Raw genomic sequence first — 70813 nt, forward strand, 5'->3', positions numbered from 1 at the left:
TGTCTGGTAGGTAAAATGTGCAAAGAGTATTTTTCTCTTAAAAATACAAAAACAAGCGCACACAATCCATGCCATTTTCTTCGTGATCTTGATTCTTGACATTTTAAATTACCTATACTGAAGAAACAAATTGCTAAACGATGTAAAAATTCCCCTTTGTTGCCTCATCCTTTATGTACTTCTTAGTTCTTACCCCCATGTGAACAATTTTCTTACTCTAGCCTATGTACTTGCTACACCAAAGTCAACACATTTCGTCTCCCACAATCCGCCATTCTCATAGGCGCTTGAGGGTCATCCCAGCAGAATATAAACAAATCACATTAATATAGAAACAACCATGCAAAGACCCCACAACCCAATAAATTGAGTCATCATTGGAGCTGAGTGGAGCCCGCCACGTTTCTTTGCTAAATAGCTAGCAAAATATATATACAATAATATAATAAAACAAAATGAAGGACAAATAAATGGATCTGTATTCCGAGTAGAACAAATAAAACACAATCCTTCTGGAGTCTAGCAAGACCAGACCATTGTTTTTACCTCACAAACCCCAAGTCCGTGGACCTGGCACGTGCCTGCATCACTTGCTTCACTGATTCTAATAGTTTAACCAAACTTGGATTTAATAGTGAATCTCCATGCTCTCATGGCGGAGATGACGAGAGGTTAAGCACGTGTTGCTGGTCTTTCGGAAAACCAAAATCCCCAAAGAGACCCTGAAACATGAAAGGGAAACAGGAAAGTGTCAGGCAATCTTGTGTATCTGACCAATATAAACTCTCCCGCAGAGCCGGCACCCAAACCGCATGCACCCCTCCGAAAAGAATAGATAAAGACAGAAAAAGGAACTGATGACATATCTTGCTATGAAATCCTGGCAAAAGAATCAAAACCCATCAAATGATTAATGTATCTAGCTACATCTTTTATCACAAAAGAATCGGGACCCATCCTCCTGTAGTTACTTGGTAGATAAATTGAAACGAAAATAAACACAGTCCGCTGAATTCAAATATTGATCCTTGATTGAACTTTTGTGATATTATTTGCCGTAGGATGGTCCAAAAAACTCGTCAAACCAAGCTTTTGTACACCATCAAACGGGTAAGGCATTAACATGCAGTGCCAGCTCCAACTTATAGATTATTTAATTTATCTCATGGATGATAATGAAAGAGATGTAATTTGACACCAAAAATAAATAAATAAACTTTTTTTTTTTAATGCCAGGGAACTCCAAAACCGTGCAAATGCAACATATCCTTTACCAAGATGTAAAGCCAGACTGAGGAAATGTTAAGACATACCATGGCATCATTGATTGCATAAGCCACACAGTAGTGCTCCTGAAAATCAGCAATTTGGAATAAATATCAAAACAATAGCAGAAAATAATAATACTGACACTGGCAACCAGGTAGGTAGCATGGATCACTCAACTAACATGGCCGTAACCCAAAACAACTGGACTGTTGGTTACCACCAGTCCCACAAACTTTGAACACACTGGCCTCACAACTAACTCTCTCTCTCTCTCTGGGCCAATTCTATCTGTTCCAGGCCCACCCACTTCATTCAGTTCCTACACAGAATCTTGGCTGCCTCTCTCTTTAATAATAAAGATCGGGTTGACTTGCCTGCATCATGTGCCACTCTTCAAATTCATCGAACAATTCCAGCCGTTCAATCCTGATCAATAGACATCAAAGATGAGCATCTTCCAGGAATATTTCAGAAAGAATGGAGATTCTCAATTGAAGCGTAGAAAAAAGAATAGAAGGAATGATAGGCAAAAAAGAGGGGAAAGAAGAGTCCTTTACATCCTACAAGAAACAAAAAACATAAGAGCATTTTTTTATACAAGGCACAAAAAATTTAAGGACCTCGTAAAGAAGTGATTCAATTATCCCAAAAATATAGGATACGGGTACAACTCTAATAATTATCAAATCAAAGAGATTAGAGAACAGCTAAAAGCAGGAAAAAAAAAAAAAGTTCCTAAAGGAGGCTGGTAGCAGAGATTTTCCTTTCCACTATAGGACTCATTCACCAGTAGATATGGCACATAGAAGCACAGGCATTAATTAACTGAATCAAAAGTTTCAAGATTCTACCTTCGAGGATACTCACATTAGAAATATTTATCCCTTCGCTCGAGAATAACAACTTAGATTCAATGAAAAGTTTACGATTACACACAACTCTTGCTTACAAAATTGTAAAGGTGGGTGTGTTTTACAGTGATTATTTACTCACAAACTGACGTCCCAAGAATTGCAAATTGAGCAAATATGAACAAATTTTATTTACGTACATTAACATATGACGTCTGTAATTAGACAATAGAAGCATGACTTACAGATTCTAGCTAACACATCCAAGCTACACTTCTATGAGAGTGGCAGACAGATATCTTTTCTTTCTATAAGTGCAGATAAATCTTCTCAGGATGTTTTATCAAGAAAACAGAATTCTAGCTGAGATATTATAAGAATATGTGAATAATATATGCCAACTATCCATAACCTAACTATAATGGGTCACTCCCCACATCCGGCCCCACCCCTGCATCAAGAATGAACAACTTCATAATCTCACAAGATTTATGGAGTAAATACCTTCGTCTTTCTTGAGCTTCAATAAAATCACTATAAATTCTCAGCATGTCCCAAGCAGCTGCCCTCTGATATCCACATACAAACTATTAGCATTAATACAACAGAGAAAAGAAATATTTGTAATCATAAAACACCAAGAGAGAGAGAGACAGAGGATCGATTCACTGACATAAGGAAAAAAATGCAAGATATTAATCCTCAACAGATAATGTTAACAAAAAAAAAAAAAAACTGAAAGAAAGCCCAAATTTGAATGAACTTCAGTAAACCCAAAATTTTGGCAACATCTAAAACTAAAAGAACTGAAAGCCTTTGGGGAAAAATCAATGGTAAATAAAGAGGCATATATAGGGCTACTATTATAAAAGATTTGTGCAAAATATATATATATTTTTTTATAAGTAAGAGTAAATTTATTGATACGAATGAAATAGGCATAATCCGTGTACAAAGGAAGTATACAAAAGATCACCTAAATACATTCTAAGATCAGGAAATTAAAGACAAGAAGTCATGCACATTGTTTCCATTAAGAACAATGGCCGAAAATCAAAGCATTAAAGTGTGTACAAAAAAATTATGAAGCTCAACCATTGTATGCTCTCTATCTTCAAAACACCACTCATTTCTTTCTGACCAGATACACCACATGATACACAACGGAATCATCTTCCACACTGCTGCCACCTGAGGACTACCTTGAAGCTCCTTCCAGCAGGCCAATAAGTCCACCACCCTCAGAGGCATTACCCAGGCGACGCCGACTCTTCTGAAAATTTCATCCCACAGCACCCTAATTACCTCACAATGCAATAGTAAGTGGTCCACAGATTCCCCATTCTTTTCACACAAATAGCACCAATCCATCACGATGCAATCCCTCTTCCTCAAATTGTCCGTGATCAAAATCTTCCCAAGAGCCATAGTTCATACAAAGAATGCCACTTTAGAAGGCACACGAGACCTCCAAATATTCTTTTACGGGAAATAAACATTAGCTTGTGATCTCAATAATTTGTAGTACGTCTTGACTGTACACTTCTTGCTACCATTAGACCTTCATTGCATCTTATCCCCCTGAGCAATGGTGTTCCCTGTGGAGTATATCAAGCTGAAAAAATCTGAAACGGAGGGTAACTCTCAATCATGGATATCCCGAATGAAGAGGATATTCCACTGGGGAGGGCCATGAGATGATATCCGCACATCCGCCACAGTAGCATCCTTGTTAGCTACAATACAATAGAGAGCTGGAAAAACTGTGTTAAGAGTGCAATCCCCACACCAAACATCATGCCAGAACCTAATTTTGGTACCCTCACCAACCACGAAACGAACGTGACTTACAAAGCTCGTCCATCCCTTCCTAATATTCCATAAGCCCACACCGTACCCCCCCCCCCCCCCCTCCACTTCATTGGAACATCATCCCCCCCAAGCGCTTCTATGTCTACAGTCAATAATTTCCTTCCACAACGACTCCCCCTCCAAGTGATACCTCCATAACCATTTTCCCAACAAAACTTTATTAAAAGTTCTCAAGTTGCACACTCCCAGACCCCCATACGAGATTAGGATACAAACTTTATCCCAATGCACAAGATGGAATTTCTTCTCCTCCCCCACTCACCCCATAAGAAGGCCCGGAATAATTTCTCAATCTTGTTCGCCACCCCTACAAGCAAAGGAAACAAGGATAAAAAATAGGTGGGAAGATTTGTTAAGGTACTCTTTAGAAATGTGAGGCGACCCCCTTTCGATAAATACATCATTTTCCAACCAGCCAACCTTTTCTCTATTTTTTACACAACCCTGTCCCAAATAGCTCTAGCCTTAAAAGTTGCCTCAAACGGAAGGCCCAAATATTTGATAGGCAACGAGGACACTTTACAATCCAAGAGGCTTGCCAAGCTATTGATACTGGGCACCACACCCACCGCAACCATCTCGGACTTACTCAAATTCACCTTAAGCCCCGACACGGCTTCAAAGCATAATAAGAGTGCTCATAGAGATGGGATTTGGCCATGATCAGCTTCACAAAACAGAAGAGTATCGTCTGCAAACAAGAGATGTGAAATTAAGATAGAGCCATTAATACCATCACCTATAGAAAATCCTGAAAGAAAGCCACCTCCAGCAGCCGCCTTTACCATCCGACCAAGTGCCTCCGTGACTATAACACCGAGCGGAGGAAATACAATGTTGAACTCAATAAATCCACCTATCACCAAAGCCATACCTCCCTAGCAAGTATATAAGAAAATCTCAATTCATACGATCATAAGCCTTTTCCATATCGAGCTTGCATAGAATACTAGGAACTCCCTCCCGCAGCCTATAATCCAAGCACTCATTGGCAATAAGGACCGAGTCTAGGATTTGTCTCCTCCAAACAAACGCATTTTGAGGCTTTGAAATAATTTTTTCCAATACTAGGCTTAGTCGGTTGGCAAGAACCTTAGAAACAATCTTGTATACTCTACCCACAAGGCTGATGGGACGGAACTCCTCAATTGTCGTAGCCCTATGTTTTTGCTAACCACATATTTTCAAACTTAAAATACCGGCGTCCCCCATGGATTCCCCCGCAATCTAACAAGATAGGAAAGTGATCCGAGCAGATACGGGAAAGCATCTTCTGACACAATTCCGGAAAATGGGCCTCCCACGAAGGAGGAACAAGAAATCTATTCAATCTCGACCAACCCCGACTATTAGACCAAGTGAACTCGCCACCAACCATGGGGAGATCCATAAGATCTAGATCAAAAATGAATTCCGAGAACTCCTCCATGGCTAAGGAGGTTTCATGATTCCCCGATCGTTCGCTAGAAAAGTGAGTGATGTTGAAGTCTCCACCCATACACCACGACACCTCCCATAACCAATACAAACCCGCCAATTCCTCCCAATGCCTTCTCCTATCTCTATCCATGTTAGGCTCATAAATGCCTACAAAAGTCCACTCCCACCCATCTATCAAATTTTTAAAATGGCTAGCAATTGAAAAAATACCAACGCACTCCTCTTCCGCCTCCACCACTCTTTTATCTCACATTAGGAAGATGCCACCCGATGCTCCTGACGAAGCCAAATATGACCAGCCCACATACGAAAACCCCCATAAGCTTCGTATAATTCTTCTATCAATGACCCGCACTTTTGTTTCTTGAAAACACACCACATCAACCTTTCATGATCGCAATAGAGATTTAATGTGAAGCCAGTTATTGCGATCATTAAGCCCCTGCATGTTCTAGGAGAGGATTTTAGGTTTCATGAACAATAGTGGCCCCCTCCCTTTCAATCTATCCCTTCCGCCACTTCCCTCCTTTGCTTCATAATTAATAGAACATTTGAGCCTTTTAAGTTCTCTATCTCTGTTTGTGGCAGACTTTGATCTACTAGCTTCAATGGCCACAAGAAGAGCTCTGAATTGTTCTTCAAATCCTATGCAAGAGACCCCAACGCAAGCTTGCATCTCCTCAACCTTCTTAAACACCCATTCCGAGATGAACCTTTATGTGTTGGGGCTAGGAAGGAGCATGCATATTGGGTCAACATCCCCCCCCCCCATCGAAACAGATCCATTCCCAAACAGCCAGCTGCAAATCCCCACCTTTTGAACCCCCCCCCCCCAAAAGGGGACACCTCACTTCTCATGTTGGCCCCACCATTTTTCAGTGATATTTCCAAATCTAGTACGCCGGTGGGAGGATTTGAACCTACATCCCGAATCTGTACAACCTGAGAGGAGAGACACATTGCACCCCTTTGACTAAAACTTCACCCTCCGACGGACTAGGCTTCTAAGAGAACATCGTGGATGCACCCACGAACACCATCACGTGGTTCTATGCAAGTTCCGAGGGCAGGGATGTGCCGTCGACCACTTCAGGATCACAGAGGCCATCGCAGTTGCAATATCCCTCATCGCCGACGTTTACTAAGGTTGTCACCGCCAACGTTGTCGCCGACGATAGATCGACCACCGTCGACGGGGATGAGCCTGCATCGGCGACGGTGGCTCGAACCCTGTCACCGAAGGCCCAGCTCCCCCCTGTTCTTTCTTCCTCCATACTAGGCCTGTGTGTTGAAAGAGTGTAAGCCTCCCCATGGGCTGAGGCCCAACAACTGGGCCCAGAGCCCTTTCCTTACTCTTTAGCTGACCTCCAGAATTAAAACCGTTAAGCCCATTATCCCCGCCCTGATCCATTGCACTTGAGCCCATAAATCCAGAGCCCTGGCCCAAACCCAGCTGTTGAACCCCCTTCCCATTAATGCACCATTTAATCCAATTTAAGTTATTGGTCAAAACTCCCAACTGTTTCTCCATTTCAGACACAACCTGAAGAAGAATTTCCTCATTCAGACCCATCACGACCCTGCCACCCCCCTTACGTCTCTGACCACCTTCCGTAGAGGTAATGCCCTCTGACCACGGCATGCCTTCCCTCTTTGATTTCGTTAGGAGTGGCAATACATGACACGACCCGTTAACCCGACACGACCCGTTAACCCAACACGAACACGACACGATTAAAGCAGATTAGGGTTTGGCCTTAACGAGTTCGAGTCAAAACGGGTTGACCCGTTAATACACGATTGCTTAACAAGTTGATAACGGGTCAACCGTTATGACCCGTTAAGAAATTTAAAGTTACAATTATACCCTTATACCTAAAAATAAAATTATTGGGATTTTAATTTTGATATATTTATTGTTTGGATTGTAATTTTGGACTTGTAGTTAGTTTTATATTTTTTTATAGATATTGTGATTTTAACATTTATATAAAATTATGTTAAACTTAATTAGGTCAAACGGGTTAATTGCGGGTTTGTTCAACCAATTTACATAAACAGGTCAAAACGGGTTGACACGACATGACCCGTTATGTTAGTGGGTCGTGTTAAAGTTTGAGATTTTGACACAATAAGCTTAATGGATCGGGTTAAGATTGACCCATATAATATAATATACATTTCTTGACACAATACGGACACTACCCGTTAACACAATTTGACAATCCTGCATTTTGCATCTTGAGGCCTCTTCATCTATCCTTGAAGCACCTCCATGTACAATCGAGAATGCGACGTATACACCGTCGTCATTGGTGGAGACAGCCGTGAAGGTCCACGTTCACTTCCAGCTTCCTTCAGCACCTCTGCTATTTTCCTCCACTCCATCCCTTTCTTGTCCCCTGGAATGAAGAAAAAGCTCCGACGATCTCCCCCACTGTACTCCACTAGGGCCATGAAAATGCCTCTGAAGTTGGAGCATCACTGGGCGATATATCCTCTGTCCCCTTCTCGGTAAGCAGAGTAGAACTCCTTCCTCCCCATCTTCAGACTCTCCTCCAAAGCTTTAGAGAACCATCGGGCGGTCACTAGCCCCAAACTCATCACTTTTACAACTTTCCAACCTTTCTCAGTCAATATTACACGGCGTCCATTCCTCACCACCTCAAACAGTTTGGATTCTCTCTATGTCCTTCAAAAAACCCATCCTAAACACACCACCCCCGAGCTCCGTCATAAAGCAGTCACAAGCCACCCAATCTCAATGAGAAGCAACTCTTGTAGTTCCATGGTTCAAAGCATTACCCAGCGAAAGAATGGTTTGCATGATTCTTTTCAACTTGACTGAATTTCTGATCTCTTCAGATGCAAAATTGACAATGTTCAAATTATTTCTAAGGTCAGAAACCTGAGCACAAAATTGTATCTTAAAGGAGAAAACTCTCAACTTTGATTCTACCCATGGTACTTTCATCAATTCTAAAAAGAACTATCAGGAAACAAGCAAGTCAGTTATTCAGAGCGTGGTGGAAAAAGACAGAACTAAGATATTTATGAAGTTCATGATAATTCAAATATTAATATGAAAAAAAATATATCAATACAGATAACCATCTGCAGTATAATACAGATAACCATCAATACAAATAAAATTTAAGATTAGAACAGATAACCATCTGCAGTATTGATAACAGCATCTGGATTGGATCAGATTTGGAAGAATCTTAATCCTCATCCAACCACTTACACTGACAATCTTGCTGGCTAGATGACTTCTCTATTGTCATTTAAAAGGGTTGCTCACTTATTGAACGTTAAGTGTCTTCATCCATAATGCATCAATATTGTTTTTAAGTAATCAATACAAAACAATTATATAGGAAGAAGACATTTTTATTGTCAACTGCACCAAATTAGATGATATACCTGCCATCCTTGATCAAGAAAGAGTTTTTCCTTAGCAAGTAAAGTCGGTGTAGCATTAATTCCTAGGAGTGCACAGCCTCTACTCTGAAATAAAGAAGCAACAAAGGATCTTATACAGATGAAACTTTTTGTATGAATAAAATTTTCATGACACTAGTTGGTGTCGTAATTTCATCTGATAGATTAAACCTTTAGGGAATAGCTTAGAAATAGATACACATGCCATGAAGTGTAAACTCATCAATACAAACATAGTCTTCAAATTAAGGAATCCTTGCCTTAACTCTCATCTTCTCTGGGGAAGATTTATCAACCCCCCCTCCCCAATTCACGAGTCTATTCATTTCAGATGTAGTGAAAATTACAACATCTCAGGGTGGAAAAAAATACAAGTTCACAAGTCAAGCTCATCTTTCAAAATTCCCACTCTCTGCACAACGCACTAACTCCAACAAAAAAAGTCCCTACACATTGTCTTCCCAATGTCTCTTATACCTCTTTCTAGAATTCCTCAAAAAGAATCTCTATATGCCATTGTATATATAACAGTTGCAACATGAATATTAATTCATAATTGTGTAAGTGTTTGCGTCTGATACAATGGCATGAACCACTCACTAAAGTCCACTAGAAGAAACAAATGAAGAAAAATAAGTTAAGAAAGGAAGAGACTGAGTATAAAAAAATGAATTAGTTTACAGCTCTGTTTCAGTCAGAAACTAGGACACTGGTTTACCAGATATCAGAAAATGTTACAATGTGGAGTAATTGATGATCCAAAATGTTTAAACAAGCATCCTTCGAACTTTTTGCCTCCAACATCATAATTTTTCTGGCAAGTATTACCATCCTGTCTATCCTGCTCCGGAATATATATTTCTTTGTCAACGGTGGCATTGGAGAGAATATTTGTAATTTATTAACACAATTGTAAGCAGCAAATCTTGATCACGTACACACAGCCAAAGAAAGTTCCACGAATCAGTTATTACTCTCTCAAGAATATCCCTACACTCTCCTTACCTATAACGTGCCCGAAATGAATGAAACTTATAACCTATCATAGTGCTTCTCTGGTATTTCAGGATTCTGACTTGTTCAGTGTAAAGGTTGGTGAATGAAATTATAAGTTTGCCCATGAGAAGTGGTGTGTATTAGTTATTATTTTGCATGAAATTTTTCCGTACACATGCGATATTTTCTCTCTGTACTCCTGCGATATTCTTGTAGAGGATTTCTTAGTTGATGCCATGGAGGTAATGGCGTAAGGTTGTTCTATGGTGGTTAATGTTAGTTGTTTTAGTCTGTCATTTCAGTGGTTGCAATGGTGTCTTGCAGAGAAGTTATCATTGATCACAAGACTTTCGCATTTAAGAAGGAAAATGCGAAGTGGTGGAGGATCACTGTGAAGTATATTTCTATTGACCATGAAGCTCTTTGTTGGTTGGCTTCAGTGGTGAAGGAATGCGTGGTTTCAGTGGGTTCTTTTGAGTTTCTCAGAACCCGTAGAAAAGGGAACTAGGTCCTTCTGGTACAGAGGGGTCAAAACTATCATGGCAGGTTTTTTTCCCTTTCAGAGTTTGGCCACGAGAAGAAGAGAGGGTTGTTAGTGGTGTCGAAAGGATAGAAGGGGGAGGGCTGGAGGAATTTCGGCAATACCTTGAAGAAACTTGCCTCATTCTCTAGTGTGTGCGAAGAAAATCATGATAGAGGAGGCTTGGGAGGGTGGGAACAGGCAGGGAGGTCGACGGAGCATGGCAAAGGAGGTGGTCCTCCACGGCTGCTCTCACCAGCGTCGATGGAGCTTCATGCAGCTACACGGCCTTACAGTGAGGTACTCCTAGGGCAGAAAGTACCACCTCGAGCCACGAAGCCTGTAGAGAAGGTAGGCCTACCAAGTTCAGAAGGCCTTTCCATTTCGGAGGAGGCACAATGTTGTGTGGGGGTGGTAGGGAAGGGGGGGTCTAAATGAGGAATGGTTGATGCAGACATTGGCTGAAATGGAAAGTAAAGTCAAGAGTCCGTGGGATTATATCAGGGGGATGAAACGGTGTGTTAAGGGGAATGTTGTGTGGGGGTGGTAGGGAAGGGGGGGTCTAAATGAGGAATGGTTGATGCAGACATTGGCTGAAATGGAAAGTAAAGTCGAGAGTCTGTGGGATTATATCAGGGGGATGAAACGGTGTGTTAAGGGGAAGGGTGTTATGCAGTTGGGCCAGGGCTTGGGTCAGGGGAAAAGGACGGGAGATACAAAGGAGGCTGCTCAAGCAGGGCCGTTTACGGAGTATGGGCCAAGGGGCTTAGGCCAAAAAGTCTGGGGGGCAAAGAACCGGGTTTCGGCCAATATTTTGGTCCCGAGACTTTGCAGTTCCTCCACGGCGCCGATATGTCAGACCCAGCTCCGGCACATAACCCACCGATGGCCGCCAACGACCATCTTGGTGGGCTGCCGCAGTCACATCGGCCAGGAGGATGGGGCTGTTTCTGATGATCGGCAGGAGAATGGGGCTATTTCTGGGGTAGAGTTTGAAGGGGAACTCAGGGAGCTTTCAACGACACCCAGTTGCCCAGCGACGGAGGTACCCACGATGGAGCTCATCCCATGGGTGGGTGACCAGCCCCTCTCAGGTGGCAAGGCAGTGGGTGGCTCGGGGAGTTCAACAAAGGTGTTGTCTGCTAGGGTGCAGTTGAGGTGCAGGGAGGATGGGCTGTCTATTGGCTCACAGAAGGGTGACGGTGATACAGTGCAGTCAGGTGGCTTCTCAGAGGGTCTTCAGATGGTTGTCTGTGAGAAAGGGGGCAACAAAGGTGAGCCGGGTAGTCCTACCCCATTATGTGCCATTCCACCAGTTCCCACATCCTCGAATTGGGTGCTGAAAAAGGTGGTGGAGTTGCAGGGGTTTGTGGGGAATCCTGTGAAGGTTTTGAAGAGCAATTCAAGGCCCTTTAAGTTGCTATAGAAGCAGGTAGACCATCGGCGCTGAAGACAGTAGCTAAAAATGATAGAGAGCTAAAAAGATTGACTTGTTCTATTAATTATGATAACAAGGAGAGTAGTAGTGGGAGGGAAAGGTTGAAGGGGCGGGGGAGTTATTTATTTTTTCAAGCCTAGAATCTTATCATGGAACGTTAGGGGGATCGACGATGTTAACAAGCGACTTCACATTAGATCCCTCATACGCAATTGGAAAGTTGATATTGTATGTCTTCAAGAGACTAAGTTGTGCTATGTCGACAAAAATATTATTCGAAGCCTATGGGGATGTTCTTGTGTGGGGTGGAGTTATTTAGCTTCACTGGGAGCTTCAGAAGGGGTGTTGCTGATGTGGGATATGAGAGTGGTGGAGTTAGTAGAGGACTGTATTGGGAATTATTTTGTGGCTGGTCTTTCAAGAACATTGAAAATGGGTGGAGGTGGGCTCTTGTGGGTGTGTATGGTCCTAATGCAGTATGAGAAATGAGCTCTTTGTGGGAGGAATCGGCGGGTATGCATTATTTATGGGATTTACCTTAGGTTGTGTGCAAGGACTTTAATGTTGTACGTTTCCCGTGCGAGAGGGAGGGGCTACTTATTTGACAAGGTCAATGGAAGAATTCTCGGAGCTGATTGGGGGCGTTTTACGAGGCTGAATGGTCGAGGGGGGTCAAGGTTGGACAGATTCCTAGTTTCTACTTCTTGGGAGACACATTATCCAGACCTAAACCAGAAGAGATTGTCACGTATATGCTCTGATCATTTTCTCATCTTATTAGATTGTGGGGGCATTCATGGAGGTAGGCGATACTTCAAATTTGAGAATAAGCTGCTGCAAACGGTTGGATTTGTGGAAAGGGTGCAGGATTGGTGGGCTTCTTATTCTTTTCATGGTACCCCCAGTTTTATTGTGGCTGGTAAACTCAAAACCCTTAAGCTGGACTTAAAGAAGTGGAACATGGAGGTGTTTAGACTCACGGATGAGCAAAAAAGGCTACTTTGGAATGAACTGCATTCCTTAGAAGATGGGGTGGTAACAGAGGAGTCCGTGTTGAGAAATATTGAGGTGGTGTTGGAGTTAGAGAATGTGGTGTTGTTGGAAGAAATTTCTTGGAGACAAAAATCTAGGATGACATGGCTGAAGGAGGGCGACAGATGCACTAAGTTCTTCCACAAAATAGCAAACTCTCACATGCGTAATAATGTGATTGATGTGATTCTATCAGGTAATACGGTATACCAATCCCCGGAGGCTATACAAGACCATATTGTGAATTATTATGAAGACCTCCTCGAAGAGACTGTGGTGTGACGTCCTAAACTGGATGGGCTGTTTTTTTATCAACTAGATGTTAGTGCAGCTAAATGGTTAGAGAGACCGTTTGAGGAAGCTAAAGTGCCACAAGTAGTGAGTGGTATGTGCAAAGATAAAGCCTCAGGTCTGGATGGATTTTCCTTGGCAAGAGTGCTGGGACATAGTAAAGGATAATGTGAGGCGGGTTTTTCATGAGTTTCATCTTTGTCATAAGTTTGAGAAGTTCCTTAATGCTACCTTCATTGCCCTTATCCCAAAGATAGTGGGGGCCATTGAGTTGAAAGATTTTCGTCATATTAGTTTGGTTGGCGGGATTTATAAGATCATTTCAAAGGTGTTAGCTAATCGTAGGTGATGGAAAAAATTATTTCCAAGTCTCAAAATGCTTTTGTAAGAGGTAGGCAAATCTTGGACTCCGTTTTAATTGCAAATGAGTGTTTGGACAGCCGGTTGAGGGATGGCATTCTGGGAGTCCTTTGCAAGCTGGGTATGGAAAAGGCATATGACCACATATGATGAGATTTTTTGCTATATATGTTAAGAAGATGTGGCTTAAAGGATAGGTGGTGTGGATGGATCAAACATTGTGTTTCGACCGCTCGGTTTTCCGTATTAGTTAATGGCCAACCTTGTGGGTTTTTTCAAAGCTCGAGGGGTTTAAGACAAGGGGATCTGCTATCTCCTTTTCTCTTTGTTGTAGTTATGGAGGTCCTGAGTCGCATGGTGGAGGTTGCTGTCAGGGGGGATTTTCTTGCCTGCTTCGCAGTGGGTAACGTTAATAATGAAGCTTTATCCATCTCCCATTTATTATTTGCGGGTGATACTCTAATTCTTTGTGATGCAGACAACGGACAAATTCAAGTTGTAAGGGCTGTTCTATTGAGCTTCGAAGCTGTTTCGGGACTTAAGGTGAATTTGGGTAAGTCAAAATTGGTCCCGATAGGGGAGATGGCGAATATCAACCTCCTAGCTGAGTTGTTGGGATGCAAAGTGGCTACTCTCCCTATGAAATACCTCGGACTCCCTTTGAGAGCTATTTTTAAAGCAAAAAATATTTGGGACAAAGTTGTAGAGAAGGTAGAGAAAAGGTTGTCGGGCTAGAAGTGGCTTTATCTTTCAAAATGAAGGAGAGTAACTCTCATCCAAAGTACCATTTTCAATCTCCCAACGTACTTTCTTTCCTTATTTCCTTTACCGGTGGGGATGGCCAATCGGATTGAAAAGCCTCTTTGTTGGGAGGCATGGGTGAGGAAAATAAATTTCATCTTGTGAATTGGCAAAAAGTGTGCATTCCGAAGAAGTTGGGAGGTTTGGGGGTGCGTAACTTGATCATTTTTAATAAAGCCTTACTAGGAAAGTGGTTGTGGAGATTTCAATTGGAGGGGACTTCGTTGTGGAGAATGGTCGTGGGTCGCAAGTATGGTTGTGAATGGGAGGGTTGGTGTTCCAAGGAGGGTAGGGGGTCGTATGGTGTGAGTCTTTGAAAATTTATTAGAAAGGGGTGGAATGTGTTTGCAACACATATTAACTTTTGAGGTCGGAGAGGGTACAAGAATTAGGTTCTGGTTTGATGAATGGTGTGGTGAGAGTGCTAGGTATTTGGAGAATTCATGTGCCTCCCAAAGTTGCTTTTTTTACTTGGACAGCAGCTCTAGGAAAGATTTTGATGGCCGACAACTTAAGGAAACGGGGGATGATCGTAATGGAGTGGTGTTATATGTGTAAGAACAATGGAAAATCAATTGACCATCTTCTTCTACATTGCGAGGTGGCAAGGGAGTTATGGGATGGCCTACTTAGTAGAGCTAGGCTGTCCTGGGTTATCCCAAGAGTGTAGCGGAGCTCTTAGCATGCTGGAATAGGCATCATCAGAGTTCTCAACTGGCTGCGACGTGGAGGATGGCTCTTTTGTGCTTATTGTGGTGTATATGGATGGAAAGAAATGAGAGATGCTTCAACAACAAGGAGAGAGCTAGGGGGAATTATGGAATTTTTGTATACTTTCTTTGGTTCAATGGCTTTCTGCTATAGTTTTAAAGGGAGGGAATGTTCATGAGTTTTTGCTCTCTTTTCAGCTTTCCAGTATGTAACTAGGTGTCTATTTTGTATACTTTCTGTGTACATGGGCTTTCCCTAGTTTTATTCGATCAATAAAATTTCTTACTTATCAAAAAGAAAAAAAAAGTTTGCCCATGATAATCAATCCTAGGGTGTGCTCACTTATGTATTTCTCAACTCTCTTTTTTTCTCATTCTATGTTGTGCATCCGTTTGGGCATCTTTCACTCACATTGCATCCTCTGGGTTCCCTATATCTTTCCCGTCGCCAAAGGGATCAAACGTCATTAGGGCTCAAATGAATCCACTTCCAAAGGTAGAAGAAAAACAAAAATTATTTCCATACCTCCAAATTTCTGATCATTTGCTGCCCAAAGGCATCATCTGGATGGATCTATAAGGAAAAAAACAAGAGAAACTGTACATGAGGAAATATTTTCATACTACTTCAAGCAACCACATGATAATACAATCCCAGATAGCAGCCGAAAGACCTGGGAGTGTAAAGAAAGAACAGCAATCAACAGACAGAAGAACAAATGGTTCCAAGGTTTGTGAGGTGCAAACCTGCTCGTATAAGAAAAAAATTGCTGTAGAAAATGTTTTTGCAGCCCAGCCAACTATACCCTGGGATGAATCCGGATCCAAGTATATTAAAACGCATTCTGCAATTATAAATGTTGGCAGACTGATAACAAGATTAGAATGAAGCAACTTAATCATCCCTCAGCATGAATGCAAAATAACTAGATTTCACCAAGCCGTGAAGTGGGGAGAACCCCTCAAATTACAAAACAGAGCATATAATATCATAATTTATCTGTAAACAGAAACCGAATAAACCCCATAGCATGATAGTTCTCACTACAGTTAAAGAATGATGGAGCTTCAATGATTAAATGAACAAAACACAAGAAGATAAAAGAAAATAGCTAGAGCATGTAGCAGTTATTACTTTAGACTATAGGTAAATTCATAAGCCTTAAAAAGACATCAACTGCTAAAAAATTCCAAAGTGTATCAAGAACTAGAAATATATAACAAGAAAGAAAGAGAATTGTCTCCATCTGCATACCTGGGATCCATATCAGCCAGAGCTATGATATCATCTAATTTTTGTACATCACGCAAATCAATGGGAAGTAGCTTGTAGTGATCACTAAGCACTTCTCCTTTCTCTGAGAAGTAAGATATGAATAATTGGTTTAAGCAGAACACTTTAAGTATTTAATTGTATATGGCCAACAAAATCTGAAGATCTTAAGCTACAGATGTCAGATGCATTTACATGTGCAACCACAGAACAAGATCTTAAAAGAGAGTCTATAATTCATTTCCAACAAGCCTATCGCAAATGAGAAGTCACTGCAGCTTCCCACACTTAGTATCGATACATATAACAAACCAACTGGAAACTCCAACAACATATGTAAATTATGTCAGCTAATAGATGAGAAGTGCAAAATGAGTGAACACAATTTCTTCTGTGCTTTTTTAGGCTTGAGATCCAAGCCAAAAAATGCATCTTTACCACGGTTATACATAAAAGGAAAGGAAAAGTGCAATTAGGAGATTTAAAAATGGCTCAAAATTAAGTGAGAACGCAATCTAAGAATCCACAGCACTAATAACCATGGGACTTTACCTCGTGAGATCGATACTGCTCCACCAACTTTGTCCCTCAACTGACTGTAACTTTCAATAAGTGTCACCTTTTTACTGGTTACCTGACAAACAACGACCACGTAAATACTTATCCAAAGATGACCATGCAACTTCCTTGCGTGACATAAATAACCATAGTTAAATACATCAAGTTGTATGCAACAGTTCATTGCTTTTCAACAAATAACTTCCAGTCTAGTGAAGTGAAAGAAGAGTTTATCTGATTGTAATAGATAGGTTAACATGAATTTCTTCCACATTCTTTGTTCTCTTTAAAACTCAACCACAAATTAAGCAAGTGCCACCAAACCCATGGAGTAATTATGGATCATCAAATTTGCACCTCTTTAAAATCCAGTTCCACATATAGATATGGCGCTTTCCCTTCATCCTGCCACACACAAGAAAAAAAAACCAATCACTAGTTAGACACAAACCTTAATTAAACAAAAAAATTAATAAACTAAATAAAAACTTACAAAATAATTGTGCAAATCAATTGTAACAAGCACAGGCATACAGAAGGACAAAAAGGTATTAAGTTTCAAATATATTAGCAGGCACCTGCAACTGAAAAAATGTCGTATCAAAGCCAGCTCCAAGTGATAATATCTGCTTCTTTGTGTGACCTTGTCCATCCATATCTCCTTGACAATCGAGAAACTGATAGAGAAGCTTTCGAAAAGCAGCCCAACGGGCAAAGTAACCTTGGCATATGCAAAACCAAAAGTAATGAGATTTGCTGAATTGATAATAAAGCAAAAGAATAATCAGCAGCCAAAAATTATATACTTGATACTTTTTCAGCTACTAAATCATACCGCGATTAATAATGGGAGATCTCCTGACAGGCCTTCTTACAAATAACTGGATGTAGTCATCTTTCATGTACCCCTTCTTGACACATGACCTTTTATCATACAGGTAACGGTTAGTACTATTCTCCAGCGCTACATTCGTAAACAAGTATGATCTATTAAAACATCTAAAATCATGAGATTCCACACACAGACATCCATGTATGTACCGGATCGAGATTCTTTAGATTTTTCAGAGTAACCAGTTCCGAAAATCATAACCATTATTTTTAACTAAATGGTTTAGATTCTGTAACACATCCTAAAAAGACACGATGAATTTAGAAAGTTTACCGTAGAACTATCCTAAAAAAGAAAAAAAAAAATCTAAACCATATGAGTGTATTAATGTATAATAAAACAGTACTTGAGTCTCGAGTCATTGTTACCAATAGCTAGTGAGTTTCACGCCCAAGCAAGCTAGAAATCAGAATAGTACCCAGTTATACTCGAAAAAGGAAACATGTTGGACATTTTTCCTCGTTTTCTCGGAAACCAATCAGAAAGTAAGGAAAAATATGAAAAGTTTCATGAGAACCATAACTATGGGGTGAATATTCTTAGATATAGATGAAAACTAGAACGCAAATGTGAAAGAATTAGGAGTAAAATTAGGCTTAAAATCGAGAATGTAATTGAGAAATATGGGAAGAAAAGAAGAAACGGATGCGTGAGAAAGTGCGTGCGCACAGTTTACTGGCCGAAGCGTCGTCGTTTGTGGCTTGAACTGCTGCTGTGTTGCTATGCGCATCAGGCCCCGCCTTCGCCATGTTTTCTCCTCCTCTTCAGACGAAATTGGTTTCGGGTTCTATGAAATTGTGAGTCTGTGGCTCCACTCGCCACTCGGTCCGACCGGGTTCGTTTATTTTTCCTTTTCCTTTTTCAACAGTAGGAGAACGAATCAGTTTATTCTGATTTATGGAAAAGTCCCCCAATTATGAAAAGTATACATTTTATAGTGGGATTCGATCAATTTAAAAAAATACTTAAAAAAATTGTCATGTTTGAAATTTAGACGGAACTGAAATCAATTCGGTTCAATTTAATCTAAATCTAACATTTAAATACTTAACTCTTAAATTCTTAAATTCATCTCAACTTAAAATCTATTTATACATGAGATCCATAATTTTTTTCAACTCAACACATCTTTACACGCTGGATCCATAACTTTTTATAATTTTCTATAAATACATTTAAAATTATCTTAACATCTAAATATATCTAAACTCATCTTCAGTGGAGTTCACAAAACTCAATCTGTCATCTTAACTCATTATTATTTATAAAAAATTTAATTCATCTTAACTCAACTCAACATCAAAACAAGATCAAATAATATCATCATTCCCGATGGATAAAGACGATTTCGATATTAAAAAAGTGCCAGCAATAGTCAATCGAAAATTGTTCGTAACTCTTATTTATGATAAGAATAATTTTATTTAAAAATTTTTATATTACTCATTATTCATATTCACATGGCATACTTCAAGTTAAAAGATAAATTTTAAAACTTAAATATTATAAATTAAATTATATCATATAAATTTTGTGTAGTATAAATGTTTTTAAATATTACTATTATTTTGATAATTGTCATAGACAATAAAAGCATAAATATAAAAAAAGTACGTAGGGAGAAATTTATAAATAGTCAGTCTTCACATTTTTTATAAGCAAAGCAGCTTATTAATACTACGTAATCAATATGGGGGGGGGAAGGTCCCAACGAAAACATCGTTACAAGTGCAACGCGCAAAAAAAAAAAAAAAAAAATGACTACGAGATCCATTCCCTACGAGGAGTGAGCCATCGAAAATAACGATTTTTTATAGTTTTTTAGGTAGACTGTGATGTCCTGGCGTGTCGCAGTTTATTGTTGTGAGTTATTTAAATAAGATATTTCCTTCCTCGTCTTCAAAATGTTCAGTTAGAAAAAATGATAGGGTGCGGCTGCTACTATCACTTTTTAGAAAAAATTTTTATATTTTTTTAATATATTTAGATATTTTAAAAAAATAAAAAAAAAATATTAATATACTTAAAATTATTTCTTTAATTATTAAATAAAAATAAAATAAAATATTTGACCAGATGTTAAATAGAATAAACAAAATAAAAAGATAAAATAATTTTTTTCAAAATGATAACGTGGGTAGATAGACAACATCAATTGACCTGAGTCATCCGTAGACGGAACTCATCGCAGTGCGACGCGTGACTCCGATGAGTTGATAGTCTTGAGGAGGGGGTGAGATGGGTTACATAATAAATATGAAAAAGTTAAAGCTACTGGTACGATACGTGTAATCTCTGAAAGCGTTGAGATGCAGTAGCCCACGATAGCCATGCGTGGCATATGAGACTCACGCTTTGATCGTTTTGTAGTGATTCTGCCTTGTACCATGAACTGACGGCTGAGGAATGATCTGATGGGACACGTATCAATGGTCAATATTGAAATATAAGCGTTATAAATATAAATGGTTTATATAAAAATAAATATATAAATTAATATGATTTTACGTTATCTATTAAATTTATTTTATAATAAAAATAATTTTATAATTTAATATATCACATCAAATTATATATATTTATCAATTTATTTTTATACAATCATACTTTATGACTAAAATATTTATCATAAAAAAATAATAGATCAAACTCGTATTATGATGATTAAATGTTTATGATAATTAAAAAAATAAATGAAAATAAAATAAAAAAGTGAAATACACTTATCCAGACATTTTTTCGGAATAGTTTTTCGGTAGCTGCAGTGCCGCTCTTTTCATATTATGAATATGATGTTGTGATTGTGTTGTTATGATTCTCGTTTGCTATATCCCGTAGTAACCAAACTAATTAAAAAAAATAAAATAAAAGCATGATTGTGACAAATTTAGGTGCTAAACCACTGGTGATTTAAATACCAATTGGTCCAGAAGATAATTTAAAGGGAGTCATTGATTTTGTGAAAATAAAAGCTATAATTTGGTCATACGAAGAGTTGGGTGCTAAATTTATGTACAAGGATATACCAGCAGATATTTAATAATTGACACAAGAGTATTGGTCACAGATGATAGAAACTATAGTTGAGTTAGATGGTCAAGCTACGGAGAGTTACTTAGAATGAATTGGACCTAACGAGAAATTTATTCAAAAATTAATTATGAAGGGAACCGTCTCGAGTAGTTTTGTCGGAGAGGGAGAGAAGGGAGAGAGGGAGCAAGAGAAGGGAGGAGGAAGAGAGCACGGAGGAGGAGGAGGTTACAAGAATTGATAACCTACACTCACTTATATTTTTTACTTGTATTGATATTTTTACAAGCAGTATTTTATTGAAGACTTAAGCTTTGTTTGGATGTTGAGCTGAGTTGAGATTAATTGAATTCTTTATAAATAATAGTAAGTTGAGATGGTAGAGTAAATTTTATAAGGCCTACTTAAAATGAGTTTATATGTGTTTGAATGTTAAGATAAATTTATATGTATTTATAAGAAATTAAAAAAAATTATGAGTTATACGTGTAAAAATATATTGAGTTGAAAAAATTATAGGTCCCACATATAAAAAGATTTTAAGTTGAAATGAATTTAGTGATAGAGTTAGGTTTTTCAACTCAACACTCTATATACGTGAGGCATACATTCTATAATATTTTTTAAATTTTCATAAATACATCTAAATTTATCTTAATATTTAAATACATCTAAATTTATATTAAATAAACTCCATAAAACTCATTCCATTATCTTAACTAATTACTATTTATAAAAAAAAATGTCTCAACTCAACGTCCAAACAAACCTAAGCCAACGAAAAAGAGCGAAGCAGGAGGACAAACTTTGTTGGGGTCGGGCGTCCCTCAAAACCTTCCGAACTTACGTCAACAGCAACTCTCTGCAGCAGCAGTAGTATGTATGGCATTCACTCGGACCCCTTCACACAACTAGCAATCCTCTTCTCTAAGTTCAAACCCTAACCTCTCTCTTTTCTCTCTCTTTTACAGACACACGATTATCGTTCGCTGTTTGATTTCAATTTTGTAGAATTAGATTCTTTGCGTGAAAGGGACAAAGCAGAAAAATAAAAAATGGACATAGAGCAGAAGCAAGCAGACCTCATCGATCACTTCGTGAAGCAAGCGTCGGCTCTCCAGGGTTCGGCCCTCTGTCCCCTCATCGCCGAGGCCACCTCGAATACATCCCTCTTCGCCTTCTCCGAGATTCTCGCCATTCCCTCAGTTCTGCAGGTTTGGGTTTTGCTCTCTGCTCTGTTTGGTTTCCCTAGAAAAGTTGGGAAAAAGATTGGAAATCGTATTTAGTAAATGGATTTTGGAAATTCTGCTTTTCTTTTTCTTAATTGATACCGATGTTTATGCTTCGTGGATTGAAACATGGAACGGGACTGTATTTTGTTGATTTAATGTAATTTTAAATTTTTATTTTTCGGTGATATTGGAGTTTTGGAGTTGGCTCTTTTCTTGATATTATTAGGTTGAGTGCCTTGAAGAATTGGGTTATTCAGCACTAATTAAAATCAAATCACCCTTTTTCTTTGTTTTAACTATAAGCTTTTGCAGCTTGAAGGAACTTCAAATTCTGTATACCTCGATGTACTTCGTTTGTTTGCACATGGCACTTGGAGTGATTACAAACGTAAGCATGCTAAGTCTTGCTTCATTTTGGTAACTGTTTTCCTTTTTGTTACTCCCTAATTGTTGGTTTGGTTTATGAGGACATTCATTATTCATTATAATCTGATGTGCTGGCATGGCTACTCGTTGTAGAGCTATTTGCTTATTCCCTTCTGATCTGTGCTTAATATTATTGCCTTAAACGTAAGCGGATATCCTCTTGCTATCCTTTTTCTTTTTCTTTTATTTTATTTTCAGTGCCAAATACTTTAGTCTTTTATTTTCATCTCCGAAGTGTATTTGGTGGAAGGCGAGAGTGATATCTCCTTAAGGGGTGGGTAACTTTCTAATGATAACCGGATAAATTATATTTTATTTTTATTTAAGAGACAGCAGTAATGATTTTCTCTTAAAAAGTTGAGTTTACAAACATGGACAAGTAGTATGGGGTGAAGGGACAGGCTTCCAGATTAGGCAGGTTTATTGGTGCTTCTAGTGAGAGGGATGGGAGTTATAAGTACATGTAGAATTCATCAGCTGAATGTCATCCATGGGGGTGAGGTCACATTCAGCATATTTGGTATTCTCATAAGTTTGGTAGGTTTACGACTTAAATGTATAAGTAATAATTCATCTTTTATTAGTAAGCGCAAAAGGCGCAACTCAAGTATACATGAAGTATACAAAATAAACTCTTAGTTAGAAGAAGAAGATAAAGTTACAAGAAAATCATGTAAATTTAGCCTATTAAAGTCTATGGAGGCAGTCCAAGATAAATGAGTATTGATAAAAATAGAAGTTTTGATCTCCTCTATCATCCTTTTTCGATCCTCAAAGATTCCATCATTGGTACGTTTATGACTTTAGGGAATGTAACATGTGCGGGGCCATTAAAAAGAAAGAAAAAGAGAATAAACAGCTGACCTTTTTTTAATTGACAGATTATATAAAGCAAAGGTGAATTAAGGGCTTCGCATCCTGGTTTTGAGAAGTCGGTTCTAAAGTTTTAAATTTTCCTTACTCTTCTAGCTTTCCAATATTCTTTCTGGTGTTGCAAATAGTTTCAGTGGGTTTTTCCCCTTAGCTGGAACAGTTGGCCCCTCGGGTGGTTTTCTGGTAGCTTCTGGAGAAAAAAGTTTCAAGTGCTCTTTCCAGAGTCAAATCTGTATTTTTTAGACCCATACATTTGAACCTATGAAATAAGTGCTAAAATTATTACGGATGTGTAGTATTGCAAGTCTCCCATAATGATATTAAAATTAATGATTAGCTGCCTTTACAATCCTAGACAATGATATTTCTTCTCAAGAAACAAATCGCTGATATGTTTGATGATATGTGCAACCCCTATTGATCCATTAATTTTTGGTCCTACCCTCTTCCCCTTGTACCAGCCAGATGTTGGCTAGAATTCCTCTGAGAATTTAGTATAAATAGTGGATCTATAATTGTCCACCTTGACAAAGGGAAACAACATAGTGAATTATGTGGCACTAAACTAACGGAAGCTCATCCAGATGTTGGATAATTACCATGGTAATATTTGTCTTGATTTAAAATGTTTTAACAATTCACTGCCCTTAAGCCTCACCTTTGAGTCTTGCTTCTGCAATGCATAATTTGATGGAATTTTGTCTATTGTTGTAGGTAATGCTGGCTGTCTTCCGCAGTTGGTCCCTGAACAAGTCCTCAAATTGAAGCAACTTACTGTACTTACACTGGCTGAGACAAACAAGGTACTCTTCCTTATATTGTGAATTATTTTCTTTTATTAAATTCTTCCATTTTTGAACAGGATAATTTCCTTCCTGGTTGAGTATAATGGTTACCGTGGCCTTGTTTTGTTTTTCAACAAGCTTAGTAATCTTAAAAGTTTTCTGAAACAGCTGTCAACTTGCAGCCTAATGCAGACAAGTTGATTGGCTAGTATTCCTGGTCTATATAGATAGTTATCAATCAAAGGTTCTATTTGCAAGCAAAATGAATTCTGGTTGCAGTAGATTCTATTGAAATGCAGGAATTGAATTAAATCACGAGAGTTTGGAAATACTGGAACCCTTTCTAATTATGAAACTTATTCTCTCTCTCTCTCTCTCCCTCCCTCTCTTTTTTAAACTTGCAAGTAATAATCATCACCTATGAGAGAAATAAATGTTTGTAGTGCTTCATTGCCCTGAACCCAGGGCAGATTTGGCATGTAGGTTTCAGTCACTAATTATATCACATCATTCTTTTACTGAAAACCATGCGGTAAAAGTCGCTACTTTAAAAACTTGTGTGTACATTCTCCCTTTGAACTTCCTGTTATATTATACAAGTTTTCCGTGTGCTATTTTGCCTTCTTATTTTATGGGGAAGGCCCATACAGGTCATTGAATAAGTTTTCCCTTCTAGTTGCGTGTTAGTCATCTTCTTCCTCTCATGTCTTTTTATATGAGTCTAATTGTTGAGTCCTTTCCCAGGTTCTACCCTATGATCAACTAATGCAGGAGTTAGATGTCACAAATGTACGTGAACTGGAAGATTTCCTAATCAACGAGTGCATGTATGCGGTAGGTATTCTTCCTTCTGATTTCCATATTGCTGTTGCATCCTAATGACCTACTAGGCTACTACAGTGGTGTTTTTTAACTGCTGAGCAAACACAGTCATTTAGTGGGGATGCCAGTTTGTTTGTTTGTTTCTTTTTTTTTCTTTTTCTGGGGATATTTTTTTTTAATGATGTTGGAATATAGCTATTATGTTGTTTGCATAAGATAATTCTTTGCACAAATTGCAAATCCTATTATATTTGGTTGTTCAATTTTTACTTTAAGCAGCTCATGCCTTTATTATATTTAAAATACAGATTTTTTTTGTAATTTAAAAGATGATATGGATGATTAATTGAAGTTCTCTCTTTTTTCTTGCCTGAACACACTTTTCAGTTTGGGTTCTCGGAGGACCTCCCTGCCTTTATTTATTTCTCTTTTGGTTGGGGGGTTACTATAACCCTGTTAGATGAAAAAACATAATGAGAATGTGCTGATTGTTATGTTGGTGTTTATTGCTATTAGGGCATAGTCAGAGGGAAGCTGGATCAGTTGCGCAGATGCTTTGAGGTTTGAACTCATCATCCTCTGCTGTCTTTAAGTTGTTTCTTTTATGAACTTGTTTATTTATATATTTTTGTATTGCAGGTTCAATTCGCAGCAGGAAGGGATCTAAGACCTGGCCAACTTGGGAGCATGATACATACACTGTCAAACTGGTACATATTTGGTTCAAATAGCATTTGAGTCACTTTTATGCTCTTATTTGGTGGTTCGTCTGATTGTGAAAATGAATCTCCTTTTCTTGAACAATCTCTTTCACATGACTTGGTCCTGCTTTTGTCTTCAACTATAGACCCTGGTTGTCGCTTTTAGTACATGGAAAATGATACAACTCACTAGTAAGCTGTAGTAATCCCATGCTATATGGGTTTTACTTGGTCCTTTTAGCAAATAATGTTGTGTGTGAATATCTAGGGGTATGCTAGCCTTTGCCTCACCTCATGACTTACTAAATTTCTATTCAAGATCATGGTTATTACTGTTGTCAGATTTATATAATATATATCTATGAACATTGATAGGTTGGCTACATCAGATAATCTACTTATGTCTATTCAAGAGAAGATTAAATGGGCTGATAGTATGAGTGAGTTGGACAAAAAACACCGGAAGGAGGTTGAAGATCGGGTAGAAGAAGTAAAGAAGTCCCTTTCACTCAAGGTCAGTTGAATCTAGTTTTACATTTTGAATTGTCTTCATTACTTAACGCTACATCTAAATGCTAAAGTAGGACATCCCATGGAAATGAAATTGTCTTCAAAAATTTATTCATTCAATTTTGTAAACCCATTTTTGTCTGTAGGAGCTCTATGTGCATTTATTATTAAGTTTTGAACAAGTAAAATGGGTCACTGATAGAGAGAGAAAATGGGGCGGGGGGGACCAATTTGACCTAGAGCAAATATCGATGACTGGTCATGGGATATGATATCAGACTGTATTTACTAATAAATAAATACAATGTTGTACCATATTAATTTAAAAAATAAAAAAGGAAAATACAGCCAATCGATTTAATTAGCAATAGAACTTGCTATTTATACTCCAATCCTGAACAAAACCAACAAAAGGGACTTAAAACTTGAGAGAGTTAAATTAAAAGTTTTAACGAAATGGAACGATTGCTTTGTAGCTTGGCCCTTGGTGTAGTTCTAGAATTTGTCATAGAAATTATAAATGGCTGCTGATGGGGGGAGTAAGAAGAGCCGTGGACATTGAAATTGAATAGGGTTATAATTGCAATATTGTTCGAACTGTGGTATGCCATTGTAATTAGTCCACGTTGCTTTTATTATTGTTTAGTTTTGTACCCTCTTTCTGTAAGCTTGAGGGGGCGTCACAAGTCAAAACACTTGGTCCCATGCTCTTAAGGTTTTGAAGCATGAATTTCCTTAAATATATCATTACGTTACTTATAAAAAAATATTTATCATTACTTCATAAAAGTCGCAACCATATGGTTCTGTACAAACTCCATATCTTTTATGATATGCTCCTTTAGATCTCCTGTAATCACAATGTATTAGATTAGTGTTTATGTTTGGGATATGTTGGTCGATGTGTCTTACTTACATTGTGGCAGAAGTTACAAACTGTAAGCAGGCCGACATTGACTTCCGAGGGCATGAGGAGATCTACTCTGAACCTGGTGGAGTGATGGACTATGAGGAAGACCGAAGTCGTCCTAAGCGGTAATTTAATACACTTTTGCATTTTTCAGTGATTCTGCATATATGAATCCAGCTCAGAGTTTTGATCTGATGTTGTGTTTACACACTTGTTTCAATTATTGATTGATTTACCACCAAATTCGAATGGACAGGTCACCTTTTTATGTAATCCATGCATAATTCTCAGTAATATGGACTACTAAAATTATGTTAGAAACTAGAGTGTCCAAAAGTCCGGTTTGGGTTTTTTTTTTAATTTTGATTATGCAAAAGTTGCATAATATTTATTGATTTGCATCATTAATTTTGCCAAAAAAAAAGACTGGTTGATCAACGACTAAATATGCAGGAGACTCCGGTAGCTGGAAGGCATGGATGGTGGGGGCGCATGGGATTGTCGTTTAGGCTACTTGCTCAATTTTTTCAGTTCATGGAATTCCAGCAACGGACGATTCTGCTTTGGTGGGGGCTATGATACTTTGGTAAAATTGTAGTCATCGTTTTAAACTTTATATTTTTTTTTTCTTATCAAAATCTTTAACCTCATATTTTGAAATTAATTAGCTCGTATTCCTGAGTTGGAAAAGAAAGAGAGCTTGTACGTGGTGGTGCGGTTCATCTTTTTTTTTTTTTTTTTGTAATTTGATCATTTGTACTTGTTGATCTTGTTATTAAATCTGTCTTGTGATGAAATAGCTGCCTATACTACTACTATATTCAGATTTATCTGGCTTCATAGTTTTATGGTTGCTGTCCATCTAACTTGCTGGATCTAAATTGCTATTTTTCGAACCTAAATATTATTATTATTATTATTATTATTTTAATTATTGAATTTTCTTTAGAGGAAAAATCAGTTAGAGAAGTCAATACTTTATTTTAAAAAAAATGCAAAAGTTTGACAAAAAAAATAGATATAAAATTTAACGACGGTCAAGAAGGGTTGTCGTGCAAACTATCATTTTCCTTCATCATTGTGTGTGACAACGTACCGTCCGTGCGTTTGAAGTTTTCATCGCTTTCTTTTATGGATATAAAGGGAAAAGAATACGATTCCCACGTTGGCTAGTTGACGATATGTCCCCCCCCCCCCCCCAAAAAAAATCTTCGACAAGTGGCGCCAACGTGTGTCGACCGTATTTCATCAACATCTCTGACTAAATATACTTTGACCAACCAAAACCATAAATGTGCTGTAGTTTTATTGATCAAATCCACCCGTGGGCAGCCCAAGTGGTAAGGCATAAGTTTCATGTTATGGTTTTTGATTCTTCTTGGGATCAAATAGAGATTTAAGTGGGAGATCATGATGATAGGTTGCTGTGTTAGTCTTTCCGAAAGGTTAAGTTCTATGGATAAGAGTCTCAAGGGTTCTGTTGTAGGGTGGTTTTCTGTCATAAAAAAAAAACAAAAAATTAAAAAAGAAAAGTTTATTGATCGATCAATCAAATAACAGTAACGAGGTTGCTACTCAAAATTCTATTTGCGAGTTCTAAAGAGGTTTTATTAAAGTAAAAAACATATACAAAAAGAAGTAACAATGATTAATTTAAATCTCCACCCATCCGTTCAGATGTCTTGCGCGCATGCCTAACTAGCAAGGATGATGGGCTCTTAAATGTATGTCTCGACTAACAAAGAATGAGAAACAGTCATACCAACCAAAAATATCTAAAATGGAGTGCCAATAAATTTGTTCCTTTTCAGCTTAGGCTCCTGAGAGCCATCGCATGATTCTGACAGAGTCGATGGCTTCCGCAAGCTTCGTTTGGTGGTCACTTTGATCGGCTTCCAATCATGAGAGCCAATAAGGTGAGGAAAATTGAGCTTTGCTTTTGAGCCGCGTATTTTAAAGGCGGCTCGATCGTAAGCCAAAGCCGCATCCTTGGCACTCCCGTATGTCCCTAGCCACATTCTGGCGCCTTTCTTTGCTGGATCCCTTATCTCTGCCGCATATGTCCCCCACGGCCTCCTCCTCACTCCCCTAAATTGCATCTGGGTCCTCGGAACCTGAAGCTCTTGATTATTGATGGATACATGAGTACTGATCATATCTGTTCCCATTATTATATCGTAATTATTCTGCACCAACGAAGCATGACCGCCAACATCGATTGCATCGCGTAAAGAACCGTAAACGATCTTGTCTTCCGTCCCATCCATTTTCAACGGCAAGTCACCCCAGCTCTCCTTTAGAAAGAGACTACTGCTGCTGCTAAAGCTTGAGCTCCTACAATACAACGATGCCTCCTTATTCTCGTAAACTTTTGCAGAAACTGACGCAGCAGTACTTTCATCATCATGTATATCATTGTCGACAAGATTTTGCCATATCGACTCTAAAACAGCAAAGTCGGACTCCGAGATTATACTTTCTCCGAACATGTTGAATCTAGCTAGCGGGAATTGATCGATGAAGATTTCTCAAGCGGATCACTGTGTGTGTTTCTTCCGGAGGTTTTTTTTTTTTTGCAAGTTTGCAATTGGACTTCGACAAGGCCGTGTACTATGCATGATAGACAAATATATATATATATATATATATATATATAGGTTCTAGAGGTTTTGTGTTTTTGTAGCTGATATCTCTTTGCAATTCTATGAAGTTTCCTTTTTCATTAAATATATATTATAGTCGTGTGTTTTTCGTGTCTGAAATAGTACTTCTTTGGTCGTCAGGACTTGATGATCTCGTTGGTTCGTTTATTTGTTTATTCTCTTCAATCTTAAAGGGGAGGAAGGATTGGTCGGAACAATTACTTTAAAAAATGACGTCTTAGAACAAGAGAACTTTTTTTGTATGTATTTTATCCATTGAGAATCATTGACGATTTGTTTGTACGTAACAGCTGCAGGAAAACCAAGCTATAAATTAACAACAAAAGATCATTGGGTCGTCCATCCCTCATCATTGAATTCATGAATTGTATTCCTTTTATACTTTCATAATTTCTTTCGAGAAATATATTATAAATATATATATATATATATATTTTTAATTTAAATAAATACATATATATGGATAATTATGAGATCAGATCAGTCACGTACAATATTCAAAGTACATATATAATTTATATTTTCGTTTTGAAGAATCATGTAGATCTTATTTACATAATTATAAACAAATTAACCTAAGCATAGCATGAATATATAAATAGAAAATTATAAATATCAAAATTATAAACGGCATGATCATACTGTATATAATTAATACTTGTTGTTTTATTGAGACTAATCATATATATAAGTCTCAAATGTACAAGTCTTACCTGTATTTTTTATAAAAAAAAAAAGAGTTCTTATCATAAAAAAAATTTGTTTTATAAAAATAGATCTCGTCATGAAAACGTATGAAAGAACACCTTTTTTATAATGTGATTTATTTTTTATAAAAGAACTAGGTGAGTATTGTACATTTGAGATTTGTTGTTAGTATTAGGCTTTGTTTGGATACTAATACTAATGAATAATATAAATTACAGATTATTTATAAATAATAATGAATTGTTTATAAATAATAATAAAATAATCCGAAAATATCTTAAGATAATTGTGATTACAAACAAGCTTTTGGGAATATATATATATATATATATATATATATATATATATATGCGCGCGCGCGCGCGCGCGTATGGAAGGTTGAAATTTGAATATTATTGTAGTACGTTGGCGGAGTCATAGCTGTTTTTTCCAAGGCATGCATGGGCGGCGAGAGATGGCCGTACTTATTCGGAATCACAAGGACAATCAATGAAGCGCATGCGTCATGCGGATTTCGTGCTGGTATTTTACCATATTCCTTATTTATTCTTTCCGAATTCCCATGCACAGATTACGATACACGCAAAGTAGGTGAAGGATGCCATTGCGCGCGCCCCCACGCACACATTGTGTAATCCCTAGCTTTAAACATTGAACTAATGTAACATACGCGCATTAAATAATTTTTTTATTCTTTTTCTTTTTGCTACGTGGAAATGCATGCATGTTACTCGTAAGATATATAACTTTCATATGAGAGTGCTATATCTAAAAAAAAATAATTCATAAAAATAAACTCAAAGATTGATATATTTCATATAATACGTTAGATTTTTTTATAATAAAAATAATTTAATAATTATCTGACATATTACATTAAATTACATTAATTTTTTTTTTAATTTACTTTTGTGTGATTTTTATGTGGTTAAGATATTTCTACTTCCCATATACCTTTTGCTAAGACATAAATTAATAGTACTTCAGGTCAAAACTCGATTATATTGGCAAACAAGTTGTTCTAAGTACCTAAAAATATAACTTTTATTTTGAGAAATAATATTTGTAGTCGTAGAGTACGCAAACATCGTACAATCCCTTTAAAAAAATAAATAAATTTTGGAGCTATAGAAAAAATTAATTTTTTAATAATGAACCACACTTCATTTCAAAATAATTGTGTAGTACTTACACACTTCATTACTATATGTAAATAAGATTACTCTTTTCTTTTTCCCGTTTGCAAATATATGTTTTGTATACATATTCGGACAATCATCCGAATTTCAACTTCTTCTCTTGAGAAATTCTCATGCTAGCTAGCTAGCTAGCTCGTTAATTTATTCTTCACTTAAATAGCTGATTAATACATAATGAACTACTTTTTTCTTTTTATATTGGACAAATCGATAAGATTTAGTACTTGAGATGATCAGTACATCTCATCCGTTTATTTATTTTTTTACAAAAATGTAAATCCATGCAACTCCAATTTTAAAACGGAAAGAATTTAAATATAATAACAGTAGCCAGAACACACGTTAGCCTGTTAGGATATGTGGGGTTAGGAACCCACGTTTATATATATATATATATATATATATATATATATATATTAGAAATACTTTAACTACAACTGGATTATATAAAAGTAAACTCATGATTAATTTGACGTCGTTTGATGTGATATATTAAATTATAAAGTTATTCTTATTATAAAATAGATATAACACATCACATGAAGGTATGCTAGTTTGTAAATTTATTTTTGTATAATCTCTTTATATCTGCAACACTTCTTTATATATATTGGTGCTTATTAAATATTAGGTTCATTATAATTACTCCAATATTATAGTTGTCAAATTAGAAAAAGGAATACAAAATTAAGCTTAATTTTGAAAACCACCAATTCGACCTACAACATTAACTTAAAAGTGATGATCGAACTTCAAAGTTTGGGATAAATTTCCAGAAACAAACATGTATTTAAACTTTTGTTTCAAATTCTTAGCAACTTAATTCATCTTTCATTTGAGAAGAAATTGTGTAATATCAAAAGAGAATTACTTGATGTACTCAGAAATCTGCTTAATTAATCGTAACATGGAGTTACAAGCATGGATTATTTTTTCTTACATATAGATATCATTAGGAAGATGCAAAAACGTATTTGCGATGTCATTATTCAAGTGATCTAAAGACAGCGGCCATGACCATGTTATTGATTCTTCAAGTTCATCATCAACGACCGACGAGCTCCTGCATGAACTTTCTATAAGCTGATCACTTGAATCCTCTAATATTAGAGCCGTCGAGCCACCTCTTCTCTTGCTTCGCTTGGGCTTCGGAGAGACTGTATCCGACGATGTCGATGAAGGTCCCGACGAACGGCGTTTTGGGGTCACTCTGATCGGCTCCCAATTATCTGAACCGATCAGGTGTGGAAAGTTGAGCTTAGCTTTGGAGCCGCGCATCTTAAAGGCGGCCCGGTCATAAGCCAACGCCGCGTCCTCGGGACTCTCGTATGTCCCTAGCCACACCCTCACACCGTTCTTCTTCGGGTCCCTTATCTCCGCGGCATATTTTCCCCACGGTCTCCTCCTCACTCCCCTAAAACGCGGCACTTGACACTCCCGCGCAACCGCCACTTCCGAATGCTCCACAATTTGCGCCATCACTGCAACTCCATTCTTCGGTGCCCATCCGAAGTTCATGGCATCAGGCAGCGGACCGTAAACGTCGGCGTTGCCCGCCTTCAACGGCAATGAACCAGTACCAGTACCCCAAGTCTCGTGAAGACAAACGTCGCTACAAACCACGTTAGCATTGTCGAAACCCATTGCCGAGTAAAAAGTACTCCCAGTGGGTTCGAAATCGCCAAGAAGATACTTTCGAACGGATTCGAGGACAGCCAAGTCGGAATCCATCGGGCCCTGCTCTGTCCTACACTGATTATATTTGTAAAGTTCGTGTTTCTTGAGCTCGTACAGATTCATCATGAAGAAGCTTGCAGCCTTGAAGTACTGTGTCGGCGATTGTTTATGGGCATTATCGCTTGCAGGAGTTTAAGATTTATAGAGGAGAGTTTCAGATGTCGACGTAGTTTAAGATTTACACCTAATATTATATTATTTTATTTGCCTCTTCCATTGAAAGTTCTTACAAGTTGGGTCGGTGGTGTTTTATCACATGGAACATATTTATTCCGATTAATTATTAATTATTTATTTTTTTAATTTTCTAGTTCATTTATTTTATTCTTTATTTTAAAAAAAATTAAAAATAAACATTTGATTCGCTTTATTCATTATTGTAATTGTTTGATACTTTCTGTTTTTAGAAGGTGATATTAATTAATTATTGCCTAATAAGACCATTAATATTGCTCCACGTCAGATGTGTCCATATATTGTCACTACGTACCATGTGGGATTAGTTTAAACAAATTAATTTTATATTAACAAAATGATACACAACGCTTCATAACTTGTCCTTTTTTCTCTGTTTGGATTAAGAATTAATATCAACTCATCTTATTATTACAATTTTTATAAATTTTTACATAAAATATAATAAATAATTCAACTTTTTCAAATTTCAAAATAATAATAATATTAAAAAATAATATTCTAACAATATTTTATTCAATTTTCAACTTTCATCTCAATTCACTTCCAAACCTAACCTTAATAGTGTGAATTATTATCCTTTTTGACTTTCTGCGTTTAGAATTTCACTATAGATATTGTAATTATTTGTAGAGAAATAACATCTGCAATCTTAAGATGTGCAATTTACACACAGTCATTTTAAAAAAGAAGAAGGTAAATTCAATATCCACATGAAAAAAATATTTTTTTAATGGTGGACCTCACTTTTTTAATTGGGTATGCATGAGACTTACACGCCCTACGACTGTAGCTAGTATTACTCTTATTTTTATACGATTTATATTTTTTTGGGATATAAAATTGTACCTTATATTCCAAATGAAAGATCTGTTCATTAGATTTGAAATTCTTTAGACGTTTCTTAAATTCCTAATACTATATATTGGTAATTAAAGTTAGGTATCGGTAATTATGCCATTCATGTGTCTTATAACTAAAATTATATCTAATAATTATTCGATTGAATGCTACTCTCATCGTCTTAGTTATATGAGTCTTAAATCCTTTATTTTATTTATTAGATCTTTGTAATACTTGATTAATCATCTGATCAAAGTCAAATTTATATATTTTTTGAGATAACAGCAGCTTGATGCTTGTGACGTCTAGAAGTGGGAAAAACTTCTAGTCTTGGCTCTAGTGAATTGACTTTTGGCAAATTAGAAACAGGTGAAACTTTTGTTTATTTTTTTTTGTTTTGTTTTTTCTAACTTGTTGTTGTTGTTGTTGTTTTTGTTCCAAGTTTTCGTTTTGAAAGATGTATCAGAATTACAACGTTTCTCAACTCTTTTATCCAAAAAAATCACCACAAAAAGGTAATCTGTTTTTTTTTTCCCCTTCCAATCAAGCATATTATAGGATAAATAAATTACAAGAGTTGGGTGGATCTTTTCTACTATCAATATATAAAAAGTATTTAAGAACTTTATCTAAGGGTATGCATTTAAAAGCTAGATTGGTTGCTGCCCATTACGTCACCGAGTGTGTACATAGATTTTGAAATTAATAGATTTTAACTAGTTTCCATCCATTTTGATTGTGAAGAATAATATCTGCAGTGAGATTTGTCGATATAGGGATGAATCAAAATTTTCTATTGATGTGATGACATTCTGGACATCACGTTCAATAATTATTAAATTCTATGAATTACCATTTTAGAAACGAGCAGAGCTGCTGAAACTTCAGCTACAAGTAGGTTTGATGTTTGAATTTTTTCTGTTCTTAATAAGAACGCGAGGAAAAACTAGGCATGATATTATCGTCGCATGATGCATGGACAGTCGACATTGACAGTGCTGACAGCTAGTGTGGGCGGCTGAGCCTGCGTGCGATATGGTTCACTAGTGGGGGCAGAGCAGCATCCCATGGTTCATTCACGGAAAAGGAGAAAAAAAAGGAAAATGTTTGGTAGTCCCTCGTTTTAATCGCTAGCTCTATTTTATTTCATTTTTTTTAATAATTAATAAATTGACTACTAATAAATATGTGTATTTTTTGAATAATAAATTATTTTTAAAAATTATTTCCCTAGAGGTTTAAAATATTATAATTACCAGATTAATAAATACAAAAAAAGAAAAAAATCATAATAAAGAATAATTAGATATATAGATAACTTGTTCATTTGAGAACTACTTTGATCAGGTTGTATATAAAGTTATAATATGCTAGCTTGTGTTGATGGTAAAAAAATAGTAATGATAATAATGAAATAAAATTCTCCATTTTTTCATGAGAAGAGATCGCACGAGAAGCTGAAAGGCAACAACAAACGTAAAAGAATGCGGACTACTGCAAATTAGTTGATCATGAAGTACTCTTATGATGGTATAGTTGATTTTAGCTTAATTTATATATATATATATATATATATTATTTTATGTAGTTTAAAAATTAATATCATCAACGTGTTTCTAAATTTTGGTTATTTGAAAAGGTCAAAAGGTTTCCCTTATAATTACTTGGGGTCTGAAACGTTGAAATTAATCATGCATGCATGTCCTATGGGTATAAACTTAAAGATAATAAGATTGATTCCTTTTTTCAGTTTTTGTCGTGATAGTGTGATTTTTTTCGATGTCCAAGTAGTACTATTTGTATAAATGCTTGATCTGAGATTCTGAGCTGGTAAATATTCAATAGAAAACCAGAAAATTTCAGGGGGGAAAACAAGGGATATATAATCGCATGAAATTAAAAATTATGTTGCAACTTCATGTATTAAATAAGGTTTGGAATGAAAATTAAAGACATGCATGCATGGACAGATAGATCGAGCTCTTTCATGAATGGATCATTCACCATGATGCTGCATGCATCATGTTAATCCAACGACGTCATGTACCGATACTTCCTATCCTATTTCATTAATTAATTAAATGTTCCTAGCTAGATATTATATATATATATATATTATATGTTACATGTATGTTGCAACTTTTAGTCCAAGCGCAAATAATATATGAGAAATTATATTTACAATCAATATGATGTCTAAGTCTCACGCATTTTTTTTAAAAAAAAAAAGATAAATTTAAGATTCATATGAAATAAATTCTTTTTTTAATAGTGATATCTATTTTTTTTAAAATGAGTGTGCGAAAACTTACACATCTTAAAACTGTATTCAATATTATTTGATATAATATATTATATATAGATAAAGACTTGCGTGTGTACTACATGTCTAGCTGTTAGATCCTATTTGGATAGTGAAATAAGATGAGATGATTTTAAATAAAAATTAAAAATTAAATAAAATATTATTTTTTAATATTATTATTATTTTAATATTTGAAAAAATTAAATTATTTATTATATTTTATGTAAAATTTTAAAAAAAATATTTATAATAAAAAGATGAGGTGAGACTCTTTCTGCATCTGCCATAATCATTACGATGTGAAATCGTTTATTTCTCCAAGCTCCATTATTTTCTTCATTGGAGCTATGGCTTTTTGTTGTCAACTGGACATAAATAAACGACAAGACGTACCTCTCACACGGTCAATAATATTTGATGCCCCACCGCTTCTAACTACCATCAGTTATATGATTATTTATATATATATATATATTAACACTTTTAAATATTTTTTTTAAAAAAATAAAAAATTACAATATTATTAAAAAATACTTTCTTAATTATTAAATAAAAAATTAAAAATTAAAAATCACAATGATAACTTCCAGCAGTAAGCTGAAAGAGCGTTAATAATAACATTTTTCATATATAATATTTATTATATGCATGAACCTTTCCAATTTTCACGTATGGAATTAATCTTATTGCGATGAAAAAGATTTTAAAGATAATGAATCGCAACCCAACAAGTATTATTTTTTGGATTAAATTTAGAGAGATGGGAGAGATGCTAGGCGCTCCTAGGAATCATACACACATATATGTATGTTTGCTAGTGCTCCTCACTGCACGGCTTAATTTTCAGGTGGCTAGCTTCTGGACAATATTATTACATATTTTGTTTCTAAAAACACTTATCATTAAATTTAAGAATAATTCTATTTGAATGCTTTTATGGTACACACTATTAACATGAAATAATTTAATTTAGAAGATAAATTTTAAAATTTAAATATTACAAATCAAATTATGTCATATAAAAAGTGTGTGGTATAAATGCTTTTAAATAGTAATACCCTAATTTTAGTACCTTCGTCCATTTGATTATTATTATGTGAAAGATTGGGAGATTGGGAGGCTGCTGTATGTAGACGTCTTCATTGAGATCCCCTTACAGAAATGCATTCTGAATATCCAACTAGTGCAAAGGCCATCTGCAGGAAACAACAAGAGAAAGAAGCAAATGAATGGTAACAGATTTTACAACCGAACTAAAGGTCTCAGTATAGTCGAGACTAGGCTGTTGATGAAACCATTTGGCCACAAGGCGAGCCTTGCGGCGCTCAAGGGTGCCATTAGCTAGTCGTTTTGATTTAAGAACCCATTTCGAACCAAGAAGATTGAAGGTGGATGAAACGGGAACCAAGACCCATATTTGATTTTGTAAGAGGGCTTGCAACTTGGTGGCCATGGTGGGACGCCACTCGGAAAACTTGGAGGCTTCTGTGTAGGAAGAAGGTTCTTCAAGAATGATGTCTGAGGAGAGTGTGAGAGAGAGAGAGGGAAGGTTTGACAAAGGGCCAAGGTATAGTACCATCATGACGGACTAGGGGGCAATGGATGTTTTTTTGGCACGAGTGACCATCAGATGGTGTGATTCAGGCAAAGAAATGGAAGGAGATGAAGATGATGAGGGGGTACGATGTGATTCTAAAGAAATGGAAGGCGGCAAGGAAGACAAAGAGATGATAGGGTTTGAGAGTGGGGTCGACGTTGGGCTTAAGGTATAAGTGGGTAACATGCCTGGAGAAGTAGATGGGAATGGGCTAGTGGGCTAAGGATAGGATGGGTGGAGAGAGGGCAGAGGGGTGAGGGCTAGGGAAGTAGGAGGATGGGTTAGACAGATTGGTTGGGCCATTGGGCTAGGAAATAATGTGGTTTGAAGGGTGTGGATGTAATAGAAGGAGCCCAGGCTTGATAGAAAATTGTGGTTCGAGACTAGGCCTAATCGAGAAGGGGTGTCGGAGTTCATCAAATTTTACACCCCTAGAGATGTAAGTGCGGCATGTGGGTAAATGAAGACAACAATAACCTTTGTGATCTGGGCTATATTCTATGAAAACACAAAGTTGAGAATAAAAGTCCATTTTATATTTATTAAAGGCCTAAAGATTAGGCCAGCGAGCGGCTCAAAAAACACGCAAGAATTTATAATCGGGAGATTGATGAAATAATATTTCCTTGAATCAAACAAAGGGTATATCGATGATAAATCTATGCTCCAAGGAAGTGCACGTTTCTCTCCAACTATTTTTTTTTATTCTTTTTCTTTTTGCTACGTGGAAATGCATGCATGTTACTCGTAAGATATATAACTTTCATATGAGAGCACTATATCTAAAAAGACAGTCCATAAAAGTAAGCTTACAGATTGACATGAATTCATATGATACGTTAGATCTATTTTATAATAAAAGTAATTTAACAATTATTGATCTGTTGTACTACATCAAATCACATCAATTTTTTTAATTTACTTTTGCGTGATTTTTGTGTGATTAAAATATTTCTCATTCCCAAATACCTTTTGTTAAGACACAAATTAACAGTTCAGGTCAAAACTCGATCGTATTGACAAACAAGTTGTTCTAAGTACCTGAACATATAGTTTTTCTCTTGACAAATGATATATACAATTGTAAAGTGTGCAAGTATCGCACAATCTCTTTACAAAAAATAAATAAATAAGAAATATATACATATGAAAAAATTAATTAATTTTTTAATAATAGACCCGTACACTCATTTTTAAGACGATTGTGCATGCTTGTGTTCTCCAAAACTATACGTAAGATTACTCTTTTCTTTCTACCTTAAATAGCTGCATACATGATGTACATCATGATCTACTTTTTTGTACATCATGAACTACTTTTTTCTTTTTTTATATTGGACAAATGGATATGTACATCATGAGCTACCTTAAATTCTCATCCGTTTATTTAGCTTTTTACAAAAATGTAAATCCATGCAACTCCAATTTTAAAACGGAAAGAGTTTAAATAATATAATAACAGATAGCCAGAACACACGTTGGCCTGTTAGGATATCATGTGGGATTAGGAACCGACGTTATCTACCATTGATATATATATATATATATATATATATAAAAGAAATACTTTAACTACAGAAAGATTATATAAAATAGATTATATAAAAATAAATTTATAAATTGGCGTAATTTGATATGATACATCAGATTGTAAAATTACTTTTATCATAAAGTATATATAAAGGATCACATGAAGACAATTTCAATTTGTAGATTTAATTTTGTGTAATTTCTAATTTCATTTTAAAAGAAATTTGTGTAATATCAAAAGAGAATTACTTGATGTACACATAAATATGCTTAATTAATCGTAACATGGAGTTACAAGCATGGATTCTTTTTCCTTACATATAGATATCATTAGGAAGATGCAAAAACGTATTTGCGTTGTCATTATTCAAGTGATCTAAAGGCAACGGCCATGACCATGTAACTGATTCTTCAAGTTCATCATCAACGACCGACGAGCTCCTGCATGAACTTTCTATAAGTTGATCACTTGAATCCTCTAATATTAGAGCCGTCGAGCCACCTCTTCTCTCGCTCCGCTTGGGCTTCGGAGAGACTGTATCCGATGATGTCGATAAAGGTTTCGACGAACGGCGTTTTGGGGTCACTCTAATCGGCTCCCAATTATCTGAACCGATCAAGTGTGGAAAGTTGAGCTTAGCTTCGGAGCCGCGCATCTTAAAGGCGGCCCGGTCATAAGCCAACGCCGCGTCCTCTGGACTCTCGTATGTCCCTAGTCACACCCTCACGCCGTTCTTCTTCGGGTCCCTTATCTCAGCGGCATATTTTCCCCACAGTCTCCTCCTCACTCCCCTAAAACGCGACACTTGACACTCCCGCTTAACCGCCACTTCCGAATGCTCCACAATTTGCGCCGTCACTGCAACTCCATTCTTCGGAGCCCATCCGAAGTTCACGGCATCAGGCAGAGGATCGTAAACGTCGGCGTTGTCCGCCTTCAACGGCAATGAACCAGTTGTTAAGATATAAAATAAAATCTACTTCTTCCCATCAGTTTAAGCTTTTGGGATAAGTGGTGATTTCACATGGTATCAAAGTAGAGGTCCTAAGTTCGAACCCTGACTCTACATTTTATCCCATTTAATTAAATATTTCACTTGTTGGGCCTACTCATTGAAATGAAGTCTGGCCCACAAGTGAGGGGGAGTGTTAAGATATAAAATAAAATTTACTTCTTCCTATCAACTTAAACTTTTGAAATAAATGGTAATTTCACACCAGTACCAATACCCCAAGTCTCGTGAAGACAAACGTCGCAACAAACCACGTTAGCATTGTCGAAACCCATTGCCGAGTAAAAAGTATACCCAGTGGGTTCGAAATCGCCAAGAAAGATACTTTCGAACGGAATCGAGGACAGCCAAGTCGGAATCCATCGGGCCCTGCTCTGTCCTACACTGATTATATTTGTGACGTTCGTGTTTCTTGAGCTCGTACAGATTCATCGTGAAGAAGCTTGCAGCCTTGAAGTACTGTGTCGGGGATTGTTTGTGGGAATTATCGCTTGCAGGAGTTTAAGATTTATAGAGAAGAGAGTTTCAGATGTTGACGTAGTTCGTGCACTTGGGAATGATACCTAATATTATATTATTTTCTTTGCCTCTTCCATTGAAAGTTCTTACAAGTTGGGTGCGGTGGTTTTATCCCATGAAACATCTTTGATTCGCTTTATTCATTATTTTTATTGTTTGATACTTTCTTTTTTTAGAAGGTGATATTAATTAATTATTGCCTAATAATACCAATATCGCTCCACGTCAGATGTGTCCATATATTGTCACTACCATGTGGGATTAGTTTAAACAAATTAATTATATATTAACAAAATGATACACAACACTTCATAACTTGTCATTTTAGAGCCGTTTGGATACATTTCATTTTATCTAATTAAATTTCATTTTATCTAATTTTAATTAATAATCTAACTATTATTCACAAATCATCTCAACTTATCTCATAATACAAACAGATCCTTAATGGTGTGAATTATTATCCTTATTTAATTATGTTTTTTGACTTTTTGTGTTTGGAATTTCACTATAGATATTGTAATTATTTGTAGAGAAATAATATTTGCAATTCTAAGATAAAAGAAGGTAAATTCGAGATCCACATAAAAAAAATATTTTTTTAATATTACACCTCACTTTCTTAATGTTTGGATATGCATGAGAGTTACATGCCCTAAAACTATATCTAGCATTACTTTTATTTTTATATGATTTATATTTCTTTTTGGGGATATAAAATTGTCCCATTCCAAATGAAAGATCTGTTCATTAGATTTGAAATTCTTTAGACGTTTCTTAAATTCCTTATACTATATATTGGTAATTAAAGTTAGGCATCGGTAATTTGACATTCATGTGTCTTATATCTAATAATTATCAAACCAATTATATCTAATAATTATTCGATTGAATGCTACTCTCATCCTCATAGTTACTTGAGTCTTATATCCCTTATTTTATTTAAAAGACTTTGTAATACTTGATTAATCATCTGATCAAAGTCAAATTTTTATATATATTTTTTTGAGATAACAGCTTGATGCTTGTGACGTCTAGAAGTGGGAAAAACTTCAAGTCTTGAGTACTACTCTAGTGAATTGACTTTTGGCAAATTAGAAACTTTTGTTTCTTTTTTTGTTTTGTTTTTGCCTAATTTGTTGTTGTTTTTGTTCCAAGTTTTCGTTTTGAAAGATGTATCAGAAACAACGTTTCTCAAATTTTTGATCCGAAAATATCACCACAAAAAGCTGCTAGGTCATCTGTTTTGGATTCACATGAAAATCGATTCATAATCTATCACATCTAGCATCTACGTACGCGAGGAAAAAAACTAGGCATGATATTATCGTATTCATGATGCATGGACATGAGTCGACATTGAGTATGACAGTGCTGATCACAGCTAGTGTGGGCGGCTGAGCCTGCGTGCAATATGGTTTACCTGGGGGTCAAAGTGGGGGCAGAGCAGCAGCTAGCCCATGGTTCATTCACATAACAGGGAAAAAAAAGAGGAAAATGTTATAAGGTAGTCCCTCGTTTTAATCGCTCTATTTTAATTTTTTTAATATTAAAAAATTGACTATTAATAAATGTGTGCATTGTTTTAAAACATAAATATTGAAAAAAATGCACTAGCTAGGATACATGCTGGGCGAGAAAAAAAAAAAGACAGTTTCTGTGAATGTTATATACACTACAATACAATTGGTCTTTAGTGACGGTTGGAAAATTGTGACAGTCACCAAACCGTCACTAAAAGGTTTTTTTTGTGACGGTTTCTGGAAACCGTCACTAAAAACAGATGAGGTTTTTTTAACGTTCGAACGTATTGGAAATTTACGTTCGAACGTCAAATTTACGTTCGAACATTCTGGCAACTTACATGCGAACGTGAAATGTTTTAGCGCCAATGTTCGAAGGTTAATAATTAACGTTCGAACGTTAAATGTTTTGCACCAACGTTCGACCGTTAATTAATAACGTTCAAACGTTGATTGTAAATTTAAATTAAATGACTCGAATTTAAAAATTATGTGGTTTTTATAGTGCATAATTTGTGAACAAGTTTAAAAAATTGACTTGTATATATTTATATATACACAATTTGTAATATATAAATATATTTTTATGTTTATATATGTTTGAAGTGCAGCGATTTAGTATTAAAGTTGAAAAATATAACATTAAAGAAGATTGAGAATTGAATGGTGAAAAACTATAGAAATATTAAATAACATTTTTCTTTATAAATAATAAAAGTAAAATACAAAATATGATCGAATTTATTAAACAATACTCAGATGATAGCGTTGTTCACGAAATTCGAACTCCGTACCTCCTCAGTCAAGGTATCAACATTGTCGTTAATGATACCTACACGATGGACGATCTCAGATACAGACGCCTCTATAGCCGCGAGCGATCGATCGATCTTATGATTTATATGGGCAGTCAGCTGTGAGATCACCGCATCAACCCAAGTAGGCCGTGCATCTCCCGCAGATGTACTCGGCGGCTGCTGACTACTACTCTCCACATGACCTGGCTCAGGCTGCGTCGGAGGAACTAGATCCTTTACAGGGGTGGCTGACGTCTCCTAGCATGTCCAATGCTACGTCGATGCGTGGTCATGTCGAGGGGGCTCATCTGATCTTTCACTCGCTCCTCTGGCTGAGTTGGCACTCCTCGTACAAGTAATAGCCGGCTGATCAGGAAACTGTATGGGAGATTATCCGTAGAGACGATGCTCGCCTCATAATGGATCCTCTCAAAGATGTGAAGTGGCAAATCTATGGGATCTTCACGTGCCACTCGTATCAAAAGCTGTGCCCGAAGCCGACTAAATGTGGTTTTATGTGCCACAGGATCCACGTTTGTTGCAACAATAAGGTGCAACATGCGGAAGAAATGCAGCAGATGGTTCTGGTTGAATGCGTTTTTCCTCTCGATCTGTATGCGGTCCCTCCCGGTGAGGATGTAGAAATTCTCATCTCGGTCATCATCTCGAGCCTCGAGGCCAGTATCCTTGGCCTCTGATCGGTCTGCATCTCTGGCTGATGCTGGCTCAAATGGGCGGCCAGTAAATGATGCAAATGTCTCAACTCCTCGACGAATCCCGAGGTGCTCGGTGATGACATCTGGTGAAATCTCAATGAAAACACCGCGTACAGTCACGATGTGAGAGGATGTGTCCTGAGGCATGGCACACATCCCCATATAGAACTCCTGAACCATTGAGGGGTATACCTTCCCCCTCAATGTGCAGATATTTCCCAGCCTCTACTGAGAAAAACATCTCTCAGGTTCATCTGCTCCCAAATGAGTTCGTCGAACTCATTAATCAGGACCTCTCGCTCTACCATAACAGTACGAGCCCCGATACGAGCAGTGTCCTGAGTGGCTCCTTTCCTCCCTCGTTTCCTAGTATGCAGAGGATGAGCCATATCCTGAAAATAAAGAAAAAAAAAATTATTTACATTGATGCATTTTTTGTGTTAATTTTAAGCTGTTCTGCATTAACGTTCGAACATAGTAAAATATACGTTCAAACGTTAAGATAAAACATTCGGACGTGTTTTTTTACGTTCGCAAGCAAAACACATACGTCCGAACGTATAACATACACGTTCGAACATTAGCAGTAAATAAATATTGGCTGACGTACGTTTGAACGTTTATATTATAAGTTCGAACGTATGTATTTTACGTGTCAACGTAAATATGAAAATCTGAACGTTGAAGCATAAATAAAGTAGAAAAGTAGTACGTTCGAACATTATAATTAAACGTTTGGACGTAACTTTTACGAAAATAGTGTCTGAATGTAAAACAATACACGTTTGAACGTATAAGCCTTAACTGCTATATAATTGTAACGTCGTATGTTCGAATGTCTTGGTAAAACGTTCGAACGTAAACAACAAATAAATTTAAACGACATACGTTCGAACGTGTATCTTACACGTTTATGGTATTGTTTTACGTGCGAACGTAAATAATTTACGTTCAAACGTTGAAGCTTAAATAAAGTTAAAAAGTAGTACGTTCGGACGTATTCATTAAACGTTTGGACGTAAAATTTATAAAAAATAACGTCCGAATGTAAAAAATTAATGTTCGAACATATAAGCCTTAACGGCTATGTAATTGAAACGTCATATGTTCGAACGTCTTGGTGAAACGTTTGAACGTTACGAGACAAAATGTCTGAGTCGACTCAACCATTATTGAAATCTCGAAAATTAATCTACAACGTTCTAAATGTCGAAATGCCACCGTAGAAATGAAGTATACACTTCAAGAAACATTTCTACGGTGACTATTTGGCCAATGGCAAGCCATGGTGGCCGAAAAATGGAGTTGAAAATCCGGCCACCACTTATCCATTTTTAAAAAAAACTCAATCCAAATCTTAAATAAAATACATGTTATTTGATTAAAAGATGAATGCCTACCTTTTAATGACGGTTGTGACGGAGTTTGACGGCGGCGGCGACGGAGGAGAAGCGGCGTGCAACAGAATGACGATGGTAACGGTGAAAATGACGTTTCGCCGTTCTATTTCCACCTTATATACACAAAACGTTCGAACATAGTTCTTAGTATGTTCGAACGCTTTTCGATTTATTTTCCAAAATATTAACTATAATATATTATATTATTAATATATGTTATATATTATAATGTTATGTATAGCATTATAATATATAATATTATAATATAATATATATAGTATATTATAGTATATATATACTGTGTATTATATATATAATGTATTATATAGTATATTATATATAGTATATTATATATATATAGTACAGTATATATCTAATATATATGATCTATTATAAACTAATGAAATCAACATTAGAACTACATGCTCTTATTACTTGTCTAAAATAATATACTTTATTATTACAATCTAGTACTCAAAATTATAGTGTACAATTTCCTAAATAATTTGATTGGAATCAAATTACTCTCCCTAATGAATGACAATTAGATTAATTGGTTTTTTTTGAATTTGTGAGTGCTAATTATATTTCTAAAGTTTAGCAATATGTTTATATATGTTAGTGTGATTTTATGCTTACTCTTGAAATAATTGTGATTATTGTTTGTGAATTTTATGAATAGTTTATGAGTTTATGGTGTTCATTGATGAATTAATATGTGTATAAATATTGTTGTGAGAATATTGTGAATATGTTGTGATATGGATTTAAAATATTGTGATTATTATTTTTGAATTTTTATTGAATATGTTTAATAAGAAAATTATAAGTTTATGATCTTAATTTAAGTAAATATTAAAAACATTTAATATACAGTTAATATGAAATTTAATATTTAACATGGAGTAAGTATATATAATATATTCATACTAATTTAGTTAGAATATGATTATTATTCAAATTATAAGTATAGTGTAAATTATGTCTTAAAAAAAATATATATATATATATAACTTAACTATATATAAAGTATAATATTTTTTTTTACATAGAAGGAGATCAAAGACGGGGCTGGCCATTGGATCAGTAAATAGCAAGGTGCATTTTTTTGAGGAGGATCGATCCATTTTGTTTTCAAAGTAAGGTTCAAATATCCTCCATGATTGTGCATGTTACAAATAATAAATATATAGAGGACCGACTAGCTAGCTAGCTTGGTGATCACGTTGTAGTTGCGTGCCTTCATTTGTTGCGTTTGTGGCTATGAAATAGGTCGTACGTATCTTCAGACATCGAGACAGGTGTCCATTAAGTGGTAGCCCCAGCCGTACTGCAACAACTGATAGTCGTTGAAAGTGGGAAATATTTATGAACGGTATGTTGTCTATAATATACTATTATAGAACGAGAATATTTATGAACGGTATGTTGTCTTAACGGTGTCCATTAAGTCGGGAATATACTATATACTATAATATAGTATATAATGCAAAATTTAATAAGTAACAAAGAATTATATATTATTGATTTATATATATGGTATAATATATATAGTATATTATTATGTTTAAATCTAAAGTATTATGCTCTCATACTATATATATATATATATATATATATAATATAATATATATACTACACTATAATATAGTATATAATGCAGAATTTATGGAGTAACAAATAATATCTCGAACAATCAGGTTGTATGGAATAAGAAAATAGTGAGAAGAAGTTGGTATTTTTTTCAACTTTTTAAAAAAAAAATTATAATGAAGAGAAATATTGTGAGTCTCTAGAAAATAATAGGTATATATTAACTATTATATTAAAAAATACTAACTATTGAATAAAAATTTACGCCCGACCATGATTTTTTAACGTTCGAACTTTAATAATGTATTCCCGTTGTATTTTTTATATTTGTTAGGAAGGGTACGTTCGAACGTTTCAATTATAACGTTCGAACATTAAAGTAAAAGTGCGGGAAATTTTCCGCTCGATTAAGGTGATAATTTAAACGTTGGAACGTTTATACTGTACGTTCGAATATTAGTGACTGAAAATCACTAGAAAATTATAACGTTCAAACGCAAATTTCTGAACGTCCAAACGTTAGGAAATTAGTGCGGGAAATTTCCCGCTCAATTATGGTAACTCTTTGATGATATGAACGTTTGGCGTGCAAGTTGTACGTTCGAACGTTAGTCGAAAAAACCTATGAACGTTCGAACGACAAATTCCTTAACGTTCGAACATAAAAATAAAAGTGCGGGAAATTTCCCGCTAGATTTCATGCCCTATCATACGAAAGGGTACATTCGAACGTTTATATAAAACGTCCGAACGTTAATCGCAGAAAAATTATCCTATTTTCTTACGTTCGAACGTCATAATAAAATTGGGCGGGATAAAATAACGTTCGAACGTACAACTTAAATGTTCGAACGTCTGGTCTAATAATTTTAGACTTAATGAATTCACGCACGGGAGGAAGCGGCTCATTTCTGCTTCTCAAGTGCGCAACACAGAGAGAGAGTTGAGAGAGAGTCTTCTGTAGGAGAGAGAAAGGGGGTTGAGAGAGAGAGGGTTGAGTGGGAGAGAGTTGAGTGAGGGAGGGACGTGAGTTAGGGAGAGCAACAGTTAGAGTGAGAGTCCAGTTCAGTTTTGGTAAGAAAAAAATATTGAGTTTTTGTCTTTTTTTTTTTTAATTTTATAATATTTGTATTGTGTTTTTGTTATATAATACAAAATAATAAATTAGTGTTGTCTTTTTTTGAAGGATTGGTTGTTTTAGCAAGTTGGAAGTTTTGGATTTGTAAGAGGATATTGTGAGTGTTAGGTATATTTCTAAACTTTTGCAATATGTTTATACATTTTATAATTACTCTTGAAATATTGTGATTATTGTTTGTATAGTTTATGAATAGTTTGTGAGTTATTGTGAATATGTTGTGATATGGATTTGAAATATTGTGATTATTGTTTGTATAGTTTGTGAATAGTTTTTGAGTTATTTGTAAATTTTGTTTGAATATGTTAACATGTTTAGAAATATGTTGTCTTTAGGTTTTGTTAAAACATGGTTATTGCTTACTCAAGTTTAGGAATATGCTTATACATATTGTTATCATTTTATGCTTACTCTTGAAATAATTATGATTATTATTTGTGAATTTTGTGTGAATATATGTTTATATGGTTAGAAATATATTGTGTTTAGTTTTTCATATTTATGTGAATTTTTTATATAATAATTTTTTTTTGTGTTTTTTAAATTTATTCTTTGACAAGAAAATTATAAATTTAGGATTTTAATTTAAGTAAAGATTAAAAACATTTAAATACATTTAATATGGGATTTAATATCTAACATTTAATAAGTATATATAATATATTCATATTAATTTAGTTAGAATATGATTATTATTCTAATTATAACTATAGTATAAAACTTGCTTTTAAAAAAAAGAAAAGAAAAAGTATATAACTTAACTATATATAAAATATATATATATATACAATAACTACAATTAATAATTACTTATTAAATATAAATAACTCACTCAATTAAAATTATATAATAACATTTGAAATTAAGTATAACAATTAAAATGATACTTTAGGAATGATAATAATTAAAATGTTATAATAACATTTGGAATTAAGTATAACAATTAAAACAACTCTTTAAGAATTATAATAATTAATATTATATTATAACCTTTGAAATTAATTATACCAATTAAAATAACTCTTTAAGAATTATAATAATTAATATTATATTATAACATTTGAAATTAAGTATAACAATTGAAATGATACTTTAAGAATGATAATAATTAAAATATTATAATAACATTTGGAATTAAGTATAACAATTAAAATAACTCTTTAAGAATTATAATAATTAATATTATATTATAACATTTGAAATTAAGTATAACAATTAAAATTATACTTTAAGAATGATAATAATTAAAATTATATTATAACCTTTAAAATACTCTTCAATAAAAAAATCTTGTACCTACCAAATAATTAGAGTTGGAATAAATATACTTATTTATTATAAACTAAAGAGTAAGTAAATAAGGATCAAATAAATGCTTATATAAATATTATATACTTATTGTCTATATAAATAAATAACTCACTCAATTAAGGGCTCGTTTATTTTCAGAGATGAGATGAGATTAAAGTTTAAAAGTTGAATAAAATATTGTTAGAATATATTTTTTAGTATTATTTTTGTTTTGGGATTTGAAAAAGTTGAATTATTTATTTTATTTTGTATGGGGATTTAGAAAAGTTGTAATGATGAGATAGGATAAGATGAGATGAGATGAGATGTTTTCTGAAAACAAACGAGGCCTAAGTATAACAATTAAGATTATAATTGTGGAATGATAATAATTATAATTATATAATAACCTTTAAAATTATATATAACAATTATAATAACAATTATATAATAACAACGAGGCAGAATAATCTTGAAGAAATGTCTATCAATTTGCTTGACTGTTATAGTCTCTCCGACCTTGACTACTCTCTTCCGGTCTTGACAATTATTAATTGAGAGTTGTCAGGACTGGAGAGTCTATGACAGTTAAACAATTAGACTAAAATATAGATATTTCTTCAAGATCATTCTCCCTCGCATCTACTCATGATACGAAACTTGTGAATATATTCTTCCATCTCTCTTTAGTTTAACAATATAACATGCAATACTATTTGTTTGACAATCTAGATACAGAGCATGAAGATATTGTTTGTAGTGTTTTTTTATAGATGCGTGTGACATTGCATAAATAACCTTAGACCCGTTTGGAAATTAGTGTACATTTATGTGTCCACTAATTCCTGAATTGTCTAGTGTGGACAGTTTGGGATTATATTATCTGTATTGCACATTTTTGTTACTCCTACTTTCCACGTTTAATATGAAGTTTCGGTGTCTTCCTCTACTGTTCTTCGGGTATACAATTCATAAGGTCACAATCCCTCTATTTGAACATGTATACTTGAAGAACTATGGGGAGGTGCTGCCGAAATTTCTACTAACGTGGAAAATAGTAGAGTGACGAGATTTGTGCAATATAGATAATATAATCTCGAATGGGATAGGACCAACTACCTTATCAAAAAAGCATCTTCGTATTGGAGCATGACATGCATGTGAATTTTCTATGTACGTGTTATTAATAGATAGATGCTTTTAGAAATGGACAAAACTTGGATGCGTCTGGGCGATAGACTTGGAAAGGATTACATACCATATGCGCGTGGAGTAAGAACCTTCATTGATTTTGCACGGACCTCTGCTGATAGTTGTGGTTACATTAAGTGTCCATGTCGATGTGTAAAAATTTGTGTGCGATAGAGTTGGATGAAGTAGAAAGTCATATATTTGTGAATAGTCTAGATCTAGGGTATACCCGATGGGTACTGCATGGTGAGCCGTATGAACAGTCAGCAGATGTATTGGTCAATCATCATAATTATTTGCGACACATGGATGATGATTATAAGCAGGATGAGATGGAGGAGATGTTGGGTGACATTGGAGCAGAGATGTTTATGGATGAGGTTGACAACAACGCCTCAAGTGGCGGAGGGATTGATTGTGATAATTTCGCTTCAATGTGAGAAGATGCAAAGCGCGAGCTTTATCCAGGCTGTACAAAACATTCCAAAATATCATTTATTGTTCGGTTGCTTCACATTAAGTCATTGTGCGGGATGTCGACGAAAGCAATAAACATGGTATTGGACTTATTTAACGAGGTGCTTCCCGAAGGGTCTACATTGTCCAAAAACTTTTATGAAGCGAAATAGTTGAGAAATGGATTAGGATTTGAGTACAAGTCCATACATGCATGCAAGAATGATTGTGTTTTGTTCTGGAAGGAGAACGAGGAGAAACAAGCATGTCATGTATGCGGAGAGTCGAGGTGGAAGGGTAAGAAAAACGTGCCGGTTAAGGTGTTGCGGTATTTTTCCTTGAAACTTAGGTTGCAAATACTATATATGTGTAAGAAAATAGCTCATGATATGAGGTGGCACGAGGAGAAAAGAGTTAAGAATGATGCATATATGAGGCACCCAGCTGATTCACTTGTGTGGCAGTCTTTCGATAATCAATATCCAGAGTTTGGGATAGAAGCTCGGAATGTGCGCCTGTGACTCACAACAGATGGATTCAACCCTTTTGGGAATATGAGTACAAGTTATAGCACTTGTCCCGTACTATTGATTCCGTACAATCTTTCACCATGGAGGTGCATGAAGGCCCCAAACTTTTTGTTAACTTTACTCATCCCTGGCCCGAGATCACCTGGGAATGACATTGACATATTCATGCAGCCGTTGATTGAAGAGCTGAAAGAGGTATGGGAAATAGGTGTTAAAACTTATGATGCATCCATGTCGACATCTTTTCAGATGCATGTTGCGGTAATGTGGACCATAAATGATTTCCCGACATATGAGAATCTTTCCGGCTGGAGTACGAAATGGAAGTTAGCGTGTTCGACGTGTAATAAAAAAACTGCCTGTGAGGGGTTAAAATATTCTCAGAAGTTGTGTTTCATGGATCATCGACGTTATCTACCAGCAAATCATGCATGGAGAAGAGAATGTGCTAAGTTTGATGGGAAAGTAGAGGATAGAATTGCACCAAAAGAGTTGTTTGGGAAAGAGATAGTGGAACAACTGCAACGTGTTAAAGTGAACAATTTTGGCAAAGGTCGGGGAAAGAACAAGAGAAAACGAGACGCAACAGAATTGAATTGGACAAAGCGTAGTATTTTTTTTGACTTGTCGTATTGGTCATCTTGCATGTTGTGACATAGTTTGGATGTAATGCACATAGAGAAGAATATTTGTAATAATATACTAGGTACATTGATGAGTGTTAACAAAAAGATGAAAGACACGATCAAGACAAGAAAAGATCTTGAGAGAATGAGAATTAAACATAATCTACATTTGCGGTGGAAGGCAATAGGGTGGTCATGCCACATGCATGTTTTACGATGACCAGGGAAGAGAGGATGGATTTCTGCAAATGGTTGCAAGGTGTGAAGTTGCCAGATGGTTATGCTTCAAATATTGGTAGATGCGTGAGTCTTGATGATTGGAAAATCAGTGGATTGAAGTCATGACTGTCATGTATTTTTACAGAAGTTATTACCTGTGGGAATTCGTGGGAAGATGACATCTAATGTATGTGTCGCCATATCTGAACTCTGTATGTGTTTTAAGGATTTGTGCGCTCAGGTAGTAAATCGAGATGTGTTGTCGAAATTGGAAGAAGACATTGCTACTATACTATGTAAATTCGAGCAGATCTTTCCACCATCATTTTTTTATGTTATGGTCCATTTAGCAATACATTTATCGCGAGAGGTACTTTTGGGTGAACCAGTACAGTTTCGTTGGATGTATCCAGTTGAAAGATATTTGGGTCGACTGAAGCGCACTATTGGGAACAAAGCCAGAGTTGAGGGTTCAATAGCAGAGGCCTATATACACGATGAATGGTTAACATTTTGCTCTCTATATTTTCGTGGTGTTGAGACAAGATTTAATCGTCAAGAGCGAAATGGTGATCTTGCTGCTCCGCCTCCTCGTGAGCTATCAGTGTTTTCCCAGAATGTACGACCCTTGGGTGCACAAACAGGTTACGATTTAATTGATAGAGAGTTGGGCAAAGTTTGGTGGTATGTGCTAAATAATTGCCGGGAGATTGATGATTATCTCAAGTATGTCATTCCATGCTTCGAATAATTATAGTTTTCTTAAAATTAACTATAATTGTTACTTCTTTTGCAACATGTTATAATAGTAAGCACATGGACAAACTTAGGATGGAAGGCGTAGAAAATATAGAGGCAAGACACGAGGAAGAATTTTCCTGATGGTTTGAAAAACGTGTATGAACTAAAATTAAATATATGTTATATTTTGAAATTTTTAACTCTGGATAATGAAATAATAAATATATACTATTTCAATTTTTAGATTTTGGAACAACGTGCTCGTGATCCCGGATCAATTTCTTCTGAATTGTATGCATTGGCCCGCGGTCCCTCAAATAGAGCACTTCGATACACTGCATGTACGGTTCGAGGTTATAGATTCCATACTCTAGACCGTGAACGTAATAGAAAGACTCAAAACTATGGTGTGTTGGTCGAGGGGGTCATGGAATAGATGATATTGACTATTATGGTGTCATACGTGATATTATCGGATTGAAATATCTAGGTGGGTTTGTAACATATGTCTTTAAATATGATTGGTGGGATCTAGGCGGTGGTCGGGTTTCGATACATAGGGATAATCACTTTACGAGTGTCAATACTGCATCTAAATGGTACGAAGATGATCTATTTGTATTGGTTTGTCAAGCTACCCAAGTCTATTACTTGATTGATCCAATGAAAAGTGCTGATGAAGATAGTGGAAAGATAACTTGGCGAGTAGTACAAAAATTTGTCCCTCGAAATATATATGAAGCAGGAACGAGTGCAGATTACGAGAATAGTGGAGATGAAGATCATGACACTCCGATTGTAGAGGCATACCAGGAAGATGGAGAGGGTATTAACTTGTTTGTTGACCTCGGTGCACTCGAGTTGCTCCCTTTGTGTAAAGATGATGTCCCACCCGTCTATCTCGACCCGTTTGTATTAAATGATCATTCAATTCAAGTAAGTGAGGAGGAAGAAGAAGAGGAAGAGTCAGAATATGAAGAAGAATCAGAATCCGGACAGGAGGTGGATAAGGACAATGAAGAAGAGGTGCATGATGATGATGAAGATGTTATTGATGGAGATTCTGAAACAAGCATGAAAAATTCATCCGAAAATGAAGAATAAAAGTACTAAATATTTAATTCATATAGGTGACTATAAAATATCTTGAATTTTCATAATTTCTTCTAATTAATTTTCTTTGATATAATTAATTATTTTCAAGAATGCTGCCAAAACGACAACGAAGAAATGTGCCTCCACCAAGTCCAAGTCCTGAACCCATTGAGGACTTCCCACTCGAGGAATCCGTTCCTGAAGATCAAGTTAACACAGAAGAGAACAACATCCAGTCGATACCTACCAGTAAGGAAATATTGTCGTTGATAATTAATCATATAGTTAATACTTTTGTCTCAATAACTATATAATTTATAATTATACTATCTATTATCATGTAGTTGACGCATCTGCACGTCGCGGTCGTGGCTATACACGTGGCATCTCTCTTGAAAAAAATAGAAGGTACGGAAAACTGAAGATCACAATTCCTGATAATTCTACTGGAGGAGTGGATGATAGTGCAGTAGCGCTTTCGTGCAGTAGCGCTTTCCTCCTATATTGGCACAGTAGTTCGAGCTTATGCTCCATTTTATGTGCGCTCATGGCGAGATATTCTGAATAAGATTAAGGAGCACATTCGAAGTCGTGTGCTGGTGAGTTTACTTTGAGAGTACATTTTTTTCACCTAGATTAGTATATCATATTTTTGACCTGATTCCCTTGTTAGGATGAATTCGATCTTGACTTTTGCCGTAGCGAGGATTTGAGAACTGTGAATGAGTTGATGGCTACACTATTCTGACGTCACAAAGGACGATGTCATGACCACTTCAAGAAGTTTGAGACGTTGGAAGAGGCTGAGCAGTCTCCTTTTCAGCAGATGAAGTTAGATGATTGGAGAAAGTGTTGTGATCTTTTCGCATCTCCAGATTATCAGGTATTTTACATTTATATCTTTTAATTATTTACATTTATATTCGTTTTATATATTATATGTATACATATTACAATTAACATTTTTAATATATTTTGTAGCACTTGAGTTCTACAAATGCACAGAATAGATCCGCTCTGACTGTCCACCATCATGCCGGTTCAAGGTCATTTCACTGTCTTGCTGAAAAAATGGTAATTAAAAAATTTTAGATTTCATTTATTTTCCTGATATTCTTTTATTTAAGTATTAATATTATATTTTGAAAATTGCTAATGTCGCTTTGTTAGAAACATGATGATCCTAAAAACTTTTCCCTCATTCATGTCTATGCTGCTGCTCACACTAATGATTATAGTGAGTGGATGGATCATGTCGCTGCAGATAATTATGTAAGCAATGTTAATTTTGTTAAATAAATTATTTATGTAACATTTGAATAATTTAGTTTTTATTTCTATTTCTTTTAATATGTTACTAATTATTTAAGATCATTACCTTTCAAATTACAGGAAAAAATGATGGAGATGCAGTCGACTTCTGGCAAATCCTCTCCTAGTGACATAGACATATTCAAGCAAGTACTCGGGCCGCAGTCTAGTATGGCAAGAGGTTTGGGACGATCTATCAAGCATAGATGTTCATCCTCCTCAACCTCATCGACTTCACAAATTAATAATCTTACGGCAGCTTTAGAAGCTGCACAGCGTGAGAATAAATATATGAGGTCGAGACAGCAAGAGTTAGAGTCTCTCTTAGAACGATAGTCTCATTTAGAGACGCGTTTGCAGGACCAACATAGAGACCAGGAGGAAAGAATACACAGTGAAGTGCAAGAGCAAGTGCAACGGGAGATGATGGTGCAAATGGAGCGTATTATGTCGTTGCAACAGAATCGCGGTGGGCGAGAAAAAAGAAGAAATAAATTTGTCTTTTGTAGTGGTGGCTAGTTTTAATATCTAATTTTAAAATTTTATAAGACATTGTTAGTTTTTAATTGATGGTATGTAATATGATGAAACAAGTAATATGTTTTTAAATTTTATGAAATTAGTATATCTAATCTGTACGTTCGAATGTAAAGTAAAAACGTTCGAACGTTTGTTCACATTCGAACCAACGTTCGAACGTGAATACATATTGTGTATCGTAACATTCGAACGTAAGCCTCTACGTTCGAACGTTCTGACCCTCAACGAACAAAACGTTCGAATGAGTCAACGATTAACGTTCCAACAAACCTCCAAACGTACCACTTGCCTTTGAACGCTCCTTCGTTTACATTCAAAATAACGTCCGAACGTTAACGCTTACGTTTGAACATTAGTCCGTTTAAGTCCGAACGGAATTTTGAACGTTTATTCTAATTAACGTTTGGACGCATAAATGTTTGAACGTAAATATGATATGTTCGAACTATATTCAACGAACGTCAACTTCTCTCATTCGAACGCCAATCGGTCGGGTTACCGTTCGAACGTTTAATTTGACGTCCGAACGTGACTTGCTGTGACAGTTTTCAACCGTCACAAAAAATGTAACGTTCAAATATTTTACCAAACGGAACACCTCCAACCGTCACTAAAATTTTTTTTGTGACGGTTGAACAGTAAACCGTCACCAATTGTTTTCTGTGATGCACTTTAGGTGACAGTCGTGGTGACGGTTACCAACCGTCACCAGATATCTTTAGTGACGGTTTCTCATTTTTTTGTAACAATTTTCTTTGTTATAAAAGACACATTCTGTTGTAGTGATAATTCGATTCTAATGCTATACACCAAACAATGCATAGCCGCAAATTTTTATTTTATTTTATTTTATTTTATTTTATTTTATTTTTTTTAACGAAACAAATTATAACAACATAACTCAAACCATAGGAAAGAAACAATTGCATGGCTTTAAAGGACTTAATAATAACTGGAAGGAAAAATAAATTATTTTTAAAAATTATTTCCCGAAAGGTTTAAAATCTTATTTCCAGATTAAAAAAAAAATCATAACAAAGAATTATTAGATATATAGATAACTTGTTCATTTGAGAACTACTCTCATGATCAGGTTATATATAAAGTTAGAATATGCAAGGTTGTTTTGAAGGTAAAAAAATAGTAATGATAATAATGAAATAAAATTCACCCTTTTTTGAACCACGCGAGAAGCTGAAAGGCAACAACTAACGTAAAAGAACGCGGACTACAAATTAGTTGATCATGAACTCTAATATGGTATTGTTGATTTTAGCTTTATATATATATATTTTTATTATTTTACGTAGTTTCTAAATTTCATCAACGCGCGTGTTTCTAAATTTCGGTGATTGCTTGCATACATACATGCATAATAGAGGTTTATAAAAGTCAAAAGGTTTCCCTTATAACTTGGGATCTGGAACTGTGAGGAGGTCATTCCCAATGTCAGACCAGACTATAAGTGCCAGCCCACGAGACATTAAGATAAGATGGATCGGGCCAAGAAGTCTAGAAAGAAGCAGCAAAGTAGCACGCACGAGACGTGAATCTTAAGTCAGAAATCCTGACATCACTAAGGGCTGACAATACATATACGCAGGGTCAAGGACAACCCTAGTCCCTGAACACCGAGCTAGAAGGTGGAAGCCTCAAGCCAAGACCACGCTGCATTTAATGAAGGTTGGAGATGGACAAGCCACAACATGAACCTTAGGTTGTCAGCGGTTGCCACAATCAGGCATAGATGGCCTATCGCGTGGCAGAACGTTAGAAGAGGACACGACCTGAGTATGGAGTGATATCGCCACGATCGACTTGCCAGAGGATCATTCTGACCAGGTATATATGCCCCTCTCGCTGGGGCATAAAACTCTCTAAACACTTTTATTTGAGCTCCATTAAATCATAGACTGAATACCTAAGTTGACTTAGGCATCAAAGGTAGGGGTGAATACATAAAAAAATAAAAGATTTCTCACATCAAAGAAAAAATACATAAATATTGTAAGTTTGGGATGCGGCGGTAACGAGGGGACGAGCGGCAAGAGAGAGCTAAGATATATACATAAATCAAATTATAACATGTAAAAAGTATATGCTATAAATGACTTTAAATAACAATATCCTAATTTTAATACCTTCCTCCATTTGATTATTATTTTGCAACCAATCCTAATTTATAACATAATCTACCATGCATTTTCCCCTATGTACATATCCTTTCTACTTGAAATTAAAGCCCACCGGCTATATATAATATACTTTAGTCAAATATATATGGAATGGTAGCTAGTGAGAAATTAAAGCCAACTAGCTAGCTAGTAGCTCGTCTTATTTTGCTAGTGGCCGTGCGCTTCCAAGAGTATCGGACGATGGAGGCGGACAACGGTTCCGGCGAGCGGAGTTTGAGGTCACTCTGATCGGCTCCCAATCGTTGCCGATCAAGTGCGGAAAATTGAGCTTAGCCTTCGAACCACGTGTCTTGAAAGCAACTCGGTCATATGCCAAAGCCGCATCCTCAGCCGTCTGGTACGTTCCGAGCCACACCCTCACACCGCTCTTCGTCGGATCCCTTATCTCCGCCGCGTACTTTCCCCACGGCCTCCTCCTCACCCCCCTGTAAAGCGGTGCGCGGGCGCACTCACGCGCCACAGCCACTTTGCTTCTCGTTCCCCGAGGCTTCGACTCGACGGTGGTTGCCGACGTTAAATCAAGTTGATTCGACGAAACCACCGCCTCCTGATAGGTATTGTCGTCCACTTTCAACGCCAACGTCGCGGTACTAGTGCCCCAACTGTCATTAAGAGAAACGTTGCTAAAGCTTGTAGTACTAGTACTAGTCCGACAAACCACCTCAGCGTTTTCGAAACTCATCGCCGAGTGAAAACTGATCCCGGTAGTTTCGGAATCACCGAGAAGGTACCGTCGAACCGATTCGAGGACAGCCAAGTCCGAGTTCATGATCTTGCCTGGCCTGCAGTTATGTTTGCAATTTTTGTGTTTAGGTTTCTTTCTTTGATCTGTAGGTAGCTCTCGTAAAGGTTTCTTTGCAGGGCGTTGAAGATTTATAGCGAAGATTTTCATGAGATGCAATAAATGTAAACTTGGAAACTATATATAAATTATATGGAAGGAACAAGTTGCTGCGCCCAAGTGTAGTGATTAGAAAATAAAAATAAAAAATAAAAAACAAAAAGTGGCCAAGTGGACAGCTAGCGTACGTACGTATAACCTGAGTTTATATATATGAGCATCCACATTTACCTCACCAAATGAGAAAATTAGTTAAATTTTATATAATTAATGTTAAAAACACCACACATTAGATTGTTCAAATCTAAAATAAAATAGATTTCTACTATAATGATTGGTTAAAGACGGAGAACCACAATTAATTTATCAAACATTAAAATACTAATTTCTCATTCCAAATAAAAATACTATTTAGTTTGTAATTAAGAAATTTAGATAGAAATTTAGATGAATTTAATCAAATATTTTTTGTTATTACATTAAACGACTTTTGAAAATATGATTTTTTAATATTAATTTAATTAGAATATAATTATTATTAATATTAAATTGGTAGAATTATAAAATGTGATACAAATAAATTAAATAAAAAATTATTAATTAATAATATTTTATTATTATATAGAGAGTGAATGGCTAATCCAATGTGTGGATTTAATTTAAATAGAATAGGTAAATATAAAAAAGTATGATATTGACTAAATTTTAAAGATACATTTAACCAAGTCAATGAGAATGCTTCAAGAGAAGTAGAGACATAAAGAGTTTATATAAAAGTAAATAATTCATAAATTGACGTGATTTCATATAATCTATTAAATTTACTTAATTAAATATAAAGATAACTTTATAATTTGGTATACCATAACAAGACCTTTGCCGGTTTATTTTTATGTAATTCTCTTGTGATTAAAATATTTTTTTTATATATAAATTATTAATTATAAGAGTAGCAAAAACAACAAAATAGATAGACATGCATCCGGCCGGACGGCCAGTTGATCGTCCGAAAAATGAAAAATAATAAATTACCACTGGATTGATCGAGTTTTTTTATTCTCTTTTCTTAAGTACTAGCTAGTACTTCTTGTTAGTGCTTAATCAATGAAATTATCACTGCATGCTCTCTTAATTTCCTTCAATATCGCATGATGCATGCATGTGATGCAGAAATTTAGCTAAATATTAATATATACGATATATAGTCTCTTAATTTGACGTACAATTCATTCAATTCGTTGCTAAAGTCCATCGAGGAAATCTGGAAATCGTTGTAAATATATATTATATATCATTGCAACTATCATTTTGTAAGGAAATTTTTTCGTTACAATTGCATCTATTTATAAAGAGAAATAGAATTTCGTTGTAAAAAGGATATAGTTTAGCATGGAAAAAAAATTCCTTACAAATAATGGTTCCCAAAACCCATTAGCACTGTTATAGTGTTGCCATGCATTTTGTACAGAGAAGAAAGCGAGAGGGCTGGGAAGAAAGCTTCGTTTCGAATTATAATTCATCTTAACTCATTATTATAATTTTTTAAAATTTTAATATAAAATATAATAAACAATTCAATTTTTTTAAATTTTAAAATAATTATAATATTAAAATATAATATTTTAATAATATTTTATCATTTCAACTCAACTCAACTCAATTTAACTCCCTTCGTAATTTAAAGGTGGAGTGCAGGGTACGATAGCTTTATTGTTAAAATTAATTAAAGGTCCCCTTAGCTGTGGTCTAGCCAATAGTACTTGAGACATTTTTGTTTTATTATTATGGGTACCTCTACAGCCACGTTGGGGCGTTCCGCTACTTCATTTTATATATTTTTTAATTTTTTATATGTATTTTTTAAATATTTATATATATATTTTTAAAAAATATACAATATTATTAAAAAAATACTTACTTCATTATTAAGTAAAAAAAAAAAAAAAACTCGACAATAACCCTAATAGGAAGAGTAGTATTTTCCTTTTATTATTATTATAGAGTTGATTTTTAATTTTGAAATTTCAATTTAAAAAAATTCTTCTTATTGATTATTATTCATCATTCTAGATCTTAAAAAAAATTTTACATTTATAAAAAATATTTTTTTATTTTATAAAAAAATTATAAATATAAGATATGAGAGTGGATAGTTAGTAATTCTCTTCAATTTATGTGAGGATGGAGACTTTTTGCTTAGTCGGACACCCGACAAAACATTAAAGTTCAAACTCTGGGATGGATAAGTTTATAAAAGTAAGAATTTATAAAGTTCTCATTCAATTAGGTACTGGTCATGTCTATAAAGGCTTGAATACTTAATTAAATGAATGATTTAATTACTATTATATATGTATATATATGTTTACTCGAGAAATGCTAAACGAAATATCCTCATGATCTCACTGGCTAGCTTCCATCAATTAGATGAGTACTAGTACTATTACGTGTTCATATATTTTTACTTTCAATTTAATTTATTTATAATATTTAATTTGTTAATTTTTTTTTTTAAATTTAAATATTAAATTTTATAATTTTTAACGTATCGATAATTTTATAAAACTGGCCCCTAGCTAGCTAGCTAGCTAGCTTATAACTCGAGGTCTAACATGTAAAGTTGAAATGTTACGATTCTAGAGTTTTAGGCAGGTTTGTAAAAGTCAAAAAAGCTTCCCTTAATTACTTATAAGGTTCCAATTTCCAAATGACGACGTTTGAAATTAATGCTATCATGATTCCATGCACTTAATTAAATTATCTAAAGTAATAATTAATGGCGGTTCCAACATTTTAATTAATTACTAAGTGCAAATTGTATATACATATATAAGTAGTACTATACTGCCTACAAAAATAAAAAAAAGTTGTACTATACGTTCTTCATCACCTTCGATCTAGGTAGCTAGCTAGCCAGCCAGCCAAGTTGGCCGTTGACCATTTTCGATCTTGTTGGTATTAGCCGGCCTATTATTTCTTTTAATTTGTCCCAATTAATTCTATTAGTTCTTCTACGGACAGTCAGCTGCTTACAACAGCTGTGCAGTCGTTGCCACACCAACCAAATTATATAAAAAAAAAATATTGAGACGACAGATCTTAGAATAGTCTTCCAAATTTTTTTCTACAAACTAGATATTTTTGTCTTCTTCCCTCCATTTTTCACTAGTTTTGAGCAAATGAGTGAACATATCTGCACTCTTTCTATTTCATGGCTTTCTATGACTCTTCTTCAAGAGTAAAGAAATTGCAAAACAAAAAATTATAGTATAAAAGGGTTGATTGCAAAATTTGTGAAGGATTTGTGCAAATTGATTTGTTCTCTTCCTCTCACTCAATTCGTAAACCCATATTTCGGCACATGCATCGTGGTAAAAAGTTTTCTTTTTTCTTGTTTACAATTTTTCTTTATTGATTGTTTAACATTTATAGGTATTCATTCATGTGAATTCGCTTATAAATAAAAAATAATATTTCCAAACGAGTTCAAGTCACAACAGGCTAGAAGAGGCAAAGTGTAGAGCTAGTTTTAGAACGAGAAAAAGTTTGTTGTTTATATTTTGTTCCCTTTACATTTGAATACTATGGAAGTTATCTAAATATTTTTGTTTGTGATTTGCAAGCACGGAAGCTTGCTGCATGGGAAAAACGCAAAACTCAAGTATCGTACATATAGTCCTGCATCTTGGTAGGACAACAAAGATTTAGGTTGCGAACAAGGAAGAAGAAAGGAAGAAAGTTTTTGGAGCTGCAAAGATGAAGGCCATGGTGATTGGGAATGAAGTTTTCTTTGTGGAATAAAAGAAAAGAAGCCTAAAAGAGAATGAGAAACAAGCAAAAGGGGAGAAAGGGGTGCGATGAAAGAGAGCATAAGGAAGAAAGGGGGTCACAATGTGTTTTGCCAAAACGACGTAGTTTGTCAAAAATGAAACTGTTTCATTTAGTTTCATTTTCCAAATGGGCAACGATTGCACTCCGACTCCCCCACACGATTGCAAGAAACATTTTTCTAATTCTATCATCATCTGTTTTGTGAAATTGTTTCATATCTAATATTTATTTTCATTTTATTTGAAATGGGGATCGATCAGTACGTACCTGCCGGCCAATTAGCTAGGGTTATAAATTATGGGGTACTCATGGCCAATTAGTCATTAATTAATTTATTAATCTAGCTAATTAATTTTAGCAGCATAATGACTAAAATATTTCATATTTTATTTTAAATGAATATATACTAACCTAATTAATTAACTTGTATTATTAATGCCTAAATTCGTACAGCAGATCGAAAGGAATAAAAGAATGATTCCTAGCTCACGTTGGTGATTTAGGTTTTGATACGATACTTTTCACATTCATTCATATAATAAATAATAAATAAACGAATAAAAATAAATAAAAAAATACAGAAATTTACGTGATTCGATATAATGTCTACGTCCATAGATTGTTTGTGAGTGAAATATATTATAATGAGTAATTTTACAATTTCTCATGACCTCATATATTTCACAATACAATGAAGGAGTTTAGTCTAAGCATAAAAAAGTTGTGGTAAGCTTAGACGTAAGGGGTTTCTGTGGAGAGATCCTATTAGATTTGTGAGGGATCTTATAGTGGTCTATTTCTTGATTAAATCCAATTTATATTGCGGAACCTTTTTTTTTTTAGGAGTTGAGTTTCTCACCTTTTACAAGTACCGAGTATCTTTCCTTGTTACTTTTTAACCTTAATATTTCTTAACTTGACTTTGACCTTTATTTCGAGGCTAACTTTTAGGTGGCTGATCTTAACCCTACAACTTGTTTCTTAGTTTTTAAAGACTTTTTTTAATACATGCATGCCGGAAGCTGCATGCAGCCGCTTATATTTGAAGAAATTTAAATGTTAAAATTGCATATTTATTATGTCACATATATATAATATTATATATTGGCCGGTCGTCGTCATGATTCAAGCTCCATCCGCAGATCAGTCTAATATATCATGCAACTACGCACACATGTTTCCAGAATGGGCACGTGCCTTTTTTTTAATTTGGATAATAGTACTCTTTTTTAGTGGAATGAGAATAATTAATTAAAGCTAAGTCATGGGTATAACGTACATGAATATGCTTTCTTCTTTGTTTTTTCTAGTACGGCTTTTTCCATGTGAAAATCGCTTTGACCCTTACTCAAATTATATATATAATATATATGATTAATTAATTAATTAGTACTATATATATATATTATTACAATTAACGACGCGGAAATCAGCCCTAGCTCTTACGCGCGTATACATGACTGTCGATATAAGATCATCTAGCTAGCCTAGGGAGTAGGGCGTCTCTACATGTATATATGGCTAATGGAACTACTCACGCGTGCAATTAATACCGAAGACTCAATTATTTTATCTATAATTAATTCTCTGTTTGGAGAACATGTAGATAGAGTGATCTAGAGATAATGTAGATTTTCATCATCCGAATTAAAACTGCCCTTAATATTTATATTTTAAAAAAATTAGCAACTGTTTGAACCATACGTGTAAGGTATATACACACACATTAGTTGCACGTTGCCCTGGTTGAATTAAAAACAAGTTGTTGTAAAGAAGGATAATAATCTCATTCCAGTTATAAACCAAACAGTAATAATTTTAAACAAACCATTAGTTTAAGCAAGTTTGAGAAATAAAACATTTTTATTGGGAATTTAAATTACAGTTTCTTCCTTAAACAACAAAATATCATGGAATTGTTTTCTTGGTCATTGAGATGGTGGTTACAAAGTTTTGGGGGTTATGCATGTAAAGGTGGTCATGTGGTGTCTTCATTCACGGCATTTATCGAGAGAGCATTCAATCTTTTGTGGTGTTGTTTCTCGAGTTGATCCACCTCTACGCCTAACTGTATGATCCGTTCTTTTTCTGAACACAATGTTGCGCGATGTGTTTGAGACATGGTAAATGTTCTTACGTGAAATGAATTTTGAGTTTAGGTATGGTTATTAAAGATTTAAGAGCATATAAATATAGAAAATATAAAGTACGGTGAACAAATATAAATGCGGTACTTGGAGACTTGGCACGGATGACTTCTGCAAACAGTTCCAGCTCAATACGTATGACTAAGCTGACTGGAAATCAAAACCAGCTTAAGAGACGAAAAGAATCTTACCTCGTACTACAGACCCAACATCAATCTTCTGCTTCACTTCTTTAAGAACATCATGCTTTACAAGCAAATCAATGTAATATAAAATAAAAACATTGATGGCAGGAGGATAGAACCTGGTGAACCTAAAGAACTATTTCAGGCAACATTTTTAGATCAGACTTGCTAGAAGTATCCACCTCCCCAAAAGGGAGACAAGAAATAGAGAGAGAGAGAGAGAGAGAGAGAGAGAGAGAGTTCTTATGATTGGATGGATGGGATCGAGGCCTAGGTTCAGCAGGTATTGCTTGTTTGCATCTCTTTGTTTAAGTTTGATATGATTCCTTTGCAGGAGTATTGAAAGGAACGAGAAGAAGAGACATCTGTAAGACCAGAGTTTCTCATTTATAACTCCATACATCAGTAATGTTTAACTTCGCCACATTGAAGACAGTTGGAAAATAAAATCCTAGAAAAAAAATTAGAAACTTAAAACTATTCCCATTCCAGATAACTCAAAGACTCTATTTCCTCCCATCTTCAAAAACCAAACAGAGAGAGTCATCACTACATATATAGACCACTGCAACAGGCCCTGATTGATCGGTGATGACTGCAGGTATATATTACAACTAAGAATCATCACTGATTGCTGGAATTTCTTAATATTAAAAAAGAAGATAAGGCAATTTTAGTATTCTCCATACACAAACTTTAAGTGCCTGATCACTTTGGCTTATAGCCATTTTTCCACTTTGATTATTTCATATTTCTTTCCTTTTCTTTTTCTCCTGCTGGTAATGTCTCTATTTTAGAGGATGTATTCAGCTTAACTGTTGTGTGATAAAATGGAATGATATTTATTAAAATTCTAATTACTGTATTGTTTTCATGCATTGCAGACAGAATGTCACATAATTGCTTCTCAATTATATTCATCTCTTTCAAAACTTAAAAAATTACTACTTCAAAAGTAGGCAAAGGAGTATGTGTAATGGTCCATTAATTGAGTTGTTAGGAAAAAGGGAGGAAAGGAACAAGCATTTGGAAGCTGTTGATGCAAAAGGGATTTTATAACATTGTACTCATGAAAAAGATAGTAACATGCATACAAGCAAGCCTAGATCTAGCTAATATACCTGCCACCATATTGAGATTATGTCGATGAAGGCAATCACTGCTAATGCATAAGTGTTGAGAAATGCCCAAATAATAGTCATACCTATGTACATGCAAAGAAAAACCACTTTGGAGCAAGATATCCTCCATCCTGATTTGTTCCAGTAGATAATAAAATGATGCTTTGTAGTGTTTGTGATCCTACATAAGCCTTCCAACAAGTTAAAAAAGAAAAAAAGTTAAAATCTTAATGCAGTTTACCATAACAATAATAAGAACATGAAAAAAAATGAATTCCATAAAATAATGATAAGAAAGTACATGTGTCCCTATGCCTGCAATGAGCCTTATGGTCTCGAGCCAAGCATAACACCACGTTGGAAATGGACCATTGGGGCCAGCTAAATGAGCAGCCTAGAAGTAAAGAAAACTATCGCCACTATAAGAAAACTGCTTATTTGCAACTAGTTGTTTCTAGCGAAATGACTATTTCCAATTAAAATGAGTATGTTTTCGTCGCATATAGTCCTTTTCATCACAAAAAAGGGTCACAAATAAGCAATGGTCACAAGAGAGTCAGTGACATAAAACCTTAGCAAGAAGCATTCAAATTTCAAAGCCCTTGACAAGGAATTGGTTGCCTCTATGTTTGATGGTGATTGGGACCAGGATAGACATTAGGTTGAGATATTAACGAGCCAGAAAAGAACAAATGGTTTAATTGCCATCATTATTTTCAGAGACAAGGTAAAACTTTCATAGGTTGTTTGGGGCTCTGAAAATCAATCACCACTCTTCAGTTCCATTCCATAAGCATGTTTCTTGTAAAATGCTAGCCAGTGTAATAAAAGCAAAATGGTTATTTTTCGCTCAGTAAATATCATATCTTGGTTTTAGTCGAAACCAGGTCATGTTCATTAGGACTTTACATGGTTTTCAAAAGTCCAGTATAAATATGCTCAATTGCAAAAACTGGATCACAAAGAGGATCAATGATGATATTATTAATGTTGGTTTTAGAAATCAGATTACAGAAAAATAATGAAACCAAAGAGAAAAACAAGTGAGAACTTCAACCAACAATTCTTTGATTGATTCTATTGTTCTACTGTTTACAATTCACCAAAATACATCTTATATGCCATCTTGAGAATAATAACAATTAATAACATATTGCTTTAAAGCAGAGTAATAAATCTGATGACTAATAATAGCAGAAAACTAAATATAGCTTGTATAGAAAACTGCATCAGTCTTCAATACTCCTTCTTGATGCATTTTCTTCAACTCCAAGCATCAATCGCAGCTTCTGAAATTTGTCTCTAGAAAGTGCCTTCGTAAAGATATCAACCAATTATTCTTCGGACTTGCAATACTTCAACTCAACATCTCCATTAGCAATTACTTCTCTAAGATAATGATACTTAATAGCAATGTGCTTGGTTCGACTATGATAAATTGGATTTTTTCCCATTGCAATTGCTGATTTATTATCACAGAAAATCTCAACCGGAAGTTGTTGTTTAGATCCCATATCTTCAAGTATTCTGGTCAGCCATATAGCTTGATTTATAGCATTGGCAGCAGCAACATACTCTGCTTCTATTGTAGATTGAGCCACGGAACCTTGTTTTTTTGAACCCCATGAGAAAAATTCCTGATCCCAAATTAAAATAATATCCTGATGTACTCTTTATATCATCAATAGAACCACCTCAATCACTGTCAGTGTACCCAATTAATTTTGAATAAGAACATGGTTTGAAAGAAATACCATACTTCAAAGTTCCTTGAACATATCTCAACACTCTTTTTGCAGCACGAAAATGCACTTGACTAGGATTTTGGATGAACCTAGACAACATGCTTGTAGCAAACATGAGATCAGGTCGAGTAGAAGTGAGGTATAGGAAGCTGCCAATCAAGCTTCTGTAAGTAGCCCCATTAGTTAATTTTCCCCCATATTCTTTCTTAAGTTTTTCATTGGCAATTAGAGGAGTTGCCATTTGTTTGCAATCAACCATAATGAACCTCTTAAGTTCTTGGGCATCTAGGCCTGTGGTTCTATAGGACTGATCATTTTTTTTATTTGTTGTTTCGTATTCTTATAGATGTTTTGTGAAGAATGGGGTTTCTTCCTAGAAATAGTTGAAATAATCAGAGGATTGGGTTTGACCATATTGAGGGGGTGATGGAAGCTCAGAATGACAAAGTATGGGCACGCTTTGCGGTTAAGATAATATTCTGAACCGGAGCCTTGGAAAAAAAAGAACCTTCGTGAGAAAGGAAGAGAAAGCCTAGGTTGCAGCGGAAAGAATCAAGGCAGCAGACGAAGCTCACCTTATGTTTCAATCGATTTTTTGTTTTTAGTCTTGGCATGTCAACCGATTCCTCGGAGGTTTCCCACCCTCAGTTGCCTGTAGCAGAACTATTAAACATCATGCATTAATTTGCAATGCAATTTTTGTCAATCATGTACGTGCAGAATGCAGGAGATTGAGAGACTTACGTGTTACAGTACTTGGTGGTACGAGAGATTGGAATGTCCATTTGAACCTTACACTTGGTAGGGAGATGATCCGCAGCCAAGTCGTTCTTCAAATTGGGTAAGCGAATGGCAGCTTGCTTTACACAATCTCATGCTTCCCGCTTTTCGGCAGTGTTTGGACAGCTCGCCTTGATAGTTTTGACGCCTTTACAACATTCTGTTGAAGGATCACCCCTGCAATGAGATAGGCAGGGCAGGGAGCCAGAGATTCCTCCACTTGCCCACATGTGGTGACCTCGCTCGGCCTCGCCATGAACTGAATCATGGTTAGCACTAGGTTCCCATCACACTACCAACATTGATATAACGATGATATTGATCTCCTTTGTTAACGCTAAAAAATTGTATAACCCGAAATGGCAGAAAAATCCATTCCCGGACGCGTTGAAGTGGGATGGCCCTTATCGGTGAGGTGTGTACCCCCAACGATGATTTGATGCGGCTGTATGGTATTTGTGTGTATGTTGACGACAGTGAATAATATTTAAATATAGAAAAAATTAGGAGAGATAGATACATAAATTTACGTGATTTGACACTAAACTTACGTTCACGGATTTGGAGAGAGGAAATAGTTTATAGTCTATAATAACCTCCCATTTTTTACTGTACAATGAGAACTGAAGATCTATTTGTTGAAGAAAATATTCTCTTTAAAACACTCTGTCTAGAAATTGAAGAAGCAAGAAGAAATCTCCAAGAAGCCTGGCCCAAAGATCCCTCCAACCCTTCCAAAAAGTCTCTGAAACCGTAGGCATTTGTTCCTTTTATTATAGCTGGTTCCCTTTACTTTATGTCATTTTCATTTACTTTACGTCAGATCGTTCATTTTCTTTTTGACACATTATCCCTCGTCTTCCTTTTTTTCTTCTTTATTTTGTTTTCCTCAATCTTCTTTTGTCTTCTAATAATGACTCCTTGATAAGCTTCCCTCCTTGATAAGTTACGCCTTGAGAGCTATTTAGGACCTGGTGTATTTTACCCCTCGGACCTTTTATTCTTCTTTTTTCGTGTGTTGGACACTTGGAAAGGACTGAGTACAAATATTTTTTATGGATGTGTGTTTGTGTGTTTGAGTCTGCTCGATGCAGGTGAAAGGCTCGATCGAGCGGATGTCGTATATATACTGTTGGATGAAAGAATATGTGGGTCAGTAGGTACGTCATATATTGCAGCTAGCTGCAGTTTAGTTACATATATAATTATGGCCACTTCTTCGCTTTGAAATGTCACTTGGTTTCCTGCAAGCAAATAGCTAGTTTGGATAGGCTTTGGGATTGCAAAAAAATTAAAAGAAAGGCTGTGGGATTATGCAATTTCTTGTTCTTACAGTTTTGGTAGTGATGTTATATTTTATATAAGTACTTTTGGCATATATATAACATGCATGAGTACCCATACAGATGAGGTTAGATGTGTTTATATATTTCTGTCCAAGGCTATATAGAGACGTT

General features: G+C 35.4%; 5 protein-coding genes and 1 pseudogene across 10 annotated transcripts; 1 reads left to right on the forward strand and 5 right to left on the reverse strand.

The window, feature by feature from the left end:
* Positions 1-315: 315 nt before the first annotated feature.
* On the reverse strand, positions 316-18588 carry LOC121238499 (leucine carboxyl methyltransferase 1 homolog). The gene is made up of 13 exons (XM_041135391.1): positions 18417-18588; positions 17691-17779; positions 17434-17576; positions 17213-17260; positions 16850-16931; positions 16280-16382; positions 15772-15892; positions 15551-15598; positions 8859-8942; positions 2625-2689; positions 1644-1695; positions 1314-1352; positions 316-722 (listed from the first exon to the last, which is right to left on the reverse strand). Exons 1-13 carry the CDS (start codon positions 18494-18496, stop codon positions 651-653), a joined length of 1026 nt encoding a protein of 341 aa, XP_040991325.1. The 5' UTR covers positions 18497-18588; the 3' UTR covers positions 316-650.
* A 2923-nt stretch (positions 18589-21511) lies between these two features.
* LOC121238500 (COP9 signalosome complex subunit 7) lies at positions 21512-27833 on the forward strand. 6 transcript variants are annotated; one of them, XM_041135397.1, is made up of 10 exons: positions 21512-21657; positions 21749-21991; positions 22322-22397; positions 24023-24111; positions 24838-24927; positions 25432-25476; positions 25555-25625; positions 25992-26130; positions 27053-27161; positions 27490-27833. In XM_041135397.1, exons 2-9 carry the CDS (start codon positions 21833-21835, stop codon positions 27125-27127), a joined length of 744 nt encoding a protein of 247 aa, XP_040991331.1. In that variant the 5' UTR covers positions 21512-21657; positions 21749-21832; the 3' UTR covers positions 27128-27161; positions 27490-27833. The 6 variants fall into 6 exon arrangements, with proteins under 6 accessions (XP_040991331.1, XP_040991332.1, XP_040991326.1 ...); XM_041135398.1 differs by having other exon boundaries at positions 27056-27161; XM_041135392.1 differs by having other exon boundaries at positions 27073-27161.
* LOC121238501 (ethylene-responsive transcription factor 1-like) lies at positions 27683-29640 on the reverse strand. The gene has a single exon (XM_041135399.1). The coding sequence runs from the start codon at positions 29523-29525 to the stop codon at positions 28812-28814; it is 714 nt and encodes a 237-aa protein (XP_040991333.1). The 5' UTR covers positions 29526-29640; the 3' UTR covers positions 27683-28811.
* A 2902-nt stretch (positions 29641-32542) lies between these two features.
* LOC121239435 (ethylene-responsive transcription factor 1-like) lies at positions 32543-33441 on the reverse strand. The gene has a single exon (XM_041136684.1). The coding sequence runs from the start codon at positions 33407-33409 to the stop codon at positions 32543-32545; it is 867 nt and encodes a 288-aa protein (XP_040992618.1). The 5' UTR covers positions 33410-33441.
* A 6686-nt stretch (positions 33442-40127) lies between these two features.
* On the reverse strand, positions 40128-41101 carry LOC121239437 (annotated as a pseudogene).
* A 17576-nt stretch (positions 41102-58677) lies between these two features.
* LOC121238502 (ethylene-responsive transcription factor 13-like) lies at positions 58678-59584 on the reverse strand. The gene has a single exon (XM_041135400.1). It carries the CDS (start codon positions 59473-59475, stop codon positions 58846-58848), a length of 630 nt encoding a protein of 209 aa, XP_040991334.1. The 5' UTR covers positions 59476-59584; the 3' UTR covers positions 58678-58845.
* Between the last annotated feature and the right edge of the window lie 11229 nt (positions 59585-70813).

This window comes from Juglans microcarpa x Juglans regia, chromosome 7D (assembly GCF_004785595.1).
Source record: "Juglans microcarpa x Juglans regia isolate MS1-56 chromosome 7D, Jm3101_v1.0, whole genome shotgun sequence".
Taxonomy (NCBI): domain Eukaryota; kingdom Viridiplantae; phylum Streptophyta; class Magnoliopsida; order Fagales; family Juglandaceae; genus Juglans; species Juglans microcarpa x Juglans regia.

Coding starts and splice junctions, on each gene's coding strand:
- LOC121239435 (XM_041136684.1), bottom strand. CDS start 33,409: ATGATGAATCTGTACGAGCTCAAGAAACACGAACTTTACAAATATAAT.
- LOC121238502 (XM_041135400.1), bottom strand. CDS start 59,475: ATGAACTCGGACTTGGCTGTCCTCGAATCGGTTCGACGGTACCTTCTC.
- LOC121238500 (XM_041135392.1), top strand. CDS start 21,833: ATGGACATAGAGCAGAAGCAAGCAGACCTCATCGATCACTTCGTGAAG. Junction 21,992..22,321: donor CCATTCCCTCAGTTCTGCAG/GTTTGGGTTTTG, acceptor AAGCTTTTGCAG/CTTGAAGGAACTTCAAATTC. Junction 25,477..25,554: donor AGTTGCGCAGATGCTTTGAG/GTTTGAACTCAT, acceptor TTTGTATTGCAG/GTTCAATTCGCAGCAGGAAG.
- LOC121238499 (XM_041135391.1), bottom strand. CDS start 18,496: ATGGCGAAGGCGGGGCCTGATGCGCATAGCAACACAGCAGCAGTTCAA. Junction 17,577..17,690: donor ATCTCCCATTATTAATCGCG/GTATGATTTAGT, acceptor GCATATGCCAAG/GTTACTTTGCCCGTTGGGCT. Junction 8,943..15,550: donor AAATGATCAGAAATTTGGAG/GTATGGAAATAA, acceptor TCTTTATTTCAG/AGTAGAGGCTGTGCACTCCT.
- LOC121238501 (XM_041135399.1), bottom strand. CDS start 29,525: ATGTTCGGAGAAAGTATAATCTCGGAGTCCGACTTTGCTGTTTTAGAG.